Source organism: Sinohyriopsis cumingii, chromosome 15 (genome assembly GCF_028554795.1).
Source record: "Sinohyriopsis cumingii isolate HCF-2022 chromosome 15, ASM2855479v2, whole genome shotgun sequence".
NCBI lineage: Eukaryota > Metazoa > Mollusca > Bivalvia > Unionida > Unionidae > Sinohyriopsis > Sinohyriopsis cumingii.
In genome coordinates this window covers 56,270,437-56,335,227 of record NC_142975.1, presented here as the reverse complement: position 1 = coordinate 56,335,227, position 64,791 = coordinate 56,270,437, and the positions used below count along the sequence as shown (strand labels likewise).

The 64,791-nt window shown below is 37.8% G+C and overlaps 1 protein-coding gene across 1 annotated transcript; it reads left to right on the top strand.

Annotated features, from left to right (window-relative positions):
* Positions 1 to 23,397: 23,397 nt before the first annotated feature.
* LOC149781841 (uncharacterized) lies at positions 23,398 to 40,120 on the top strand. The gene is made up of 4 exons (XM_089934794.1): positions 23,398 to 23,553; positions 27,984 to 28,224; positions 33,622 to 34,056; positions 36,601 to 40,120. Exons 1-4 carry the CDS (start codon positions 23,449 to 23,451, stop codon positions 38,637 to 38,639), a joined length of 2,820 nt encoding a protein of 939 aa, XP_089790920.1. The 5' UTR covers positions 23,398 to 23,448; the 3' UTR covers positions 38,640 to 40,120.
* Positions 40,121 to 64,791: the final 24,671 nt, after the last annotated feature.

Here is a 64,791-nt window from a genome sequence, read left to right as displayed (position 1 = left end):
CCAGGAGTGTTAGTCTCTCGGCAGAAAAGGTTAGAAATAATTTTAATTATGGACAATATTTCACAAAAATTATATAGCGCATTTTGGAGACCGTAGTAGTCCTTAGCTATTTTTTGTACTTTGGTTTTACCTTTTTGAATGGACCTGATTTCTACAAACATTTCAACCAGGAACTGATCATTTCTGGGGTGGGGTGGAAAGAATAAACACACACACACACGCACAGGCACACGCGCACACACACGCACGCGCGCGCGTGTGTGTGTGTTGTGTAATAAACTGACAACGAACAGTGCGAAACTAGTATCTAACTAGCCTGAGAGCTTTCGACTCTTTAGTGAGTCTTTTTCAAAGGCAAATGGCAAATACAAAACATAGAGAAGACAAACAGAAAAACGGTTATGTTTGCGAAACTTTACATTGCTGTTTCTACAGGAAGTAAACCTTTTAACTTTATCATGTTTCAACTAGCTTATTTCAGCTTGTCGCTGATATTGGGAAATTTTTGTATTGACCTAGAAATTGATGAACCATAACGACATCTTATTTTATATAAATTTATATATGCGCAAATTATATCCCGGATACTTCATTGTTATAGTAGTCATAGGCGTTAAATCAAATTTAGAGAATTATTTAAAAGAAAATATGTCGGCTGCAATAGAGCGTTTTATTTGTACATGGTTGTCTTTTTCTAGTAATTGCAATAAGTGTTATATCACTGAAAGTGTGGCCAGGAGAGGAGACGTGTTCTGCGACCAGGCTTCTGTACAGCTTCTTTGTCATCCAATCAGATCTTTGATATATGAGCGTGAAACTAACGGAATGTTTCCTAGATTATGTTTTCATTACGGTTGGAAGGTTACATGTATGCCCTAAAAACGCTTAATTTGCTGGAACTTTCGAGGTTCTTGGGTTCCATCTCATAGATACTATAGCTATTTGTTTAGAAGACCTCCCCCTCCCCCCTCAATATATTCTCGGATTCGCCCCTGTCGGTCCAGCTCTTGCAGTTTGGCTGTCATTTCATATAAAGCCACTTAACACGTCCTTAGCCTTTTCCAGGAACAAGCTGTGGTGAATACGAACAAAAATAATATTGGTAATTTAGCAAAATATCAAACAAGGAGCACTAGTTAAATTGCATTAAACAGAGTTGTAACTGTTTTCCATCCATGAGTGGTCGAGTGGTCTAAAGCGCTCTCCGTTACGGATCACTGCCATCTCACCTCTGTCTGCGTAGGTTCGAGCCTCGGATTCGGCCAATGTGGGTATGTGAGAAAGCTTGCCAGTAGGTTCTCGAGGGTCGGTGCTTCTTCCCGGTGTTTTCCCGGGTTCTTCCTCCACCATTAATACTGGCTGCCATGTATAGCCTATCATGTGCTGAAAAATGGCGTTAAGCCCTACAACAACAACAACAACCACGAAATCGATCAAAATAAAACATTTTGTCTGCTTCCACGCTTATAATTGATATAACTTTGAAGGTTAAATGACCATACACCAATATCTAGGCAACTGACCATACATGCAATTATCTAGGAACCTGCTGGACGCAGATATAAAACTAAACTTATATATATATATATATATATATATATATATATATATATATATATATATATCATCAATTAAACATGTCTGCTTTCACGCTTATAATTTATATAACTTTGAAGGTTTCGTGACATAAAACAACATGTCTAGGTAACTGACCATACATGCAACATTATCTAGGTACCTGCTGGACCCAAATATAAATCTACAATCGAAACGACAAAATTCATTGAACATGTTTTTTCTGAGCTTTCCCAATCGGAAACACGAAAATTTGCAAAACCACCTTGTAGCGGCATGGGATAGTCGCTTTAAACAAAGTTTGGAAATTAATCGATGTTGTATTGAATCCTTTCTGCCGGATATCGTTAAGCTGCATACTTACCGTCTAATGCACATCAATTAAAATACATTGCATCTAACTTTAAAAATATAAATACACGAGCGGAGTCTGATTAAATGCGAGATCTATTTGTCGATCAAATGGGGTTGAACAGTTAGAAGAAACTCAGAAAAAGGTTTTGATGGTTTTGTGGGGTTGAATGCCATCTTTCAGCACACTATGGACTATACATGGCGACCAGTTTATTTGGTGGTTGAACAACCCGGAAAGCCCCCGGGACGAACCATTGACCCACAAGAAGCTACTGGCAAGACAAGCTTACTGGCATATCCAGGAACCGAGACTCGTATTCACACGGACAGAGCTGAGATATGAGGGAACTGTAAGTTAGACCACTTGGCCACCCGGGGCCCCATCTCGGACTAGAAAATTTCGTGTATGTAATTTCAACCTACAATGTACGTTCTGCCCTTGGAAATTTCAAATATGAATATGTCTACACATGAACACACCCATAACGTTTTCGGACTGTGTATGCAAAAGTGTTTATGATCTCCAAGATCTACTTTTGGCAACAGTAATAATTGGTCAGGACTGGGCAGCGGTCATTTGGAATATCACATTCTATCAGATGTACCGAAAACAAAATGGGAACGACTAACTTCCTAACGGAACCTGGGATTTGGTTTTCACGAAACATACCGGGGCCCCAAATGGCTTGAACAAATTTCTTGCCCTGGTAAAAGAAAATCGGAAATAATATCTCCTGACTTGAAAACAAACTGAATAGATAAGATAAGTCAAATAAAGATAGCAATTATATCACCTCTTTCGTTAAAGGCATCTTACAAATAAGTGCACACATTTAATGTAGTATTGTGTTTATGTGACATAATCAACGTGAATGTTTGACATGAAATGAAGTCCTCAACAAAACGACATGTATTTCAGATAATATTAAAGATACTGTCCTTTGATATAGCATAATGCATATACTGATATGATTCAATTTTAATACATGGACAACGGTGTGTGTGCGTGTGTGTGTGTGTGTGTGTGTGTGTGTGTGTGTGTGTGTGTGTGTGTAAGCAATAGCCCTGATATAAAAACTGTTCTCTGTGGCAAAATAGTGCTCCATTAAAGAACATCGCGCCAAGGTGACATGAAACCTTGCACCGCCATTTTACAGGGACAATTCGGTGAAAACTTGTTTCCAATCCATACAACTGATGTAGAACTTCAAGATATTATTCCAGTTTGGATCAAACACCGCAGTATGCGGACAACAACGGGTCTACTAGTATCCAGAAACACACAACGGATGGATTATTGTACGTGCATGATTGCGTAACACTTAATCCATAAATGGTGAGAAACATGTTACATACCTTGTTGATGATGACCTTTGTTTATAGTTCATTAACAATATTGGGATAAGTGTTCGCTTGCTGCTGCCATACACCCACAGCCTATTGTATGGCATAAATATTTCCGCGTCGTATTGTTACTGGATTTCTTGGAAAGAACCTGAACCCAACCTAACTCTGCTGTTTATAGGAGACAAACTCTGCAGTGTCAAGAAACCGAGACCCTTTTCAAGCGTATGGAAATTCAAACTTGAACGTACATGCGCTCACATATCTGAAACATTACTTGATTGCTCTTTTTCATAGATAATTGTGCCATGCTAGCCCAAAAAAAATGCAGAGAGAGGTAAATGACTTTCCGTATCCCACTAGACGCACGAGGAGGTGGTCAGATGTTGTTTCCAACAACACGGCCTTTGCGTTCATAAAACTCCCTTGATATTGAGAAGGTCTTGCTATAACCGTTCGTTCGGATTATCTCCACAGACGACGGATTTAACATCGTTGTATGAGTTGGTCGTCTGTTGTGCTCATACATCCGTCTGCCATCTACAGCGAAAAATAAGTATTGTTGAAATATTAGGATGACCTTCATTTTGAAATTTTAAGGATATTTTTGTATCATCGAGATGAAAGCAGCCACCAGCAATGACTTTGAATTTGCATATAGGTTGACATATGCAGTGATCATGGGGTACGCACTTGACAACGTACCAATTCATGTGTTATCGTACAGGACACAATAAAACGTATCATATATCCGCAATTAAAACATGGTCATGAACTATAAACGGCGTTATTACTCCTTTGCAATGTTATGAAAACGTCTATATTTTAAGAAAATCTCTCGGAACCGTTTATCACACTTCCCCACCCCCAAAGCTCTTGACAATTTGTTACACATTTAAACATGATTAGTATTAAATTATCTTGTATATTATGGGAAAAAAATAATTCAAAATGACAAATCTGAATAATAGGAATGGATATAAAATAGAAAATCTTCGCATCAAGAATGTAATTAGATAGGTTGGTAGGTAGATACATACAAAAGAAAAGTAGACTCACATTATTATGTAGACAAACATAAAAATGAATCGATTAAAAGCTAAAACGTAGATTGGCAGGAAGGTAAGAAGGTACTGGTAAGTAGATTATTTTTTACGTAGCACATGCATACATACATACACACATACATACATACATACATACATAAATGCACATAAATACATACACATACATACACACACATACACACATATACACATACATACATACATGAACATGCATACATAAATACATACATACACACACATACATACATACATCGTACATACATACACACACAGACACATACATACATACACACATACACACACACATACATACATACATACATACATACATACATACATACATACATACATACATACATACATACATACATACATACATACATACATACATGCATACATACATACATACTGCTGTTGACAGGACAGACTTATCAAAGTCTGCTCTGTTCTAGACCGAGAAATTTCACGGCAGATCAGGGTCTGCACTATGGTATCTGATGTATCATCTTATGGTGTCTGATTATCATCTTATGGTGTCTGATGTATCATATTATGGTGTATGATGTATCATCTCATGGTGTCTGATGTATCATCTCGTGGTGTCTGATTATCATCTTATGGTGTCTGATGTATCATATTCTGGTGTCTGATTATCATCGTATGGTGTCTGATGTATCATATTATGGTGTATGATGTATTTTCTTATGGTGTCTGATGTATCATATTATGATGTATGATGTATTTTCTTATGGTGTATGATGTATCATCTCATGGTGTCTGATGTATCATCTCGTGGTGTCTGAGTATCATCTTATGGTGTCTGATGTATCATATTATGGTGTATGATGTATTTTCTTATGGTGTATGATGTATCATCTCATGGTGTCTGATGTATCATCTCGTGGTGTATGATGTATCATCTCATGGTGTATGATGTATCATATCATGGTGACTGATTATCATCTTATGGTGTCATATGTATCATCTTATGATGTCTGATTATTATTTTATGGTGTCTGATGTATCATCTTATGGTGTCTCATTATCATATTATAGTGTCTGATGTATCATCTTATGATGTCTGATTATCATTGTATGGTGTCTGTTGTATCATCTATGGTGTCTGATTATCATCTTATGGTGTCTGATGTATCATGTTATGGTGTTTTTAATGTATCTTATTATGATGTATGATTATCTTTTTATGATGTCTGATGTATCATCTTATCGCGTATAATGTATCATCTTATGGTGTCTGATTGTCATCTTATGATGTCTGTTGTATCATCTTATGGTGTCTAATTATCATCTTATGATGTCTGATTATAATTTTATGGTGTCTGTTGTATCATCTATGATGTATGATTATCATTTTATGATGTCTGATGTATCATCTTATCGCGTATAATGTATCATCTTATGGTGTCTGGTTGTCATCTTATGATGTGTGATGTATCATCTTATCGCGTATAATGTATCATCTTATGGTGTCTGATTGTCATCTTATGATGGCTGATTATCACCTTATGGTGTCTGATGTATCATCTTATGGTGTCTAATTATCATCTCATGATGTCTGATTGTCTTTTTTGGTGTCTGTTGTATCATATATGGTGTCTGACTATCATCTTATGGTGTCTGATGTATCAGCTTATGGTGTGTTTTATGCATCATCTCACGGTGTCTGATGTATCATCTTATAGCGTATAATGTATCATCTTATGATGTCTGATTGTCATGTTATGGTGTCTTATGTATTTTTATATGGTGTCTAATGTATCATCTTATCACGTATGATGTATCATTTTATGGTGTCTGATGTATTAGCTATATGTTATGGTCCTTACCATACGCATAATGCAAATTAAACAAAATGACTTTCTGGAGAAAAGATTCATATTTTGTACAAGTCATTTTTTAACAGTAAAAACCACTTCTTATTTATTTATTTATTTATTTATTTATTTATCTATTTATTTCGTGACTTATTAATATTCGTGTATATGAAACATTTGTAGGCTTGAGAAAAATGAAATCTTGGTACTTGCACACAAAAAAAAGTTCATACTATGACACGGTCGACTTGACCTTGGAATATTTCTATTAAAAACGTGGTCCAAGATTTGGTATTTTGCGGTTCGAGAGTTTATTATTTTCGTTCATTTATAATGCAACTGAAGCAGCCATATCCTTTATAAACCGCAATAATCGCAGATCCCCACCCAGCGGATCGTAAGTTTCGTGCGGTCAGTTGAAGAGTGTCAGTCTTGAAGACTGGGTTTAAATTAGCTTTCGTGCCAACATATATTTCGCACATATAGAACCTAGACTCTTTGGCACGTGCAAACTAAATGCTCATTAAGATCTTTTTCATGGTAACTTGATGAAAAATAGCATACGAAAAGGAAAATAATGCACGTGCTTTCCATAGAGAAATATATATTGTATATTTTAGATTGAATCAGTTCTCAATTTTCATATAACAATTGTTACCACAGATGAGGAATTAAAAATAAAAGCAAAAGAAAGAAACCGTATTTCTGAATAAAAATGAATATACTCGAAGTGTCTAAATTGCCTGTTTATTGTTAAGAATTTACATACTATTATATCAGATACTTAGACGTTCGTGTGAAAACTTGCTTCCCATCTTCGCAGGTTTTTTTTTAGGAGTCCAGGAAACATTTCCAGCCTTGATTGATGTAACTTGAATTTTGCAAACAAGATGTCCGTCATTGTCTCGAAAAAAAAAATTGTTTTGCGCTTTACGGTCGAGCAGCACCAACAGGTTATTTGGTGCCGAGGTAATTTGAATAAAGTGTTGTTCTCAAGGACAGACCACAGTAACTGACCCAAGCTGATCCAATGGTATGATTCGAAATCACGCCTTTCGGTCGGAGTTCAGCATTTTAAAGTCTGAGCCACTGCGACTGCCGTTTCCAGGACAAACCTCAGACATGTTATTTAGTGTGCAGAACATCTTCGGCGTATACGAATAACCGTTGATAGTGAGTAACCTTTTGTGCTCACAGTTGCTTATGACATTCGTTTTCATCGCTTGAAGCCTTTCATGTATAGTGTTTGGCGGCTGCTTCCAGACTCCCCAACTGGTTGAATAGCGCAAAACTTTGCTCATATTCCAGTCCTTTGATTCGTTGTAATGGTGTTGTTTAGAGGCACGGGACATTCTAAAGTTAAGATGCAGATGTCGTTTCTAATTGTCCTAGAGTCATTGTCGGGATACATTAAGATTTCGGAAACATTTAATTCCTGCTCTCCTTCATCGTCGCTTAGATCACACACACCCAACAACATTGAGAAATTTGAGTGAATTTCTAGTTCCCATCCTTCACAATTCTCAGCCGATAACAAAGACCCTCTGCTGTTTTTATGCTTACAAGAGACTTTCCACGGGCAATTACTTTGTTCTGCATCCTGTCCGTTTACAATGTGTTCAGCATCGCCAAAGTTTTTGGCTGATTTGCTCAAACACAACGCTACCGTTAGTAGCAAGCGGAAACCTACGAAAAGCATCGTTGAGAGTTCGGTACGATCTTCGGCTCGAAAGTACTGCAAGAAAATCGTTCAGTGTCTTCTAGAGCAATATCTTCTATAAACTGACCAGCTGAGCTAAGACAAATATGGATGTATACATCCCTTGACCAATACAGAAACCCTGAGGCACGCCACTCCATGACATAAAGCGATTGATGACTATCGCACTGGACATGATTAAACTCTAGAATACTTTTGTAATTAAAGCAAGGTCATGAACTCTGAATGAAGTCATCATTTCCTTATAACGTTGTCGCATTTACTTCAGTTCTATACACTTTCCATGACCACTCTGGATGCCTAAGTAGTTAGAGCGTCCGCCTCGGATGCGGAAGGTTGAGGGGTTCGAACCACGATCGAGCCATACCAAAGGCTTATAAAAATGGCATTAGCAGCTGCTTCGCTTGGCGCTCAGCACTAAGAGGTCAGGTTTATAACTGGCCGGAGTGGTGTCAGGATAATGTGACTGAGTGGGACATGATATCACATGTCTGCGGCATGATGCCCAGTGCTAGACATCACTATAAACTGCCACACTGCATACATTGTAGCGATTGAACTTAAATTATTAAATCTACGTTAAAAAATCTCCAAATACATGAACTATGTATCAAGCCACATATCAATAAATTATTTAGTTCATCGTTAGAGAATTAGTGGTGTATTTTAAATGTAGATCCGTTATCTCTTTGTAATAATATTAACTTATTTTGCTTATGATCATGTTTTGGGACCTATACTAGAAAATCATTGTCGAAATGAATATTTTCATAAATAAGTGCAAGAACGGCACTATGGAAGAGGTGCCTTACCAAAAATTTAATAATAAATACTTATTTTTTGGTCGTCTGAGTGGCCACAAGAACTTTTTAAAAAATCTAGAAAGTTAATTTTAACATTCCACAAATGCCCACTAATACAAATATCTTAGACTTCGCTGTAAACCCAGTAAGTACTCTATTTGTATTTAGAGAAATATGAATATGAATACAACGTTATTTAAAAAAACGTTTATTTGTACTCGATTCACCAACAATTAAGTTCATTATCGTTGATATCGTAAATGTATATAGAATAACTACTAAATGATCATATATACAGGCCCGGCCATATGATGTGCGGGGCCCAAGGCAGCATGCGGGGCGCAAAACAACAAAAGACGAGCGGGGTCCCAAGCAAACAAATTGCACTGCAGAGTTGATTTCCTGAAAGCGCGGGGCCCAGTGACTCTTGATATAAATTAATTTTTACTGAAAAAAATAAGTGTCCGATCTCTATTTTACATTTTCTCTTTTGCTCTCTAAGCAGAAAGCACTGACCATCGTTAATCATTTGTTCAATGCATATGAAAGATCGATCATGACGCCATTTTGTAAATCTGGATTTTATAGAATTTCTTAATATATTAAAGAAATGTACGCATCGTTGTACGGGGGTAAAAGAATGGAACAGTCTTGGCCTGTAGAATTAATTAGATAAATGGATTGGTTCTTGATTGACTAATTGACATCGTGGGTGGGTAGAAAAGCAGATATATATACTTATGTACACGGAAATACGATTGAAGGAAAATGTGAGTTTAAATATACACTGACTACTTCAACAATACCACCATTCCTTCGCTATCTTACTTTAATAACATTCGAACTCGTTTACGAATAGATATAAATCTACGTTTGGTTTGTAATTTGAGCAGAGTCATGGACTCTGAACGGTTTTATTGCTTCTTCTCAAACATATCGCAGTAACTGTATAATACTGAACACCGTCGTGAACTTGAAATCACACGGCAGGGCAATAACTCGCTAAGCTTATCTTTAGAGAATCGATTGGGGATTTTAATGTGGGTGCTTTCTTTCCTGTGAACGTAACGACCTGAACGTGCTTTACTTATCCATTTAAAATAAAAAGGTTGTCATACAAATAGAACAATAAAAGAAAAAAAAAATGAATTCTTGAGAAAAGACAATGCTAGTATATGAAAGGTAATGCAAAATAAAGTACAGAAGTAGACACCGTGATTGTCAGATCTGGCGTATTTTGTGTATTCGGCAATATAACATGAAAATTGATTTCAGTGCCTCTACATTGACAAGTGCCCGTGCATCATCGACACGATTTTTCGTTTAAAAGTATGATTGGTACAAGAGAGTATGGTCGCTTTTACAAAAAAAAACAAAAACAAAAGGCAGCACTTAAAATGCTTTTCTCAATAAGACAAGATAAGAAGATAAGAATTCCTTATTTGAGACTACATATTCCTTACATCTAAGTCAAAATATAGATATAAATTAAAAACATTGTAAACATAAAAGAACACACACACACACACACACACACATATATATATATATATATATATAAAGATACATCTACACAACTAACTTCGCCCTGCATTGTTAAGAATGAAATTAAGTGACACATTTAAGTATTAATTGGTCAATCTGCTAATAATTTGAGAATTTAAATGAATGTCATAGTTCCAGAGATTTAAATATACAATTATTTCTATTACATATTCTTGTCATCATTGAGAAAACATACTTTCTCATTACTTCATCAATACTGTATACATTATAACTTATAAACATGTTGGAGGCACTGTTCCATCTAGGAAGACCTAATAAAAAAAAAGGCTATTATTATAGCCAATAAAAAGTTGTCATTTCATACATTCACTACAGTTTGTCCACAGAGAAGCACAATACATGGCACAGCAATAAGATTGGAATAATCTAATTTTGATATTCAATGAACAATTCTTAAATTTACGTAGAAGCATGTTGTTCGAATACACAACAAAATCTGTAATGTCTCATCATATTTTCATTATCTGACCGATTGGATTTCAAAATATGACCCAAATACATATAACTGTTGACATACGTAAGAGCATTGCCGTTAAGATGTACAGGGGGAGGAGATGGTAATTTGAAAGAGGTTGACTGAAAGACCATGCATACTGATTTTTGTGTATTATAGATTATATCATTCTCTAATGCGTATTGTTCACATATCTTTAATAATTTCCTTAAACCTTTGATAGAAGAACTTGTCAATGACATATCATCAGTAAAACTAAAATTGTTAAGAAACAACAGATATGGTGGCAGATGTAACCCCACGTGACACTGACCCATCATCATCATCATTGGCGACTCAGACCATGCGAATAGCGCCTTTGGGGTGTTGTCTGTCTCTGTTGGCATCGTCTGCTGTGACTGTGCAGGCCTATACGTGAGTGACAGTCCCTATTGCAATTGATGCAGTTATACTGGGGAGTCTGTGTTACTGTGGTTGCTGCCGCGTTCTTCTTTCTCTTACGTTTCTCCGCCGCCAACTGGCCTCTCCTCGCATCAGCGACTGATATGCCATTGTTTACCGTCAGTCTCCAGGTGCCTCGGTCCTCGGCCAGCCCTTCCCAGCCATCGGGTGAAATGTTGCATGCCTTCATGTCCCTCTTGCATACATCCTTAAAACGGAGTGAGGGGCGGCCGACTCTTCTCATGCCAGTGGCCAGCTGTCCATATAGGATATCCTTTGGCAGCCTTCCATCCTCCATGCGTCGGACGTGTCCCAGCCATCGAAGGCGGCGTTTGCTCAACAGGGAGTACATGCTGGGGGTACTTGCACGTTGCAGGATCTCGCTGTGTGGAACACGGCCTTGCCAGCTGATTTTCAGGATGCGTTTTAGGCACCGTATATGGAAGGAGTTGAGCCGGCGTTCTTGCCTCATGTAGGTACTGCAGGTCTCACTTCCATATAGAAGGGTGCTGAGAATGCAAGCCTGGTAGACTCGGACCTTGGTGTGCTCTGTCAGCGCGTTGTTTTCCCACAACCTCTTCGTTAATCGAGCCATGATGGTGTTTGCCTTTCCAAGCCTTCTGTCCAGCTCCATATCAATCGTGAGAGTGTTGCTGATGGTTGACCCCAGGTAGATAAAGTTGTTGACTGCTTCCAGGGTGACACCGTTGATTTTGATGGAAGGAGGAATGGTGGTATCTTGCACGCTGACATTTGTTTTTTCCAAGCTGATGGTGAGACCAAACTGCATGCAGGCATCAGCAAAACGGTCTCCCAGTCTCTGGAGGGCTTCCTCGGTGTGGGTCACAAGAGCTGCGTCATCTGCAAAAAGCATCTCCCTGATGAGCACAGCTTTCACTTTGGTCTTTGAGCGCAGTCGTGCCAGGTTGAACAGCCTCCCGTCGGACCTGGTGTGTAGATATATGCCATCTGTGGACGTGTCGAAGGCGTAGGACAGGAGCAGGGAGAAGAATATCCCAAAAAGTGTTGGTGCCAGCACGCAGCCCTGCTTCACGCCGCTGTTAATTGGGAAGGAGGTTGAGGAGGATCCATCATACAGGACTGTTCCCTTCATATCTGCATGGAAAGAGACTATCATGCTGAGGAGTTTTGGGGGGCAACCGATCTTACTCAGAAGTTCAAAAAGGCCCTTCCTGCTGACCAAGTCAAAGGCCTTGGTGAGGTCGATGAACATCATGTAGAGTGGTTGACCTTGCTGTCTGCCCTTCTCTTGGAGTTGTCCTAGGGAGAAGATCATGTCTGCCGTCGACCTGCCTGCTCTGAAGCCGCACTGAGATTCCGGGTACACACGGTCTGCCAGTAACTGCAGCCTGTTGAGTATGATGCAGGCGTACACTTTACCAACGACACTCAAGAGTGAGATCCCTCTGTAATTATTACAGTCACTGCGGTCGCCCTTGTTTTTGTAAAGGGTCACAATTGTGGCATCGCGCATGTCTTGGGGGACTACTCCTTCCTCCCAGCAGAGGCAAAGTAGCTCATGCAGTGGTTTAATCAATGTTGGTTTTCCACGTTTGATAGCTTCGGGCGGGATGCTGTCACTACCTGGTGCTTTGTCGTTTGGAAGGGAGTCGATTGCTTTGCTGAGCTCCTCTAAGGTTGGCACTTTGTCGAGCTCTTCCATGATGGTCAGATTCTTTATGCTGCTGAGGGCTGCATCGGTGACTGACGTTTCTCGGGAGTATAGCTCTGAGTAGTGCTCCACCCATCTGGCCATCTGTTGCCCACGATCTATGATCTTCTCTCCCATCAGAGATTTCAGGGGAGCGACCCCTTTCACTGTAGGGCCTAGAGTCTTCTTGATGCCACTGTACATACCTTGGATGTGTTCGGACTCGGCACTGCGCTGGATCCCTTCACATAGTTGTTGCCAGTACTCGTTCGCACACTGTCTAGCGATGCGTTGGGTGTTTCTTCGGACACTTCTGAGAGCAGCAAGCGTCCGTTCATTAGGGCATTTTTTGTAAGTTATGAAGGCTTTTCGTTTCTCCTCGATTTGTCGTTACATCCTTGATAGGTGTGCGTTGAACCAGTCATGGCTGGGTCGTTCCTTCTTGCCAGACGTTGACATAGCTGTAATGTAGATGGCACCCTTCATGGCGTTCCACTTGGCTGTAGCATCGTGCTCTGGCAGGTCCTGGAGAGCCTTGTCCAGGGCCTACACATACTCCTCCACCTTGGCGGGGACCGACATCTGCGCAGTGTTTATGCGAGGGCATCCTTTTGGTTTTGAGTGGTGTAGTGTGTGTGGCTGTAGTCGTATTCTGCTGCTTACGAGGGGATGGTCGGAGCCGCAGTCTGCACTGTGGTAGGTTCTGGTGGAGAGGACGCTGTTAAGGGCAGAGCGCCTGGTGATGACCAAGTCGAGTTGGTGCCAGTGATGAGATCTAGGGTGTTTCCATGACACTTTGTGTTGTGGCTTACACTTGAAGAAGGTGTTTGTGACGCACAGGCCATGGTAGGTGCATAGCTCCAGCAGTCTCTGACCGTTTTCGTTGGTCTTTCCAGTGCCATGATATCCGAGGCAGGTAGGCCAGGACTCGTGGTCCGCACCTACTCTGGCATTAAAGTCGCCGAGGGGGAATAGTGGTTCATTTTTGGGGCATCCTTTGATCTGTTCGTCCAGCTACCCATAGAACTGATCCTTTGCGTCTTCTGACGACGTGAGGGTTGGGGCGTAGACACTGATGATGTTGACAGGACCTGCAGCAGTGGTGAGACGGATGGACAAGAGACGCTCAGTGCCCCTTGTGGGAGGTTCAACCGAAGCCAGGAGATTGTTTTTGATGGCGAAGCCCATTCCGTGCTGGCGGGGCTCCTCAGGTTCTCGACTTTTCCAGAAGAAGGTGTAGTTTTCCTCTCTGAGGGAGCCATTAGAGGCGAGCCTGGTTTCCTGGAGGGCAGCTATGCTGATATTTAGTCTGGTGAGTTCTCTATCGATGATGGCCGTCTTTCTGGTGTCGTCCACTTCTCTGAGGTCGTCGGAGATGCCTGTACACATGGTGCGCACATTCCAGCTTGCAAATCGAAGAGCTGGAGTCTTCTTTATTGGTTTCTTGTTTCTTTTGTCTGGTGTGGAATTACCGTCTGCTTGTCATCCTGAACAACACACTGAGCTCCACACACCCACTGGAGCAGGCAGACGATGGCGGGTCAACACCTTATTAACCGGGGGCTGCCCGGCTTGAGGCGGGCGATAGTTGGCCAGTGGGACACGATGATCCCTCCCACCGTCAAAGCTGACCCGTGGCGCCCCTTCCCTACGCCAATCGGGTGGGACTTATAACCCGTAAACTGTCAGCTTCCGTGTTGTTTCCTCACTCAGTAGCGAGACTGGAGTGTCCTCTCCAGGGCTCAAGCCTGGGCGTGGAGTATGGAGATCCTGGGCTGCCCAGATGTCAGGATCCCCCTCTCGTTCTTGCTGGTGGGGTCCAAAGGAATGCTGAGCATGACATTTGGCACCAGTTTGGATGCAGGAGCTGCCGGAAGGAAGTCGTAGTCGACCCCCAGCCGCCTTAGGGGTTCCACTCCGGATTTTCTGTCTGGGTTTACTCCCGTAGCCTTTCCTTCTCCCGAAGATATCCACAAGGCAGTGGACCCAGAATCCAATGGATGGGACTTGGTAGGTTTTGAAGTAGAGTTTCCTCCTCCTAGATGAACTGCCTGACAAGGCTAACGAGCTTCATCTGCCCGGGTTTGGAGTCAGAGTTTCCCTTCTCTTAGACTGGTTGCCTGCCAAGGCTAACGAGCCCAGTCTGCCCACCCAGATATACCGCCAGGCACTCGGTCGCGCCACACAGCAGGCTCTGTTAAAACAGGGGGCCCCGCGTGAAGGTGCTGCTGTGGACACAATGGTGTAGGAGAGGCCATAAGCAAGTAACCTCCTGCCCCACAAAGCGAGACAGTGGTCCTGCGGAGATCACTACACCTGGGAAGGAGAGGCTATGAGTGACGCTTCACTTTCCTTTGGAAAGCGGGACATCAGGCCCAGGCCTCGCACACCTCGCACTGACCCATCTTACGATTAAACTATATATATGCAGTTAGAATACGTTCGATATTGGTTACACAGATGGAAGAGGCCAAGTTATCGTAAGGTAAAATATCGGAAAATGATAGTGTTGTGACAAACCAGAGCAAACGTTTTGAGACATATCGTGCCATTTGGAACAGGTGTTATAAAATGATATTTCAAGAAAAATGATAGGATTATTCTAACTTCGATGGAGTGTTTGAATTTGTTGACGGTTAGAGAAATAAGTCCTGATTGACTAAGCTTAACGAAGTTGCACGTGTTCCCAGACGGAATTAAGGATTTAAAGAAATTCACTTAGCGAAATTTGTCGGTCTAATTTTTGAGAAAAGTCAAAATTTAATCTCTAGGTAAATTAATAAGTGATTTCTCTGATATATATTTAAGTTGTCCACGGAACAGGGGGTCTGAAAATTGTTGAGATTCGGAATCAGAGAAGAGAAAGAGAGAAATCTCTGATGATAAGCGAGCGATGGCTCGGGAAGATACAAAGGTATTGTCTCAATTGCATACAATATGTTTATTGATATAAGCCTATAAATATTTGTTTAATTTATTCGTTTAAATTCATATATGAACTTTTTCCGTAAGTTCGGAAGCTAGGGTTTGCACGCCTTTGTCTCATGTGTTATATGGCTCGTATCATATGAATTAATTGATTTTCTTTGTCTGGAAATGTATCTCAATATCTACACTTAGATACTTAAGGTAAGGGAGGGTGAACGTTCAGGACAGGCGATAGTCATGTACTTAGGATAGGGAAGGCTGAATGTTTAGGAAAGCCGATAGTCAGATATTTAAGATAAGGGAGGGTGAATGCTTAGGACAGGCGATAGTCACTCGAAAGAACGAAGACGAACAGCGAAAAATATGCAAAATAATATTACATTTATTGACATATAACACTAATAATGCACACACTCACACATCATCACGAACTCTACCTCTCGTGATAATACATGAAATAAAATCTGATTAAAATCCTGCTAGTCCTAATTGTACAGTTCTATCAATGCACTGCGTTGAGACTAGCTAAATTCAATTTTACACAGGTCCGAATATCATTCCACAGTTTGGCTCCAAGAATTTACAAAATGTTTCCGTCCATAAGTAACCAATACATATAACAACAAAACGCGGCAACAGCTGAACACTTCACTGTTCTAATTCTTTACTTCCCTGCTTATAGTTCGAATTTTCCCTCCACTAGTCAAAACGCTATGCGGGGCCTTATGGAGCAGTGCACTCGCACACTTATATCTCTATCTCCACTGTGTTATATTCTCATAGCACATCAATGTATGTATGACAGCTTGCTTTCCACGCAAAACGGGTATTTTTGCAGGAACACATATTTTACCTTAAAATCGCAACGTCAGTATAGCGCACGAGTATAGCTACTGTTCACTATTGGCAGCATGTTTCGCTCAAATTTTATGAGTTTGTGTCACCGTCAATGAATAGCTAATGAGCAAGGAACGTAGCTAGGACAAGAAGTGAAGTCCATTTTGGTTTGTGTAATTAAGTCATGAGTTCTTTTCAACCGAGGATCCACGGTGTTAGCAATAAGAATGTGTGCCGACTGCCATAGTTAGGATTAAGAACGTGTGCCGACTGACATAGCAAGTAATTTACAACCCACAGCGGGGTGTAACCGTTTATCTAAGAGGTCTAATTATGTCATAGTTCCAGTTAATAATGCGAGTAGCTGCTAGGAAGTACATACATTTACGTCAGTATGATTGTTTTTCAGTATCAGGTTGCGAACTGACCATAGCTTGGTTATGTTGAATTACGATATACGATATCTGATGTATAAAGAGTGGAAATATTGTTTCCAGGAGAAGAAAAAAAAAAATCGGCCACTTATTTCGGTTGAGTATTATATTTATTTGAAGTAGAAAAGAACTCCATGCCTGTACTGCACGGTGAAAAGCACAGTGTACAACCTGGGCAGTTGATGACCAGATGAAGATGGGGGGGGGGGGGGGAGGGGGTCCGAAACGCCGACCTGTCACAATGTTTTAGAAAAGATCGGAAGCAACTTACCAGGTGATCAGTCACTCGATTATTTGATGAGATTTGATTTATGTGTGTAACAGAACAACTAACTGAATTTCACTTAAATTGTATAACTGTTTCATGTCATGTTCATTTTTATTTTGTTTATGTAACTGATTAAATTGTTATTTTTATATACGGGGTTCGTGCTGTTCTATTAAATATCTCTGTTCATATCTACGTTATGTCAGCCATTAACTTCATATTTTATTTCATTGTTTGCTCTACCCGCACACCGTGGTCAAACAGCCGTTTTTTTAAAACTGGTTTGGCGCGTGCTATTTTGTGACCTCACTTTTTGCTTAGGTTTACACGTTCTATAGAGTATATCTTTTGTTTCTTAACAAAATTCTTATTGTAGGCATTTGGTACATAATGTATGTAATTCATCATCTCAGAATAACAATATTATACTGTTTGCACGCGGGGCCCCGAGCGGCCGAGTGGTCTAAAGCGCTCACCGTTACGATCACTTGCCATTTCACCTCTGCCTGCGTGGGTTCGAGTCCAAGGCTCGGCTAGCGTGAGTACGTGGGAAAGCCTGCCAGTAGCTTCTCGTGGGTCGGTGGTTCTTCCCTGGGTTTTCCAGGGTTCTTCCTCCACCAGTTATACTGGCCGCCATGTATAGCCTATCTTGTGCTGAAAAATGGCGTTTAACCCTAGAACAACAACAACAACTGTTTGCACGCGTTTGCTGGATAACCCGGATAAGACTTTTAACTGTTGGGTTCAAGCGCCTCCCTCGTTGCAAGACAAACGTTTGTACACAACAAAGAGAGCGTCGGAAATACTCCTCGTTATAAAGTACACTATATAAAAGGGATATTAGGAATTGTATTTTAACTGTCCTTTCTAGACAAGATTCATCGTACAGTAAAAGCTGTCATTTTTGATTCTCTTTTCGTCAAACAAACGCACGAATTTACCGTATATACTCTCCTGTCAGTCGAGTTCCACTGCAAATAACATAGACCCTGATCTGCCGTTGCATAATGCGCCGGAGCATCTGGGTATATGTTGCTTATTCTACTGGTGGCTTTTCACAGACTGCATATGCCCAGATTTGTCCATCAAAGACAACATTTGGTGGGTCATTTCCGTATGCTTACATAGGGAGTTCATTTAACCTATCAATTGCCAGCTATCTAACAAAGTTATGTTTAAGTTATTAGCACCGAAATGTATTACACGATAATAATTAACCCATTACATAAATCCAATTCGTATAGTTATGGGTATGAACACTTGCTATTGTGGTGTAGATTGCCTGCATTTTTTTAAATTACGAATACACAATATAGATATATATGTATGTATTCCTATTGTGAGTCAGGTAAGAAAAGTTTTTTTTCCACAGGTACCGTACCGAATCAAAACTCTCCAAGCTAGGTAGAACGTTTATATAGGTATAATGTAGATAAAGGTCCTATTATTATTTATTGCTTATATGTGTCTCTAACTTTACAATGTTTGAGATATTTAAGGTGGAAGGAGGTTAAAGACCGATGAATAATCAGGATTGGGTTTCACAGGAATTAATTTGTATTGGACATACGAAAGGATGCAAATCCAATTATACATTTCTGACCCTGGGACAATATAAAAGTCACGGAAACGTTGGATTCGTGTGCATACTTTTAATCTAGACTTGGAAAAATATGGAATTGCAATTAATACCGGTGTCATTAAAAAGTTAGGGATGTAATAATACAGTTATCAACTCTCCTGATCTAATTACGTAATAAGGTACATCTCTCTCTCTCTCTCTCTCTCTCTCTCTCTCACGCACACCCACACCCACACCCACCCACACAGACACATTTCCATGGCAAGCATTTACTTTATTTCTTGTTGCAATGTTACGTATGTAGTTTCTGTGGAATTCACTGCCATTACTGATGATGCCACTACTATCACTATTATTATTATTTGTATTATTACTACTCTCAACACACACCATATTGAATGTTCAGATTTACTTGAAGCCTTTTTGGAATTTGCTACATCTTTCTTATTTCCTCTAGAAATAATATAATAAATTACTTGTTGTAAGTCCATGTGTTGAAAGACCAACACGTTCACATCCATCCATCCATCCATCCATCAGTCTGTCTCACTATTCCTAATGACTGCTCATCAAAGTCTTGTTATTAGAATATTTTGTCGTACAACTAAGGAGTCATAACTATACAACAGTCTACTATACGCTCCTCCTGTTTTCCACATCTATCGCATTCGATTCACGTGAAAAACTTTCGCTTGCAAAAATATTTTGAATGTATAATGTACCTACCTGGAGGTTTGTGTTTGTTTATTAATGGGTGGGGTGATGGGATTTGTTCTAGTGGCATTTTAAACACCTTATTAGATATATTATGCCAAGGAAAAGGGAGCTTAGTGCCTTTTCCAAAGACACGCCAAGGCACACTACTCAGGGGCATCCATGATAATTACGCGAAGGCACTCGAATGAATAAATTATAAATATATTGTTGGTTTCCTGTTAAATGACCAGATTTAACAGTAAAGTTGATTCTACATATTTTGTAAGGAGGCTTCATTTGACAGGATGAATTCTGATCTCACATACTATTTATCGCTATTTCATTAGTCACAAAATCTCGAAAAGATTTTTAATCTCTCTCCTATCAGAGATATTTAAATAATTACCTTTATCCCCCCCACCCAGACTAAGCATTTCACTCACTTATTTTCTCTTCTCTAACTTAATCCAAACCCCTTTTTAAGACCATTGGTTTCATCTCACATACTGTTAGTGCTCAGGAGTCCAATATTTTAACCGAGCAATAAGTGAAAAGAAAATAGCATATTAGAGAAAAATATTTTTAAAAATCAAGTTTGATTTTTAAATTTGACTCATTATTTTCACTGCTAATACTTTGCGATATAAATGAATTCAAACGAGAAATACTTCTGTTTTACAACTTTAAATTATCAATCAAATTACTATACGCAGTATTAAATTTGCTTAAAATTGCCAATAAATCAATTCCCTTCATAATCAAGCATTAATAAAGCATGAGAAAGTTATACATGTACATTTACAGCAACTATTAAATTTTAGTGGTTATTCTTCGACTGATTGACATTACAAAGCTGTTCAAAAGCGCTTTTGGAACCTATTATAAAAATCGAATTTTTCTTTATCCCAGATGACAGTGTTTCTATTGGCCCGTTATGGTTTTTCTATAGGTCCGTTATGGTTTTTCTATAGGTCTGTTTCGTTACCGTTTAGTAGGAGCCCTATCGGTTTTACTCTTGCTTTAAATCGAGTTGGTATTAGATATAATCTAAGACTATTAATTTACGAGCGACTAGATTGTTTGATAATACATATGTAAAATATTATTTCAAATAAAAATCTGATTTTAAAATTACTGATAAATAATGAGCTTTTCGCTGTGAGTTTTTAAATAAGGTTTGATAGGATTCCTCGCAACGATCATGAGCCTTTGACATATATGGTGGTATTGCATTTAGTACAAACCATTAGACGGTATGATAATAACACAGGCAAACTTAGAATATTATCAAAACACAGGTAAAATAGGAACATTATAATAGCACAGGTAAATTAAGTACAGTTAAATTCATGACTCTTTAAATCTCAGATAGATTGACACGTGCATGCATGCACCATGATTAAATCTTGGTGAATTTTGGGTGAGATTTCTCTTTGCCAAACTCGCAAGTGAATGGAGTCGCAACACCACAACATACATACATACATACATACATACATACATACATACATACATACGCTTAAATATCACAGTTGCTTCTTTTAAATTATATAAATTATCATCTCCATATAATTTATCAGACCTTGTGAAAATATTTCCACTGTTTTATGCTTTGCTTTTGAATTATAAAATTGTTTACCAAAAATGAAAGGGTAATGATCGGTGAATCTTAGTTCGCCCTGGGAATTTAAACTGAATTCGAAACAATTAGAAAGAGGAGTAGGCTGCCAGGCTAAATTTATTAGGGTACGTATAGAAACGACATAAGCAAATCAATGTTTAATTAGGCTGTTGTTTTGATGCCGGCAGTCTTACAAGTGTTACAACTCCAACAAAGCAAACACAGCAGACACGCACATTTCACATTTAAAGTCGAAAGTCAATAAGTCTTTGTTAATTATTGGTACAGTTTCAGTTTACTCGTTTTCACTGGATTGAATTTCTCGAAACATGAGTGTATTTAGTCTCATTCGGTTCCCATCAAGGTTCGATTTCATAGTTTTTTCAAACAGTGGATCTTTATTAATACATTAGCACGATGAAGTGATCAGCTTTTGTTGTTATCGGTAAATAGTTCGCCAACTTTTCTTTGAATAAGTCACTAGGTGAAAGTGAATGACAACATAACAGTGTTAATTTATACAGAAGGGTACACATATATGTTTATTATAGCGTGGATATATTATTCAAATATATATATATATATATATATATATATATATATATATATATATATATATATATATATATATATATAGTCGCAAATGTTTGCGAAAACAACTTTAGGAAGAGACAATTGAAACAATAACTACAAATCACCGTGTTTTTATTTGTAAAACAATGTTTCTAAAACTAAAAGTAGACATCAATAACGTAACGAAATAGCACTAGTGCAACAATTCATAAGAATCCTGGTGATAAATGCGAGGACGGATGCATTTATGGACATAGGACACAATTAATTTTACTATACGTTATCTACATTGGTTTCTCAGTACTGACCTTTCCACTGTGTGACAATCAATACAAATCATATGCTAATCTAAAATACCTTCAAAGATGACTTCACGGTGAAGTTCTCGTCAAAGGTTGACCTGCTCTTTTTTTAGATGCTGAAGCATCACCAAGGCCTTATTACTCACTGTGCACTGTCGCCGAAATACACACATACAACAACACCCTGAGCTCATATTATCAAGAATAAACAGTTACCTTTAAATCCCTACCAAAAATGCATAAATAAAACTCTTCTATCACCACCAAAATGAGAGAGGAAAAAATGTTCTAAAAATAGACTAGAACTACATTCGTGGGTACTGAAAGTATTAATTGTGAACCGATTCCTTATCCTAACGGTTAGCCGGTTTCTTTGATCAGCCCCATTTCGATGACAGCGCACGGATATTTCATTGGAACATCTTGGCTTTGTTCGTTGCATGCTATAAAATATTACGTTTGTCTCAGTTAGGAAAGAAGCGGGAATATTCTGAATGGTCGACGCTATTGCATCCGAGTGTAGAAAGTACGGTATATATTTGTTTTATATTAATCGTCAGTACCTGTACAATGAGTCGAAAAGATAAAATCACAGAAGAGTGAAGTGACTAATGCTCTTTAATAATGAAGGTTAAATCTGGTATTCGAGAAATGAACGTTTAAGGATAAAATTGTAAAAACCGATCGCAATAATGTTAGAAATATAGTATACGCACCTGTTACTTCACGAAGATTACTACGCCAGACAACCATATTATCTATCTATCTATCTATATATATATATATATATATATATATATATATATATATATATATATATATATATATGCAGATTTTAAACACATGTATACATAGTTGAAAACAGTAAATATATATTGCAGTACTAATAGAACTGAACTGAAGGTGCTGTTAAGACAAATAATTCCCAGCAGAGCGCACTTTTTTCCATTATATTTCACAGCTACTTTGAAGTAGTGAAATATCTTAGTTTTATTTGATCATGTCAGTACAACTCTGCATTTCAATTGGAAGGCATTGGATATCGTCCTTATGCAAGTATAATGTAAGTTATGCTGTATGTTTATATACAAATGCAGTGATTTACTGTCAGTTTTAGTCACAAAAGCCATGGGAGGCTTTTGTTGATTTGTAAAAAAAAATATTTAATTATCAACCCGGGATCATAAATCCTTAAGTGCGTCTGACAGCTTTCGAGTAGTTTTTGCAATGAATTCGATATGTAACATCTTTTTGCATCTCTAATAGTTAATACTTGTTTGTGATAGTTTATTTATATTTATTTTTTTAGGGAATCTTTCTAAACCATCGGATTCAACTGCAAAGTAGACGCTACCTGCGACGCCGGCTTCATCGGCATGTCCGGTCTTTCACCTTTTCCCGACCATGGGAAAGTGCGTGTGCGAAATGCGCAGTCAGAACCGCAGGAACCTGAGCAGAAGACATCTAAATTTATGGAGATAGTGAGTGAATTTGATTGGTTGGTTGAGTGTACATTCCAACATCATAATAATGTGAATTACATTGTCTGATATTGACAACAATATCAACTGATAACACACTGACAGTTTTAGGAAAGAAATGAATTAACGACGATGTTTTATATAAGTTTATCCAATTGCTATTCTCGTTAGTCCGAAGAGTCAGTCCCCAAACTTGTATTGGTATGCCGGGATCTTATCTCACATATTCATAAAATATTGCAATTATTGCAGACAGATGTGTACGCAACACATCAGCGCACAAATCGATCGTATTTTAGATACTTATGAAAATGTTATGCGCCTGTCGAATTACTCTCGTTTGAAAGGGCCGGTTTAGCATATTTATCAATGACTTCCCGTGCATTGGCAAGTTGTCAGACATCGGATTTGATACAGAAATATGCTAGACAGATCGCCGAAAGGCATTCTCAACAGACCATAACTTAAGAGTCGTGAGAAAAACTGGTAAATGTCTATAAAAGCTGCTAGCTCTGCAAGACTATGTACATTTCCTGAACTTCAGAGGTGAATTAAATAAAAGTGATCCAATATCTTCTTTCTAATATTTTAAATTGTTATAAGTGAACTTTCAGAAAATATCAATTCCTACATTGAAAATTTGATTTTGTTTTTCAATGATTTGGAAAGTTAGATAACTTTGTGCCATCTTAAGTACATTTGTACATTTCTCCAGCTCTCAAAGGCAGTCATTCAGACAGCATGTAATTTTCATAATAGTGATCAAAAGTACCGTCAGTCCAAACAGGTGAAAGACATTGTAGAGCAAACATCTCTGGCATGTGCTTCCCACATGCCAACAGTAAAAAAAAATCCTTTATATTTTCAGCCTACACACCTGACAGCTTGTGTTGTCGTTGTTGTTGTTGTTGTTGTAGGGTTTAACGCCATTTTTCAGCACACGATATCTATATATGGCGGCCAGTATTAATGGTGGAGGAAGAACCCGGGAAAACCACGGAAAGAACCACCGAGCCACGAGAAGCTACTGGCAAGCTTTCTCACATACCCACATTGGCCGAATCCGAGACTCGAACCCACGCAGACAGAGGTGAGATGTCAGTGATCCGTAACGGAGAGCGTTTTAGAGCACTCGGCCACTCAAGACCCCTGGCAGTTTGTGAAAACCAACCATCACCACAAATGAAAAGCATCAAAGATGTTTTAAAAAATGTACAAAACTTAATTATTTCATTCGTCGATTAATAATTTCTAACTCGACTGTCACCAAGCCGTCCCTAGCATTGTCATCTTCGTGTTTCAAACAAAACGGAAGTTTTGGAGAATTTTTGTTTGTTTTTGCGGGCAATACAATAAGTTGCTTGCACTTGCTATGAGCAATAAAACACGAAAAGGATTATATTTTATTTAATAATTTGTTATTTCTGATGCTTTGACCTTTATCAAATTATATTTATGAACCTGAGATGAAATTTTAAATCTGGCCTGTTATCTGTAATATTTGTGCCTTGGAACAATGAATAAAGTAAATCCCATACTTTAAATGACTGAATCACTCAGCAGAGAGAGAGAGAGAGAGAGAGAGAGATTCATAAGTAAGTTAGTTTCTTCACAGAATAATAATCTGAACAGAAAGTAACAGCTACTTTATACACATGCAATACATGTTAATGTGAGTTATAGGCCCCCAAGTATTCCTCAGAGAAGACACAAGACTGGGTTTTAGAAATTGAAGCTACAAAAAGACTAGTTTGTTCCTTTGTGAAAAATGGGGTCATTATGAGAAAATGGAGACCACCTGATGTACATGCTGGTGATGAGTGGTCAGTGAGCAATCAAATTGTTGTTCCTTAGTCGTATAGACAGAAAATTCATAGTCTAGCCCATACAGCTCCTTAAGCTGGTCATTTTGGTGTCAATAAGACTTATCACAAGATCCTGAATCATTGTTATTTGCCGAAAATTAAAAGTGGTGTTTATAAGTACCATATATCTTGTCACACTTGTCAAATGGTAGGAAATTCCAATCAGAAGATATCTAAGGCACATCTGCAACCTATTCCTGCATTTGACAAGCCATTTAACAGAAAAAATGGTAGACTGTCGGTTTTTTACCTAATACCAAGTCAAGCAACCAATACTTGTTGACCATAATGTGTGCGTCCTCAAGCTTTTCATAGTCTATTCCTTTGAAGAAAAATTAAAGCAAAAACTGTTCTAAAAGTTTAGGCAATGTTTTTTAACACTTGTTTGCCCCCCCCCCCCCATCTGTCTAGCAATTTTATATTTGATTTTTTTTCTCAACAACTTATGCATGAATTAGACATCCAACGGTTTAATTTTTTGCCTATAACCATGAAAGTCTTGGGGCTAGCACAAGACTGTCTGAAAACACTCTCACCTACCCATGATACATGTATACAATTATAATGAATCAAATCTTAAAAAAGACAGTGATCAGTAAAATCCCGCACTGTATAATTATGGAGTAAGATCAAGAGAATTTTTTCTCCCTGCTGGTAATTATCACCCAATGAAAAAACCCATGACTACCTTAAAACAGCAAAAGACTCTTCTAAAACGCCCTCAACTATCCAGAATACATGTAGTCAATTAAATAAAATCAGTGATCACTAAAATTCTACCATGTATAATTATCGAGTAAGATCAGTAGTTTTTTCTCTTGTTAATAAAAATTCATATTTCAAAAATTCTTTAAAGTTTTCGTTTTAAATCTTTAATGTGACAAAGAGCAGCTGAACAATTAGAACCTAAGGGTGCTATATTTATATTTTTTAAGTTTCTGCACCAATTTATTATTCTGAATCGGTTTGATAATGGTAAGAATTATAATAAATAGAAGTAAAATCTCCTGTAAAATTTTCTTTTGTCTCTGATTATTTCCACTTTTAGAGATAAGGGTTTTAAAGGATGCAAACCAGTTTAAAACGCTACTTTTAAAAATACATTAAAAGGTCGAGGTTCTGTACATTAGCAATGCAAATTAAGTATTGGAAAACAATCGTACACTAAATCTAATACTCCTAATCGCATGTAAACATTTTTATCACGATACAAACATGATTTTCCACAATTTGATTATTTCGGCTTTGCGATATGAAAATTGTGGTAAGATGAATATTGTGATAAGAATACGAAAATCTTTAGGAATGCTCTATTTTTGGAATGTCATTTTTACCTGTAAACTTTTCTTATGTGCTATTGGTGTTGCTCTGATGTATATTATTTACACCGGAGCTTATGTACAATAGTATCACAGGAAAAGATAGACGTCTGAAAGGTGCGTCAAAATGAGTGACGTACATTACGATCCTTACAACCAGTGGTTGTCTGATGAACGCTCGTTAAGAAGAGTACGAGGGAATATATCATTGTCATTTCTGAACCTTACTTTGCTAAAATAACTAATGTTTCCAAGGTAATGGGAGATGCCACTAAGAGGAAGATTTCTTAAACGGTGAAAGTGAATACTTAAGTACGTCAAAATTGGGTTGAAGAAAATGGACCAACCTGCTGCAGTGTGTGCGCTTTTTGTTTTCGTAAACTGCTATAAATCACTTAGATCTTTGAGAACGCACATGGTTTTAAAGAACGATTAAAACTTCGTTCCTAACGCACACCGTAAAAAAGGGACTGAAAGGGTTACAATGCTTATCGACACAAAATTAATGCCTTAAAGTTCCGTGGGGTGCATTCATTATTTCTGGTAAAGGAAAACCTTTAGAAATTTAGAGCGCCGTCTGTTGCCACAATGCCATGCTAATCTCCAGTATGCCATTATGACAACAGATAGCGACAGAGTTAAGATGATACTATAAAACTTAGTATTTACATTGTTGCAAGGCCAAATCTGTATGAAAACAGCATTTGGAATGATGTAATTGTAATATGGCAAGTTTATAAACAGAATATACAAAACCTCAGAATCAATTCAGTAGTTGGCAAATTGCAAGATACAATGACGCAGGAAAGTAGATATAAGCACTTGCAAGCAACCATTTACAGCTTGCATCAATGAAGAATAGAAAATTCATGACTAGAATTATGAATGTAACAATAATACAGAAGGAAAGTAGTACTTGCAAACTGCCACGTACAATCTACATGAATGAAGAATACAATATACAGGGATAGAATTATAAAGTAGCACTTGCAAACAGCCATTTACAGTAATGCATCAAGGAAGATTAGAAAATACATGCATATAATTATGGCGGTAATCCCCATCCATATTCGACTTATAACCATAATTACCAATGGAATAATGCCCTCCTTATTGGGCGACTGAAAATTAGTCAATGACCATGTCGACCGGTAGCATGGGAAAATGGTTTGGCATTCCTTAAAGGCGTTGTAATATGTTATATTGAATTCCTATGATAAAGAGATACTCTCTCTGTCTTGCACAGGTCAATTGCCTGTTCTTCCGACGCAAGAAGGCAGACGTTGTTGACATGGTAGAAGAAGAAAAACAGGCGATTCTGCCAAAAGGACGGAAAATCCACATCGACAGGTCGGGGAGGTCGCGGAAAGCTTTGAAGATGGAAAATATGAAGGATGAACCTGTACAAAGACGTGTTGTGAAATCGGCTCCCTCCACACCCTGTGGTACACGACACGTGGTTTTCCTGCCCTCAGAACACCCAGCAGGTCATAAGAATGTTTAATGATTTAATATAAAAATTGTTCAACTTAGGCTGAGTGTGCACGAAGTTTTGAGAATTGGCAGTTCTGATGGTGGTATGAAGTGTCACCAAATGGTTGACAAAACTGGAGAGTTGATAGTGAATCAGAAATCTGTAATAATCGTTCCAAGCCACGGGTGACTATCCGCTACGCTCCTTCAGACCCTTAGCCGCATGTGCGTGGATTCTTATCCATAAACCTGCTTAACCAATCAACGCGAGAGCAAGTAAAGTTTCCTCGCCATTACGATCAAACATAATTTTTTTGCTGTTTCATTGAGTCAATAGAAGTTTCTCGTCAAAGCATAATCACTTATCGATCGATAGTACGAGCATTTTGATTGATGTGTAGGGGATTGTTAAAGTGTGCAGCTGATGACGTATTTTTGTTTATGCGTACTCGTGAAATACGGGGAAATTTCAGCACAGGCAGGCCCGGTTGATAAAGGAGCGTATGGGATTGTCGCCCGTGTTTTGAACGAGTCTTGATCGTTCCGTGTCCCCGTCCTTTCAGAGAAAACACACATATACCTGCATTGTTTATGTTAGTTAGAGAGTTCAGTTCAGTTTATCTTTTTTTTTCTTCTCATAAGCATGCAAATATTCATAGATCAGATATTGCAAGTTGTTATTTGGTTTAGAATGTCATACAAATATTAATGAAAACCCTAAGAAGATAATAACCAAGAGCTGGAAAACATGGACATAATGAGTAATCTCAGTGAGATACCTTAACAATAATGATTCCTTATTTTAAACGCTTCGCATGCAGATTTATATAAGTTTACATGTTTATTTCTTATTGCTAGAAGTTACCAGTGTAATCTACTTGTACAAAGGTTTTATGTTCCAGAAGTACGTTTTAATTACATTTAGGTGTAAATTGGTAAATATTGGACATTATTAATGCTATTCGCCTTAATCATCACGACTGTCACATATCATATACTGTCTTTCATTTCTATCAACCCTATTTCTTCCTTATATCCCAACTTCAATTCTTTAGTTACGAGGAAAACACTCGAAGTTTTGTCAAGCTGGGTTTAGTTTTGATTACTTAAGAATTAGAAATATATATATTTTTAAAAAGTTTTAAGCCAGTATTTATATATTTAAATAACGACAGCTAATCAGAATTTTGCAATTGGTTGATTCAGTCTGATAGAAAATCATATTTAATTCTTTTTTCTCCAGAAATTTGAGTAAAACAATTCCCGCAATTGAACGAATCAAGAAACATACAAACATTGAGACATTAAAATCTCTTTAAAGTATATTTAAATGTGTAATCCAGTGAATCCCACTTATTGATTCACTTTCAATAAACAACCAATCCGGTGGCCTAGTGGTTAGAGCGTCCGCCTCAGATGCGGGAGTTCGTGGGTTTGATCCCCGGCCGAGTTATACCAAAGACGTACAAAAATGGTACTAACAGCTGCCTCGCTTGGCGCTCAGCTGTAAGAGGATAGTGTAAGGACTGGTCGGCCTGGTGTCAGGATAATGTTACTGGGTGGGAAATCATGCTACATGTCTGCGGCTTGATGTCCCAGTGCAAGACATCACTATAAACTGTCACACTGCAGACATCGTAGGAATATGACTGAAAAATCCAAATCACACACACACACACACACACACACACTTTCAATAAACAACTTTCTACATGCATTACTTAATAGAATATGTTTAGAAATTCTAATTATAGATCAAAACGTAACTCATTTAGCATGCCTTAAGCGTAATTCCCTCGAAGTTCACAGTATACAGCAATATGAGAAATGTTTCATTTTACATTAAGCAAGGATTTTTAAAATGTCACGTTAAATGGGTTAAGCTTGCTACATAACAACATATCTCTGCTACACAATACATACAAAACTGAAATAACGTATGTGCAAAAATGTTTTAAACTTTCATTATAATTCAAATAAATTTTTTCTACAAGCTACAAATAGCATACTGACTTGCCTATAAGCCCTATCAGCCACTTTTTTTTTGTTTGTTTTTACTGTAGGGTAGAAAGATATTTATATGGCAAGATCTGCTTCACTAGCAACACCTTAACATTCTTTCGCCTGAAGAATTATACTAAATTACAAGTGGTCTCTCCCTCTTTTGTAAATTTGCACTGAACGTTTTGATTAACAATGTGTGGGGCAAAGCACCTGTTGTTAGATGTGTCTTTGTTTAGCTACAAAAGCTTATGCTTTTTCAGGCCACGATATTGTTAAACCTATATTCCATCACAAATAATTAATAAATATTAAATTACTAATATGGATTCCTTTTAGCTAAATGAATGGTGAAAAATGGAAAGAAAATCCAATAGACTCGGCACAAAAATGAGGCGTGACAGGGTTCTTCCCATGCCATATCTACATTGTAGGACAGTATGCAAATGAGCTTGGTTATTCTCTAATAAATTGTACTACAGGCAAGCGTAAAACGATGTAAATAAATCAAAGGTATGGTCCGCGTGATAAGTACAGCTATAAAGAGCCCACCCAAGGGTCGGCAAAGCGAAGTGGACGGCTCGTGCTCCAGCTTTCCCAGTGTAACTGTTAAAAGACTAGCACAGTTATTATACCAAATTCCAACATGTTCTGTCTATTAAATAACGGTGTACGGACACATTCAAAAACCGAAACAGTTATATGAACACGGTAAATATCTAAATAACAGACATCGGTATTTTGGCAAATTAGGGAAGTAAGGTTCGATCATTTCATTTGGAATAATGGTTTTTAGCTCTAAATCTGTGATTAATATTGTAAGTAAATGGAAGGAATATATTTTGTAAAGATATGAAAATCTATGGCACTAATTGATCTGCACTGATATAATGTTATTAAAAAAATATGTTGGCTTCAGTCTGGTAATTTTTTGCAATCAAAGTTGTGTATTTCTGGGAAAAAAGGAATCCTAATAGAATCGAAACCACAAATATAAATTACAGTTTTCATATTTCTGAAAGTGGAACCTTCATTTTGAACATATTGTTATTGATGATAACACTGACTGAGAAGAAATGCAGCGTTTATATTGCATGCTACTAAAACCGAATCGGTCGGGAATGACAAGCATCACGAGAACATGACGTATACTAGTGCCCGCTTGATCTACTTATTAAAGTAGATCTTGATTCGAATCAATTTGACCAAACAAACTCATCCGTTTTCGTAAACGTGGGCCATAACTTTGGAGTAGACATAAACAACATCGGGCGGAAAATTTTCTGTCTTTTCCGTCAAGTCGATAAAGAGACATCGGATTGAATTCCTAAAACAACCTTTTGTACGCCCATCGTTATCCATATTCCACAATTCTTTCTCTCGGGTATCCAATATCAGTGATTGTTTAACACCTCATTCCTTATATAGTGTCGTTATCTCTATACAATAAGCAAATACCGAGATTAATCAGAGCATCATCGTATTAACTATAGTATCTTCTCCGATACCCTTGTTGTTCGGACAAGTTCAGCTTTCTGTTATACATGTTTCTTTGTGGCTATTCATAGCTATTTTAGTCTGTTTCTCGGGTAGCGTGGTATTTACTCCTATTCCTCAAACCACATATGTCTGTGTTCTCTGAGCCATAATAAGTCTTTTGGGGTGGTAACTGTAAGTTGTTACTTTCTCTTGATCTTTGATAATGATGTCATGTTCTCCTTCTATGGCCATATTTATGATGCAGTCTACCATCATTACCGTACGCCATCTCATATATATCGTGCGATTGGTTTAGATATCAAACTCCCACAGGATCCAGTGGGTAGGTGGTTTTCTTGACTTTTTCCCGGTTTCTTCCTCCACCAGTTAAACGAGCCGCATTATATAGCCTATTGTGTGCTGCTAATGGCGTTAAATATACAAAAATAACAAAAAACAACAACAAATTCCCAAAAGATGTTTGCTTTGCTGCTTTAAACACTTTCCCTAACTTAATATCTTACTTTAATTTCGTTTCTTCTTAGATGGCACCAACAGCTGGGTAGTCATATTACGCTGTGCATATGCTTTTAAGCCCATGCCTTAGATGGCACCAACAGATGGGTAGTCATATTACGCTGTGCATATGCCTTTAAGCCCATGTCTTAGATGGCACCAAAATATGGTTAGTCAGTTTGTGCTGTGCATATGCGTTTAAGCCCATGTCTTAGATGGCACCAGACACATGGTAGCCAGCTTGCGCTGTGCATATGCGTTAAATTCCATGTCTTAGATGGCACCAAAAGCTGGATAGTCATATAACGCTGTGCATATGGCTTAAGCCCATGTCTTAGATGGCTGAAAAGTGCAGGTATGGACTAGCTTGCTGCACTCATTCATCAGATTCATTACTGTCTCTGCACGTTTGTTAGAATTCTTGATTTCATACGTTTGTATTCTCATAGTTGGCTCGGCACCCATACCATTACCAGTCCTTCCATTCCTTAGCTCTTCTAGTTGGAATCATCTCTCGATATCCTCATCAGCATACAGTTCTGTGTTCCTTTTAATCTGCCCATGCATTTTCCTTCATTATATTGCCCCCTCAATATGCCTTCTCTTTGGGCAGGATTTCTTTGATTCCTTTACTTTGGGAAGATTCTCTTCCTGTACTAAGACTTGCAGTTTTGCATCTCTTTTCCATGCTCCTCTTCTCTGCCCTGTAACAGGTATTAGACCGATCCCTCTGACCTTTCTGAGTAGATGCAGTCAGTTTCAAGCAGATCTTGGAAGCAGCGCACCACATATAGACATTGTGTTTGTAGCCTTTATATCCATATATTTCAACCCTGTCTGTCCAACCTGAAATCCGTCTCCGTTCTTGCGGGTTGAGACTGCCCATGCGTTGAGAGCAGTGTCCTTCATGAAGTTCTGGAACCAGGAGTTTCCTCACCATAGGAATGTACTCTTTTGAATCTCATTCTTCATTGCATCATATTCTATAATGTCTGCCTCAATGACTTCTGGGATTTATGGCCTTTATTCATACCACCCATGTTAGGACTGGTTCTCTAGCAGCTTAATCCATTCTACTATTTCTAGTTTGTCATGCATTGTGCTCAGAGCTGCTCACTGATTGATCAAACTTTTCATTCGGATATTGGATACTTCAGTATCTTCTGTCTCCAAAAAGGAAGTCTATTTCAGGTTCGTTTCTTACGTAGTTTCCGATCGTCCATGAACATCAGGTGAATGATCGTGCGCAGTTCTTCGACTGGCATGCTGAGTATATTGTCACAGCACTTTTAAGTCGAATTATTGAATCCACCATCAGCATACGTGATTGGAAATCTCCTTTAAAGTTACCCATTTTGACCATGACATTCTCCGTTATACTACCCATATTATTATTACTATTATTATTATTTCAGCCGCGTTCATGTCTTATCTCAGCCCAAAAGACAGGACGATCCGCCACGCATGCTCAGCTGTTTCCAGAAGTTATAGTGCGTCAAATCTTGCAAGACTTCATGCGAGACAGGCGTTTCTGCACACCCAGCATCAACAACGTCGCCACGTGATTACAAGTAGAAGAAGTTCGGATATACCTTTGTACAAACGCAGGCCCTGGCAAATGGGTACAGACGACAAAAATATAGGAATTACGCAAGTGTCGAGGACGGACAAGCAAAAGCTCGGAACATATGCACCGGGGTCTATTTCTGACTCAAAAGAAGATGCTTTTTATCACTCAACTGACGATATTTATGATTTGCATGAAGAAATGAGAAGAATGAGACTGAGTAATCCGATTTTGAAATTAGATATGTCAACTTCGACATTCATCGAAAAGAAAAAAGTACAAGGTAACTTCTAATTCTTTCATTTTTTTCTCGATCGTTTTTTTGGCATGTGATAGTAAAGTAAACCATTTTCGTGCGTATACTAAAGCAGACCCTATAAAGCAAATCAAATATCATAATACACAAGTATAGTATTTGCATACCCGTTTATTTGTACCCCCTACCGATTTTCAACACATAAGTCACCAACGTTATAAAATATGCAAAAAACTTAGTCATTTCATTCATCAATGTATAGTTCCTAGCCTGATTTTCTCCAGGGGGTTTTAAACACTCAACATTTACGCATTTCGAATCAAACGGGTGACCTGAAGTAACACGATTGCCATATTTGCATGGGCCAGACTGTTTTCAAGCAACAAAGGTAATGTAGTTCATCGTCTTTGATAATCTCAATAATTCCATAAATGCTGGAGTTACATCTCTTTCAAAACATGTATTCAAGACTTACTCCTTATTTGTTTCTTAAATTTGTTCTAGAAATATTAAAACTAAAATTACGAATGTTGGACGCAGACGGCGCCGTTCTTACTGAAATAGGCTATTCTAGGAAATAGAAAAGGACAACGAGTAGCAAGTCTGCTTGTTTACATCGAGAGCTTATGTTTGGTTTGAAACACTAACAAGTTGACGGTGTTAATGGCCCCTAAATTAATGAATGAAATGACTACGTTTTTGTGCATTTTTTTAATATCCTTGATGCTTTTCGTTTTTAAATTCGGTAATGGGTACAACCAAACGGGAGGTTGTGCTAAAACCCATCTATGTGTGTGCATAAGCACATGTGCAAAATTCAAAATGGAAGAATCCGTTCACCATATTTCACTGGTGCCATATATTATATTAAAAAATAACAAGTGGTCTAAAGCGCGCGCATATACCAATCATTTCCATTTCACCTCTGTCCGCATTTGTTCGAATCTCAGGGTCGACCAATGTGGGCATGTGATAAAGTTTACCAGTAGCTTACCGTGGTTCGGTGGTTCTTATCGGGGTTATCCTGTGTTCTTCCTTCACCTGTTAGATTGGGGCCATCGGTAACCTACGTACGCTGAAAATGACGTTAAACTTTTAAAACAGCAACAACATAATTACATCCCCTCCTTGTTTGTAATTGTTGTCACGAAGAGTTACATCCCTTCATGTGCAAATGCAACAATTCACTGAGGACAGTGCTTACAATAGCCCGAATAGTTAGTGCATTTTAAAACGAAATGCTGAGAATAAATAAATACAGGGGTAGGGGTACTTCAGAGGAACAAATGTATGGATCTTTAGGGAAATTATCGCTTGTGCATTATATTTAGCAGCAAAGTGTTACATAAGGTAGGCTTACGTGTAATTACTAAGTACATACCAGTTCAATATTTTTGCCATTTGTCCAGCTTCGTCTCAATTTAAAATTTTGTTTTCTGTATGGAAATGCTGAAAAAGAGAATTGCTACAAAGTAACAATTAAAGTAACAATTAAAGTTAAATTATAAACATAATTTTTTCTACAAGAATCTCAGCTCTAAAAGAAATGCTCGTAATTCTCTGAAGAATGACATTTTCACTTTATGTGGAAAAGCTACACTTATTGTTTTGAACACCGTGAAGTAAACACGGGAAGTTCTCTGAAAAAAAAAAAAACAGGAAGCAAACGTCAAGAGAAAATGCACAGAAATGGGCGATAAAGTCATGAAGCAAACATTGAGAAAAAAATTCTCAAAAGTAGAAGAGATAGCCATGAAGAAAACAGAGAAAAAAATTAAGAGAAATAGAGAATAAAACCATAAAGCAAGAGAGCAACATTCACAGAAATAGATAAAACAACACTTTTATAATTATTTAGTTCATACTGTACACTCGTTTATAAGTCATTCCAATTGCGAACTACACCGACGCAGCACTGCCTTGCATAATTCACCAGCAGATCTGGGTCTATGCAGTTTGTTGGTAGTTATCAGTAGAACGGGTTCTGATGCATGATGAGACGGTAGATGAGATTATATGTTGTCTTCAGTTGGATTCGACTTGTACTTGAGTTTAAACGGTATCTATGGAGGTATTTCTATAATTAAATACAAATTTTGCTAGTGGTTTTTCATGTTGGAATGCAAATAGTCCTATCAATCTGATAAGCCGTAATGTTGCTAAAAACTCAAAACAGTAGGAGTCTGAAAATAGTAAAATACGATTATACGTTTATAATTGTATTACCTCCACATAAGTAATTTATATTTTGTTCAGATCAGGATAAATGCACACGGGAAATTTGAATCTAACGTTTCCAAGATGGAAACCACTTTTTTGTCAGAACGATATTTTCGTGTCTTGTTCCTTTCATTCACACGACTGTGTGACATGCATACGTTCGCAGTAGCGGTTCCTTGATTCGGAATGCATGAAACAATTGTTTTCAGGATGGATGTAGTATCCACTTACATAATCTCTGTAACATAAAAATACATCAATCACATCCTTTGTTGGACATCAATCTTGCCTTTTTCCGAATTTCTCTTGGTCACACTGTTTGACAAACATTACTTTATTTTGAATCCTCAGGATCTGAGCAAGAACTTGTGCACGATCAATCCAAAACTCCCTCAGCCTCCCCTATGAATGTGAAGTCCGCCATGGAAGATGTATACCTGCAGACTCAGCAAAAGTTTAGCTCCATCTGTCCGGAAATGCTCAGCTCCTCTGACAAGAATGAACAAGGAGATGCGGCAAATAATAAAAAGAAACCCAATTACACGCACCAAGGTGAAAGGAGAATTTTCGATGGAAAGTCTCTGACGACAGAAGGGCTTGATGGAAGAGACTGGACCATGGATGAAGATGACATCGAAACAATGGATGAAGAGGATGAAGTAAATTTTGATGCTCATTTAAACGGCTCGTCATCTTGTGCAAATAAGGAACATAATTGTTTTCTCATGAAGAATGGCGAAACTGACATTACTGGAGAAATCAGAAGTAATAAGATAGGTGATGGTAAACCGTGTACTGTCTTTGTGGAAAATAATCCATTCGACGGAGGAACGTTGAAAGTCACGCCTGTCAGGCACATCAGAAATGGAAACAAGAGAAATCTGACTTTGAAAAAGAATAACAGAGATGAATCTGAAAATGGAAGAGTACAGCTCAATAAAATGGACATTCGTCTGTATGATGAAAAGGAAGACGAGGTTGATTCGGATATAGACCAGCGTACCTCGCCAATGATCAATATGATCACAGCTGGAGATGCAACAACGGATGATTCAAAATCAGTGCCCTTGTACTTGAGATCACGATCTCAAGGTGGTAATCTCATCAGTAATAGTGAACAGCCAACTTTGCAAAATATACATGCGCCTGCTGCGGAGACTGAACACCATGTCGGAAATATTGATTTTTGTAAAATAGTAACCAGTAATGGCGTTCTACATGGGCAACATATTCCATCTCAAATCGATCATGAGCAGAGTTTTTCCAGTGAATGGTCCGAGACAAGTGAGATTATGAACTTGCTAAACGGACAGTGTGATCAGCAGAATATTATGGTACAGCGTCCAATCAATGTCTCCCGGAGTTCATGTGAAACTTTGACCGTTCCAAATTTTAGCTCTAAGCACTCTTTTTATGTTACAATACCACCATGTCAGAGTGATATCAACTCTAGCAGACCATATTTTTCATCTCAGAAGAAAACAACACTGTTTTTGCATAATGAAGACGTAGATAAGGAGGAAGAAAAAAGAGTACCTACTGACAATTTGCACATGATGCCAAAAAAATCCGGTACAAACAGCTCAAGCCAGTCGACTATCAAATCTCTTAATGCAGAGAGCACACCGCCACCGAATAAATATAGTTTTAAGCCCAAAATTAATGTAAGAAATGGCCAGCTCCAACCACTTCAGGTACCTTCAGTGAGGGAACAAAACAAAAATAGGCTCCCTTTCAAAGAAGCTGAAATTAATTTTCCAGTAGGCATCGGAAGTGGTGAGATTTTTAGAGGGGCAAGAACAGTGAAGAATGTCAGGCTCGATCCCATCCAGAGCAGTCAAAGACCTTCTTTAGATATTCCACTGAGGATGGATAATACCAACGAACGCATTACAGAGCGATTTGGGTTCAGCTCGCAAATAGGTTATGGTTCCGTCCCTTGGCCAAGGTCTCAAACGTTTGAACGAAATTTTTATTCGAATGGATACGGTAATTTAAATATAAATCACTCACATGACACTGGTTCTAAGGGTATAATGGCTAATAATCCAGACGATTACCTGGTTCAATCTCTTCCTCCGGCTATGCTCGAGAGGAAAGACAAACATTTAGTTCAGTGTATGGGTTATTCCGTGGACGATACAAGCCATAATTATGATACTAACGTTAAACAACAACACGGTCTCAGAGGAAACAAAGACCGCGACAGCAGTGCTAAACAAAATCACGATTTGAATCCCTTCGGGGAAACAAAGACCACTGAAGCAGGAAACAACTTGTATTCGTCAATTAAATCTGGTTTCAAAATGAAACCAATACCTCCCAGGGAAACAAGGAGAGGTATTAAACTTGAATGGTTACTAAAAGAAGCTGCCGAGACCGAAGTTTGATTCGTAAACATAGCTATTAAATGGCCAAGCTATTTAGTTTCGAATTCTTTAGGCGAATAAATGTATATATAATGAACATGCCATGACTAAATTATTTTAGTGGACACTCGAAGTTATGGCGAAAAGAGCTATATATGTAAAGGAGATCCAAACAAACAATATGTAGAAGCGTGGCTTTGGAGATCCAAATATTTTACAACAAGATTCTATCAAATGCAAATCGTCGATCAGATCCAGCTTTCTTTCCTACCCCTAACTGCAGTTTGATTAATTTTTATGTTAGAATATTCCTTAATGAACCCAATAAGGCAATTTCTTAGTGAAATTAGTTATGCTTTTCATTCAAAGTGCAATTTTTTAAACGTATGGTGTCCATAACGGCTCTTATTCTTACCTCTAAGATGATGATGCAGTTTTTCATCATCATGATTTAGTATCATCAATACACAGTTAATTCTTCGATGTTAGCATGCACATGACTCACACTTCGGCCATTTATGAAGTTTTAATCGTAATTTTAGTCCTTCTACATCGTTTTCATTATGTTAACTAACCTTCCTGGATGTTTGAAGAGATACGGAGAACTAGATTTTAATTTAGGAAGCGTTGAGGTTTGTTAGTGTGCACGGTAGTGTGTAAGCATTTGAAATCGATTTTATATTTTACATGAAAGCAAGATACATCTGTTAAAAGTGGTGAAATTCAGACGACTTTCACACGTAGGAAGTTCGGTTAATTGGAACAAATATTTGGTACCACCATAACGGCTACTTCAGAATTAACGTTTAATGAAGATGAGATTCACACCTTGCTTTTTATAACGCACCTACAGATAGAAGTGGGGTAGAAAATTTCAACTGAGATTCGAAAAGTGTTCATAATAAATTCTGCTGGCTCGTTTTTGGCGGAGGAGAGTCGCCTCTAATCAATTTGGCAGATCTGGAAAAGCTTTCAGATTTTTTTTCTTCCGATAGAATATGTTAGACTAAACACGAATACGTTTGATGAAATATTTGAAGTGTTGTAGTGTACATTATATTATCATTTTCGGATCTTTTATTTTGTTGCTGATGACTGCATCCAACAGAAACGATATTCCAGTGTAATGCCTATATGTAACCTTGAGCAGCAGAGTTGTACACGGTGTCTAACTAAGAATAATCCTCTCGGCACAACATAGCACGTGTCAACCAAGGGTAACAAAGTAATTCCGAGCTTAAACTAGTACTTGGTGTAGGAATATGCGATTCACACAATTCACTTGCTGTAAGACTGCCTTGAACACAACCATAAATCTTGAAGTCTTCCTGGTTGAGTTAATGAGATATTTCAAGTGCTAAAGAATAAGTTCAAAATAATCGCCTTCATAGAAACTCAACAAATTTTACAAAATAGTTTCTTTCTCCCTTCATTCTATGTGGATAATGGACCACGCAAAGGGCGACAAGTTGCAATTTACATTCCAAAACCCATGTGTGATTTTAAATTTAGTAACTACTATTCATGTTACTTTTACTTCAGTATTGATTTACATAGATTAGTTTTTGTTGTTGTTGTTGTTGTTGTTTTGCAGGGAGGGAGTTTGGGAGGGGAGGTTGTTTTCCATATATTTGTTTTACACAATAAACAAGTCTAGCACATCTTCTCGAATATTTTTTTCAGTAGTTCTTTCAAACACTGTATAATTGGAAATAAATGCATGTATGGCATGAATTCAGTTCTTAAGAACCTGAGATTTTAAAAAGAGATTTTTTGACAAATTGCTGATCAGTAGGTTCATGTCTTTCGCATATAGTACAATGGCATTAGGTAAATAATAAGAGAGAGAGAGAGAGAGAGAGAGGGGGGGGGGGGAACAATACAGTGAAAATATACTTTGCAATTTGTCATACCTAAGTCCCGAAACTATGCTAGTGACCTTGAACTTGATAAATATGTACAAGTCCGGTAGAACATATTCTCTGAAGTTAGTTGTTGTTGTAGGGTTTTAACGCCATTTTTTCAGCACACGATAGCTATACATGGCGGCCAGTATCAATGGTGGAGGAAGAACCCGGGAAAAACCACCGACCCACGAGAAGCTACTGGCAAGCTTTCTCATATACCCACATTAGCCGAATCCGAGACTCGAACCCACGCAGATAGAGAAGTTAGTTGGTATATATCAGTCGTGGTAAAGTCTTACTCTATCGCACGGACGAACTAATAATACTAAACTTAATAATGAAGTCATTAAACGTTAAATAAAATTTTAATAAAACATAGTTCACAAGATGCCAGACACCAGATTGAACTTAATATCCTCAAAACAATAACTGCTATATTTCCTGCGGAAAAAAGTAATTTTGTTGTCTTCTTTCTCGCCTTGACATTGTGGAATTTAATTTTGTTTGTTGTCAGTCAAACCGTAACAAAATGGTTATGGATACTGGCACTGGCATCTAATTGCCTACGCCATCGCCAGAAGAAGACACTGGCAGGACGTCCCAGTCATGACGGTCATGAGAGGTGCAGAATGCTGGACTGACCACAGGTTCATGGTCTCTCAGTTCAAGATCCGGATTCTGCCATTTAAGGAGCACAAGGCAAAATAGCGCCCGAAAAACCTAGAATCTCTAAAATGGAATAGAAGAAAGGAAAACTCATTTTATGAAGAACTGTACTAAAAGCAATCTATGGGAACTACGAGAACGTCCAGGAAAACTCTGTGTACCTGGCTGCGTCCAAAACCCTCAGTGTCACCACATATAAACATTAAGATTAGGTTGATGAGAACGATGCTGCCATAAGGAGACCACTGAACGAGAAACATCGGCTTCGGAAGATCTGTTTAGAAGACAGCACTTCATCGTCTAAGTAGGCAATCATCGAGAACATGAAGAGTAGTGTCAAATGTAAACTGAGAGAGTTGCGAGAACATGAAGAGTAATGTCAAATGTAAACTGGGAGAGTTGCAAAAACATGAAGAGTAATGTCAAATGTAAACTGAGAGAGTTGCGAGAACATGAAGAGTAGTGTCAAATGTAAACTGGGAGAGTTGCGAGAACATGAAGAGTAATGTCAAATGTAAACTGGGAGAGTTGCAAGAACATGAAGAGTAATGTCAAATGTAAACTGGGAGAGTTGCAAGAACATGAAGAGTAATGTCAAATGTAAACTGGGAGAGTTGCAAGAACATGAAGAGTAATGTCAAATGTAAACTGAGAGAGTTGCGAGAACATGAAGAGTAATGTCAAATGTAAACTGGGAGAGTTGCAAGAACATGAAGAGTAATGTCAAATGTAAACTGTGAGAGTTGCAACAACGTGAAGAGCAATGTCAAATGTAAACTGGGAGAGTTGCAAGAACATGAAGAGTAATGTCAAATGTAAACTGGGAGAGTTGCAAGAACATGAAGAGTAATGTCAAATGTAAACTGGGAGAGTTGCGAGAACATGAAGAGTAATGTCAAATGTAAACTGAGAGAGTTGCGAGAACATGAAGAGTAATGTCAAATGTAAACTGGGAGAGTTGCGAGAACATGAAGAGTAATGTCAAATGTAAACTGGGAAAGTTGGAGAACATGAAGAGTAATGTCAAATGTAAACTGGGAGAGTTGCAAGAACATGAAGAGTAGTGTCAAATGTAAACTGGGAGAGTTGCGAGAACATGAAGAGTAGTGTCAAATGTAAACTGGGAGAGTTGCGAGAACATGAAGAGTAGTGTCAAATGTAAACTGGGAGAGTTGCGAGAACATGAAAAGTAATGTCAAATGTAAACTGGGAGAGTTGCGAGAACATGAAGAGTAATGTCAAATGTAAACTGAGAGAGTTGCGAGAACATGAAGAGTAATGTCAAATGTAAACTGGGAGAGTTTCAAGAACATGAAGAGTAATGTCAAATGTAAACTGGGAGAGTTGCAACAACGTGAAGAGCAATGTCAAATGTAAACTGGGAGAGTTGCAAGAACATGAAGAGTAATGTCAAATGTAAACTGGGAGAGTTGCGAGAACATGAAAAGTAATGTCAAATGTAAACTGGGAGAGTTGCGAGAACATGAAAAGTAATGTCAAATGTAAACTGGGAGAGTTGCGAGAACATGAAGAGTAATGTCAAATGTAAACTGGGAGAGTTGCGAGAACATGAAGAGTAATGTCAAATGTAAACTGGGAAAGTTGCGAGAACATGAAGAGTAATGTCAAATGTAAACTGGGAGAGTTGCGAGAACATGAAGAGTAATGTCAAATGTAAACTTGGAGAGTTGTGAGAACATGAAGAGTAGTGTCAAATGTAAACTGGGAGAGTTGCGAGAACATGAAGAGTAATGTCAAATGTAAACTGGGAGAGTTGCGAGCATGAAGAGTAATGTCAAATGTAAACTGGGAGAGTTGCGAGAACATGAAGAGTAGTGTCAAATGTAAACTGGAAGAGTTGCGAGAACATGAAGAGTAATGTCAAATGTAAACTGGGAGAGTTGCGAGAACATGAAGAGTAGTGTCAAATGTAAACTGGGAGAGTTGCAGGAACATGAAGAGTAATGTCAAATGTAAACTGGGAGAGTTGCAAGAACATGAAGAGTAATGTCAAATGTAAACTGGGAGAGTTGCAAAAACATGAAGAGTAATGTCAAATGTAAACTGAGAGAGTTGCGAGAACATGAAGAGTAGTGTCAAATGTAAACTGGGAGAGTTGCGAGAACATGAAGAGTAATGTCAAATGTAAACTGGGAGAGTTGCGAGAACATGAAGGGTAATGTCAAATGTAAACTGGAAGAGTTGCGAGAACATGAAGAGTAATGTCAAATGTAAACTGGGAGAGTTGCAAGAACATGAAGAGTAATGTCAAATGTAAACTGGGAGAGTTGCAAGAACATGAAGAGTAATGTCAAATGTAAACTGGGAGAGTTGCAAGAACATGAAGAGTAATGTCAAATGTAAACTGAGAGAGTTGCGAGAACATGAAGAGTAATGTCAAATGTAAACTGGGAGAGTTGCAAGAACATGAAGAGTAATGTCAAATGTAAACTGGGAGAGTTGCAACAACGTGAAGAGCAATGTCAAATGTAAACTGGGAGAGTTGCAAGAACATGAAGAGTAATGTCAAATGTAAACTGGGAGAGTTGCAAGAACATGAAGAGTAATGTCAAATGTAAACTGGGAGAGTTGCGAGAACATGAAGAGTAATGTCAAATGTAAACTGAGAGAGTTGCGAGAACATGAAGAGTAATGTCAAATGTAAACTGGGAGAGTTGCGAGAACATGAAGAGTAATGTCAAATGTAAACTGGGAAAGTTGGAGAACATGAAGAGTAATGTCAAATGTAAACTGGGAGAGTTGCAAGAACATGAAGAGTAGTGTCAAATGTAAACTGGGAGAGTTGCGAGAACATGAAGAGTAGTGTCAAATGTAAACTGGGAGAGTTGCGAGAACATGAAGAGTAGTGTCAAATGTAAACTGGGAGAGTTGCGAGAACATGAAAAGTAATGTCAAATGTAAACTGGGAGAGTTGCGAGAACATGAAGAGTAATGTCAAATGTAAACTGAGAGAGTTGCGAGAACATGAAGAGTAATGTCAAATGTAAACTGGGAGAGTTTCAAGAACATGAAGAGTAATGTCAAATGTAAACTGGGAGAGTTGCAACAACGTGAAGAGCAATGTCAAATGTAAACTGGGAGAGTTGCAAGAACATGAAGAGTAATGTCAAATGTAAACTGGGAGAGTTGCGAGAACATGAAAAGTAATGTCAAATGTAAACTGGGAGAGTTGCGAGAACATGAAAAGTAATGTCAAATGTAAACTGGGAGAGTTGCGAGAACATGAAGAGTAATGTCAAATGTAAACTGGGAGAGTTGCGAGAACATGAAGAGTAATGTCAAATGTAAACTGGGAAAGTTGCGAGAACATGAAGAGTAATGTCAAATGTAAACTGGGAGAGTTGCGAGAACATGAAGAGTAATGTCAAATGTAAACTTGGAGAGTTGTGAGAACATGAAGAGTAGTGTCAAATGTAAACTGGGAGAGTTGCGAGAACATGAAGAGTAATGTCAAATGTAAACTGGGAGAGTTGCGAGCATGAAGAGTAATGTCAAATGTAAACTGGGAGAGTTGCGAGAACATGAAGAGTAGTGTCAAATGTAAACTGGAAGAGTTGCGAGAACATGAAGAGTAATGTCAAATGTAAACTGGGAGAGTTGCGAGAACATGAAGAGTAGTGTCAAATGTAAACTGGGAGAGTTGCGAGAACATGAAGAGTAGTGTCAAATGTAAACTGGGAGAGTTGCGAGAACATGAAAAGTAATGTCAAATGTAAACTGGGAGAGTTGCGAGAACATGAAGAGTAATGTCAAATGTAAACTGAGAGAGTTGCGAGAACATGAAGAGTAATGTCAAATGTAAACTGGGAGAGTTTCAAGAACATGAAGAGTAATGTCAAATGTAAACTGGGAGAGTTGCAACAACGTGAAGAGCAATGTCAAATGTAAACTGGGAGAGTTGCAAGAACATGAAGAGTAATGTCAAATGTAAACTGGGAGAGTTGCGAGAACATGAAAAGTAATGTCAAATGTAAACTGGGAGAGTTGCGAGAACATGAAAAGTAATGTCAAATGTAAACTGGGAGAGTTGCGAGAACATGAAGAGTAATGTCAAATGTAAACTGGGAGAGTTGCGAGAACATGAAGAGTAATGTCAAATGTAAACTGGGAAAGTTGCGAGAACATGAAGAGTAATGTCAAATGTAAACTGGGAGAGTTGCGAGAACATGAAGAGTAATGTCAAATGTAAACTTGGAGAGTTGTGAGAACATGAAGAGTAGTGTCAAATGTAAACTGGGAGAGTTGCGAGAACATGAAGAGTAATGTCAAATGTAAACTGGGAGAGTTGCGAGCATGAAGAGTAATGTCAAATGTAAACTGGGAGAGTTGCGAGAACATGAAGAGTAGTGTCAAATGTAAACTGGAAGAGTTGCGAGAACATGAAGAGTAATGTCAAATGTAAACTGGGAGAGTTGCGAGAACATGAAGAGTAGTGTCAAATGTAAACTGGGAGAGTTGCAGGAACATGAAGAGTAATGTCAAATGTAAACTGGGAGAGTTGCAAGAACATGAAGAGTAATGTCAAATGTAAACTGAGAGAGTTGCGAGAACATGAAGAGTAGTGTCAAATGTAAACTGGGAGAGTTGCGAGAACATGAAGAGTAATGTCAAATGTAAACTGGGAGAGTTGCGAGAACATGAAGAGTAATGTCAAATGTAAACTTAGAGAGTTGCGAGAACATGAAGAGTAGTGTCAAATGTAAACTGGGAGAGTTGCGAGAACACGAAGAGTAGTGTCAAATGTAAACTGGGAGAGTTGCGAGAACATGAAGAGTAGTGTCAAATGTAAACTGGGAGAGTTGCAGGAACATGAAGAGTAATGTCAAATGCAAACTGGGAGAGTTGCGAGAACATGAAGAGTAGTGTCAAATGTAAACTGGGAGAGTTGCAAGAACATGAAGAGTAGTGTCAAATGTAAACTGAGAGAGTTGCGAGAACATGAAGAGTAGTGTCAAATGTAAACTGGGAGAGTTGCGAGAACATGAAGAGTAATGTCAAATGTAAACTGGGAGAGTTGCGAGAACATGAAGAGTAATGTCAAATGTAAACTTGGAGAGTTGTGAGAACATGAAGAGTAGTGTCAAATGTAAACTGGGAGAGTTGCGAGAACATGAAGAGTAATGTCAAATGTAAACTGGGAGAGTTGCGAGCATGAAGAGTAATGTCAAATGTAAACTGGGAGAGTTGCGAGAACATGAAGAGTAGTGTCAAATGTAAACTGGAAGAGTTGCGAGAACATGAAGAGTAATGTCAAATGTAAACTGGGAGAGTTGCGAGAACATGAAGAGTAGTGTCAAATGTAAACTGGGAGAGTTGCAGGAACATGAAGAGTAATGTCAAATGTAAACTGGGAGAGTTGCAAGAACATGAAGAGTAATGTCAAATGTAAACTGAGAGAGTTGCGAGAACATGAAGAGTAGTGTCAAATGTAAACTGGGAGAGTTGCGAGAACATGAAGAGTAATGTCAAATGTAAACTGGGAGAGTTGCGAGAACATGAAGAGTAATGTCAAATGTAAACTTAGAGAGTTGCGAGAACATGAAGAGTAGTGTCAAATGTAAACTGGGAGAGTTGCGAGAACACGAAGAGTAGTGTCAAATGTAAACTGGGAGAGTTGCGAGAACATGAAGAGTAGTGTCAAATGTAAACTGGGAGAGTTGCAGGAACATGAAGAGTAATGTCAAATGCAAACTGGGAGAGTTGCGAGAACATGAAGAGTAGTGTCAAATGTAAACTGGGAGAGTTGCAAGAACATGAAGAGTAGTGTCAAATGTAAACTGAGAGAGTTGCGAGAACATGAAGAGTAGTGTCAAATGTAAACTGGGAGAGTTGCGAGAACATGAAGAGTAATGTCAAATGTAAACCGGGAGAGTTGCAAGAACATGAAGAGTAATGTCAAATGTAAACTGGGAGAGTTGCAAGAACATGAAGAGTAATGTCAAATGTAAACTGGGAGAGTTGCGAGAACATGAAGAGTAGTGTCAAATGTAAACTGGGAGAGTTGCGAGAACATGAAGAGTAATGTCAAATGTAAACTGGGAGAGTTGCGAGAACATGAAGAGTAGTGTCAAATGTAAACTGGGAGAGTTGCAGGAACATGAAGAGTAATGTCAAATGTAAACTGGGAGAGTTGCAAGAACATGAAGAGTAATGTCAAATGTAAACTGAGAGAGTTGCGAGAACATGAAGGGTAATGTCAAATGTAAACTGGGAGAGTTGCAAGAACATGAAGAGTAATGTCAAATGTAAACTGAGAGAGTTGCGAGAACATGAAGAGTAGTGTCAAATGTAAACTGGGAGAGTTGCAGGAACATGAAGAGTAATGTCAAATGTAAACTGGGAGAGTTGCAAGAACATGAAGAGTAATGTCAAATGTAAACTGAGAGAGTTGCGAGAACATGAAGGGTAATGTCAAATGTAAACTGGGAGAGTTGCAAGAACATGAAGAGTAATGTCAAATGTAAACTGAGAGAGTTGCGAGAACATGAAGAGTAATGTCAAATGTAAACTGGGAGAGTTGCAAGAACATGAAGAGTAATGTCAAATGTAAACTGAGAGAGTTGCGAGAACATGAAGGGTAATGTCAAATGTAAACTGGGAGAGTTGCAAGAACATGAAGAGTAATGTCAAATGTAAACTGAGAGAGTTGCGAGAACATGAAGAGTAATGTCAAATGTAAACTGGGAGAGTTGCAAGACGCATGTCGGAGCAAGAACACAAACGAGGTTTAGTATTATGCAGACAGGAATGAGCTGAAGAACCTACGAGATCTTCCAACTGATATAGCTGCGGCTCAACCTCCACCTGTTGGTGAGGAAATACTTGAAGGTATTGGAAGACTTCGTGCTCAAGTGGCCGACGTGCAAAAAGAACATACACCTGAACCCGAACTAGCAGAAAAAAAACGTAGAATTGATTGCAAAATTTAGGAAAGGGGTTGTTGAAGAAATTAGAAATACTAAAAGAGAACAATTACCCGAAAAAATATTAAATAGTATATTTAATAAATCTAGTATTTTAAAACCCCGTCATGAAAAAGTAAATGATGATAATCTATTAAATATATATATCGCGTATGTTACAACAAAAAACAAGCTAGAGGTCCAGAATATAAAATTATTAAAGAAATAAAAAGACTTCATAGAGAGAGGCTGAAACAACTAGAACAAGAACAACTCTCCCAGTATCAACTTCCTCCACCTTTACAACGTAAAAAAATTTCTGCGCCGGCAATGACATATTCACCGGTTAGATTTACTACATGGATTTCGAAGAAGTGACTCACCTGACATATCCCCGGTCACCACTGAAGTACTTTATCCGGTGATGCAACCACCAGTATTTAAAACACCTCAAGATGAACCTAAAACAGGATCTGGTTGATGTCCTGATAATATCATTAATGATGTGTCACGGTTAGAAGTTCTCATAGGAGGAAAACGAGCTGGAAATAATTCACCAGAAATAATTAATGAAGCATCTGATATTTGTCGGCGATTATTTCAAGGTGGTATCATGGATATCGGAGTTTACCGAGAACTTATCGATGAACTTGTTGATGACTAATTGTTAAATAAATGGTAAATTAAAAAAGATCATCATACATAATAATCATCGTAAACCCGTGCAGGTCAGAGTGGTAAACTCACGATTACCAATCTATAAAGCTACTTACGGAGATGGACTTGGTGATGTTGTGCGGGGATTATTCACAAGGATGGCTCCAAAAGCAGCACCCGTTGTAAAACAATTATCGATGAAAGCTATTGATATTGTTCGTGATAAAGCTCCTGGAGCAATTGTCAATGTTGCTGGTAAGGCGTTTTCGGCAATCAAAGAAAGACTAGCACGATTATTGCGACGAAAACAACAACCACCAGTGAACATGGCAGGTACTGAAATTATGCCAGCAGACGTAAGTAAAATAATAAATCAGGCTGCAAATAAAAAACTAGCGGAATTATCTGAAGAGGCAGAAAGAAATATAACATCAAATTTAATAGCAGATCAAAGACTCGGTGAATCAGGGAATAATATTTCAAGCATGATATCAGGAAGTGGAGTTTCCAAACCCGGTTTTCGTGTTAGACGAAAATAATTATAATAAAATGTTTAAGCGTGAATCAGACACAGCATTTGATATGGAGGCACCTGTCCTTAAAGATGAATCGGTACGTGATTATCAGTTTTATTCTTATGAAGCACGAATACCAGATCAACGTGGAAGAATTGAACTACAAGTTCATGACACAAGTAGATACTTTTTACCCGCTGAGGCTTTTCTTGAGGTAGAAGGTACAATTGTAAAAACGGATGATACTAATTACGGAGGTGCAGTAAAAGTTGGTTTTGTCAACAATGGGATCATGGCACTGTTTGATAGCGCCACTTATATGATCGATGGAAAAAATATCGAATCGATTCAGAAAGATGTAGACGTTGCTACAACAATAATAGGATTAGCAAGATATTCTGATGATTATACAAGATCAGCAGGTCCTACAATGATGTTTATTGAAACTTAACTCCAATCACCCTGAAAGCGATCCGTATAATATAAGACGACCAAGAAATTTTGCCGATAACAATGATGCTGATGTGTGGCCAGTGGTTCATGGTTCTGGCGAAAATTTCAACTTGGGATTTGCAGCACGTAGAAGTATGTTGATAGGAGACAATAGAAGATTCTCATGTGCAATTCCACTATCGCATATTTTTGTATTTTGTAGAAATTTTAGAAAGGTTATTTTTGGAGCTAGACACACGGTTGTTCTTGTGCGAAAAGGTGATGATAACGATGCTCTGTGGAGACCTGCTGGTGATGCTGGTAAAGTAGTATTATCGAAACTTTCACTGTGGATGCCGGTAATGACTCCAACGATCGCAGTAGAACAAAAATTAATTTCTTTCATGGACACAGGTGGTAAATCCTTGCTGTCATGATTAACAACAAGCACAGATAGTATGCAAACTAACGTTAAGGGTCAGTTCACATGGCATATAGCATCACAACAGGGTGTTTCTGCACCGCGACATATTTTTGTTGCGTTATTAGGCTCACAATTCGATCTCACATGATATTTGACAAACTAGGTATCACAGATATTTCTTTACGGATAAACGGACAACAAGAACCAACAGAAAATATACAACTAAATTATGAACAGAATCGAATAGGACGTGCATATCATCGTTTAATGTCATTCATGGGACGTGATCAAAATGTTGATACTGGATTGCAAATATCGCAACACGATTTCAGAACTTTGTATCCGATTTATTATTTTTCATTAGAACATCTTGATCTATCAAAACAATCTGTCGTTGATATACATCTTAAAGCAACATTGAATACAGGTGGTGTTGATTATAGAGCAATCGCGGTCATACTTAGCGATAAAGCCATGTTACTTGAAGGTGGTAGTGGTCGAATGAGAGTCGTTGATGCACCAGTGGAAAATCTCTAATTATTCAGAAAAATATAATTTATATAAAAATGTCGTATGGTCATGTTAATGTTACTCTGACTCCTGGTCAGGTCAAAAAAACTTCAATCAAAAACCACCAGCAAATGCGGAACTAAAATATCACTAAAACGAGATCAGATGGGTGGTGGTCCAAACAAATTATCGTTGACAAATAATCAGATTAAACATTTCAGTAAAGCCCTAGAATCAAAAACTGGAGTTCAATTACATCTTTCTCCGAGCGCCATCAAGGATATGGTAAAAACAGGTGGTATATTTCCACTTCTTGCGGCTATACCAGCGTTAATAGCTGCTGCTGCTCCAGCCGTAGCAAAAGCAGCCGCGTTAGGTGCTGTTGGAACAGCTGTTGGAATGGCTCTAAAGAAAGCAACTGGAAATGGATACAAAAAAATGGACGCGGTCTAAGATTGCCGGGATCTCGTTGGGGAAGAGGTCTGAGGCTTCCACGTTAGATGTTCCAGCATCAAATTTTGATTTACTTGATGCTGCTAAACGATTAAAAATAAAAGCTTTAGAGGTGTTTTTATGCGAGATCAATTACCAAAACAACCGAATCTCGACTCGAATTCAGGACCCGGTACGCATTGGGTATCATACGCGGTTGATCCACGTGGAATCGTTTATTTTGATTCGTACGGGTTAGCTCCACCTGTTGAATTTATCAAGTATGTTGCACCACTTCACGCAAGAACCTCTGGTTGTAAAGTTTGGTATTCAACGCTACCCACACAAACAATGACAGATCCGCCAATATGCGGCCGTGAGGTAATTGATGTATTTAACGCTATATCAAAATCATCCAAACCGCCACATAAAGTCGTGCATGATTATACAAGCAACCGATTCGTTGCGCGTAAGGCGTTTTAAACAGATCTTGGATCCGAAGGATCTTATATAATGGTTGATATTTACGGAAGAAGATCGTCTACCAGTAAGAAAATAAAATCCGGCGATGTTGATCTGTCGAAGTATGCGACTAAAGATGAACTTGCTGATATTATGAACCTGGCTGGAGTTGATCCAGATGAGGTTGTTATTTTTCAAGATCGATATGGTAAACTAAAAACGAGCAATATCAGATGGAATGATATAGTTCGACGAGTACTCGGTGCAGTTATGGATAATATTCCTGTGTTTACTGACGGTGGTAGAATCAGAGATTCAAGTGTATCATTTACAACAATTAGAGATGAAATTGCAAAAGCGTTGCTAATCGCGTGAAAAATACCGGTGACACAATGACAGGTGAACTTAGCATGAACGGGAACAAAATAGTAGTTTAAAGAGATCCAACATCCGACGAAGATGCAGCAACAAATAAATACGTCGACACCGTAGATGGTAAACTATCCACGTTGCGGGCCGAGTATGACGTTCACGTAGGCGCTTTTGCAAGATTTCGCAGAAACCATCAAAGAACCGCAGAAGAATTCTTCGGCACTCCGCACTCCGTTGACATAAAACTTTCTGATATCAAAACTAACCTAGACACGATCAAACGAACATAGCAAGACATCGTAGCTGGGATTCCTGAGATCGTTAATAAAACCAACTTGATTAAAATTTCAGCCGGAATAACTCCTGGGCATATTACAAACATCGTATACACGGTGTCATCTGGATTCGCAAACGGGTCGCAGCAAAATAAAACTATCAAATATACCGCAACGGTCACTGGCGTGTACAGGCTGTCTGTGTTCAGTGCTGAAAAATTTGAAATATTTACAACGTTTCCATGGCGTCATTCAACTGATAGGTTTTCCGGGGTTGTATCTGTTATATTAAATAGCGGAACCGAAGAAATATTTATCCTGGAAGCAGATGATAAGAAATTAACCGCAACATCTTACTGGTGGTGCTTGGAATTTGTAGCTGAAACACCTCAATTGGTTACTGCATAAAAATATATGGACGGTGCACAATACAGATACAATCAAGTGCGTGAATGGCAGGCGGCGCTAAAAGATCAAGTCGAACAATATACAGTAAAAGCGAAAAAATACTGACGACGATTAGTTATCGTTGATGTGATTGTTTATTCAGTATCCGCTGTGGTTGCTGGAGCAGGTGTTATATTATCAGCGGTGACAATGATGGCACCAGCAGCCGTAACTATTTGTATTTCAGCAGCAACAACGATTGCAGGTGTGCTCAATATCATCAGAAAAAAAATACGTACTTGCATGAATGAAAAATTATCCGATTACATGATAAGATTACATACGGCGACGGTCGCATACTCGAAATTGTCCTCGTTGTTATCAGCGAGTCTCAGTGATGGAATTATATCTGATTTCGAGTTTTCAATGATGACTAAAATATATGACGAAGGTATCGGTATTAAAGATACAAGTACTAATAATGACAGAATTACTGCAGCAGATCGTGACTAACACAACTCCGTCAAAGATAACGATGATCTCGGTAAGTTCAACTAATCCTGAATTTAGTATTAATTTTCCTACTGTAATTCCAGTAAAAGAAATTTCATTAGCTCAATTACGGGTATATTACAGCTGGCCAAATATCAGATCAAAATCATTTCATGGTACACCAGCAAATAATTCGCTTGTATTTGCTAACAAGAACAAACCAGATGGTACTCCTGACTGGATAGATGTTGGAATACCCACTGGTAGTTATGAGATCGAACAAATCAATGAGGAATTTCAACGTAGAATAAAATCAATAACCGGAAAAGAAGCAAAAATATCCATTAACGTTCATGAACCGACGCTGTCCTTGACGGTTGAGATACATTCTCCTGATTATGCCGTTGATATCTATCAATCCACGATAAAATCCGTACTAGGTTGGCCGGATGTTCCCCCGGTGTATGAAGGACCACCAGAACCGAAGTTAAATGAATTTCTCACGGATGAGACAAAATTTATTACAACTCCAGAATATAGAGAAAAATTTCCATGGAATAGAGCAGGTGATGCGTATCGGGTTTATAATTTCAGTGATGATATAACTTATATGAATGTTTTTAGATTGTATTCTAATTCCATTAATTTTGAGATCCAACAATCAATTGATAAAATACAAAATCTGTTTTTATCGTTATCGCAATATTATTTTGAGGATATAAAACAACAAATTATTGAGTCAATGCAACATCTAAATCAAGTAGGATCAGATCTCAATTATATTAATGATATTTTTGTTGAAGCAGCACTTAAACATGCTGTTTCCTTCCGCCGTCCCAGAAGACCATTTCTTAATCATTATACAATATCAGAAGAAGAGTATGAAGGACCGGGTAATCTCGAATTTATAGTACCAAAGTATAAAAAGGATAAAATAAACAGAATTATCAACGAAAACTTTCCTAAAATACTCGATGCGTGGAAAAAACTAACACCACCTCCAACTGTTCTCAGACATAATAATGATCCACACGGAGGCGGCAGACACGTATCTCCAGGAATCGTTAATATAACCAGCACGATCGTGGTCAATCTGGTTTGTGACGTAGTCGATGGTAGCTATCAAATAGATCTCGGAAAATCAAATCAGGCTCAACAAGGATATATTTTATATACATTTACACCACAAGTTCCCCCTGGAAGTTTAATCGTGCAAGAACCAACTAATCCTGTGTATCTGCGGTGTCACAATAATATGTTAACACGAATAAATTTTAAGCTCACAGTCCACCTTAATCACTTAATTGACATGCGTGGAGAAGAGCTTGTAATAAATTTGTATGTGAAATCTTAATTAATCCAGTAAATATTATATAATGTACCAGCACGTGATGGTTTTTATACATGACAAAGAAGCACTTGAAAACGCCATCAGAATAGTGTTTTCACAAAACATGGAGCAATTTAACGTTAATTTAGTTATTGATGAATACGGAAGCGAGGATTTCTTATTAACACAAGAACAGTTAGATGAACTCCGTCAAAAACATATTATTGAGCTCATTTGTAGCAGAGATCAGATTCTAAATTATGCACACTCCTGTATTAAAGTCGATCAACTTAAAAAAATAATAATTAATCACTGATGGGATAAATTACACAAATCAATCAGTTTTGTATAATCTGAAACAATTCATTATTATTCTGAAATGAATCAATCTGATGGGGGTGGTTGGTACTGAAAATTATACAAATCAATCAGATGGGGTAATTGATACTGAAAATTATGCAAATCAGTCAGTTTGCTAATTCTGATGGGGTAATTGGTACTGAAAATTATGCAAAAAAAATATTTTATTATTATTCTGAAATATTTTATTATTATTCTGAAATATTTTATTCTTTATGTAAATTAATTCTGATGTGATATACATGATGATGGAAATTATAATGCTACTCAGGGTTGCTTTGGTCGTTACCCGCTGACATAATTTTTCTTAAGTATCTTATGCGGGTACTGATTGTTTTTTTCGTTTCGTACTCGTTGGATAATCCCGATCTGACCTGTTCTACTGCGGCAGAAAGAGGAATGAATTCATTTACTTGATCATCGCTCACCATAGCCAGTGACTGAAACATAGCTGCCTGAATCCGCTTTATGAACTTATATTGAGATGATAGAACATACTTATTTTCATTTTTAATTTCTTCCAACGTTTCAAAATCAGATATTATTTTTTCAGGATTTAGTTCATCAGATATATTAATTCCGTTTTCTTCTAGTTTTTTAATAGCAGAAATAATGTCTTTGAAATTTTCATGGTTCATTATATAATATATAAATCTTTAAAATAAAAAAGTTATCCCTATAGAACCCCTATCGAGTGGTTAGCGAGTTCGTCGGGATGTTTCAAGGACGGCACAACATATACAATGAATGAAGAGCCCCTATTCGAGTGTCTTAGCGAGCTCAGATTATGGATGACGAGCCCCTATTCGAGTGTCTTAGCGAGCTCATTATGAATGTAGGACGGCACAACATATATTATGAAATGAACTTCTATTCGAGTTTTTTAGCAATTTCATTAAAGTATGAAATGAAATATATACAATGAATGAATGAGATGAAATGAATGAAGGACGGCACAAACATATACGCTCAGCAAAACCCCACCCACAATAATCAAGCCCGTGGGTGATACGAAAATATGTATCAACCACCGGTTGATATGTGGTTGAGTTTTGCTGAGGGGGGGGGTTTTGCGGTGCCCCCCAGTTATTATAAAAATCGCAATTATGCGCACCACCGACCAGTTGTCAGCCATGGGGATTCGATCCTGGACCGCGAGCGTCACAGTCCAATACGATACCGATTGAGCTATTGAAGCTTCTTACAAACATATGCTTCGGAAGTTAATATATAGCTAATAATCATTGAAAAGGAACTAATTTCGAATATATTTACTCAAAATACAATTCTGAATTCAAGAAATACGTTTTCACCAAACAAGTTAGATTTATAAAGCTGGATTAAGGAAATTCCTATTTACTATACCACGCCATCTATGATAGAACATCCGGTCCAGATCATCTAACTGCTAGATTTTTTCATCCTTCCTATAACATAACTGCTAGATTTTTTCATCCTTCCTATGACTATTACGAGATTTTCCATCCTCTCTATAACTGTTCAATGGAGAAATATATATTACGAGATTTCCCACTCGTAAATCTGTATCCATGAACATGGTCAAGGGAGTATTTAGTTGTTAATATTACTCGATAAAAACATAACCACACATACGCATACAAATATATAATCACACATACGTATAAAAATATATATCATGTATATTTCTGCACTGAACAAGGAAAATGCAACTGATTTTTAATTAAAAACACTATATACACGTATTTCTGTAATCGAGTAAATACATGCAGGATCCCTGTGCTGTACTGTAGATCTAAAATTAACCCGCCACGATCGATACAGACTCGACGCTGGATTCTGCACTCAGTAAGCTGGAATATACATGTCGGTTTTCTGTAGTTTAGATGTAATGTATATGCTGTCTATGTGTAGTGCGCTGTTCTAAATGTTTCACGAATAGAACAGAAAATACACGAACCGTATATTTTTGTAAGTTAGAAACCGTAGATAATTATGACCATATACCGAGGATCATAAAATTACCTCCCTTTCATGAGTCAAAAAATAAGTAGTATAATAACGATAATTTCTGACCAAAAAAAATAATAATTCGAGGTGGTGATGATAGTTAACAATACTGAAAGGTGATTTTCTGCTTATATTTTTTTGAGAAAGCGGTTTTATATATATTTTCTGCTACTTTTTGTACTGAATATGAGTGAATGTCAAAATATTTCGCAGCAGAACATATCGAACGAAACATAATTACTTCGCCAGTTTCTGTGTTTGTAGAATTTACCGCCCTTCTAGAAACTGTCTTACATCTTCCAGCATTACCACATGCAGAGTTCTCGCTTTGTGTGACAACTCGAAGGTTGGATAAACTATTATTTTGAGGATCCCCGTAAATATGATCAATAACAAGACCGTCATTGACCACTCCAAAGAAATATTCGTAGATGAAACGATGACAGTGATGATGTTTCTTCCCAACAGTAAACATTAGATAACCACCATTAGTGACATTACCAACTGGTCTCTTCAACCTGCAATTTCTGATGACACCATTACGATCTGATTCGTAATTCTTGATGACAGGATGTGGGACAAATATATTTTGCTCCATTATAATAATATTATTTGTTTAAATCATTGTTTGTCTGAAATCTTGATATATAATCCTCCATGGATTTTATAGCGTTTTCACCATTATTATTTTCTTTGTCATAATATCTTTTAAGTTCTCTGAACCGTTTTCCACCGCACTTTCCACATAATCCTGTTTTTCCTCGCACTCCAATACCACATCGCAGACACGGTATTGGTCCTAGACTCCCCCGCCGTATGCCTTGTAAGCGCATCCAACAAAATTCACCTCTACAGGATTTGTTGCATCAATTTACTGAACCGATCATGAGCCATCTGCAATGAGACATTGTATATATATAATATTCTTTATTTAAATATTTGTTTAATTATATGAACGAGTTTAAGAGATTATCCCAAACTAGGCCTTCTAAATATAAATTCAATCTCGACAGATTATCTCTAGACTTACCAGTACGAGATTTGGTTGATCCGAAAAATAAAAGTTTGATCAATAAAATTCACGACACCAAGAAAGAATTTTACACGGATGGTGCATCTCATACATGGTCAACGTTCAAGATTATACGCAATACTGTCAAGGACGCCAGAATGAATGACAAGCGAGCGGCAACTATCATTAACTAGAGTAAAATTTATTGTATTAACAGAAACAGGTAGTTGGATCATCCGTGACAAATATGATCCTGTCCTTGGCAATAATAAAATTGCCATATTAAGTAAAACTTCCAGACCGGGTCTGTTGACGGGTATTGACAAATCGTATTATGAGCGAGCGTATCCTGTAACAGCGGTTATTTATGGAATCTATGAGATAAATAAAAATCCCATCGTTGATAAACTGACATTCAAGGTTAAATTGTGTAGCCGAACGAGTAATAGAACACTTTACAAACGCGATGCGTGGAAACGGATTAACTGATTTAAGACGTGAAAAATAAACTCGTGGGCTGATTCAGTTAAGGATACCGGTGCTACAATAAAAGATGTTGCTGAGTTAGGAAAAATATTAAAATTTCCAATACCCGTAGCGACAATAACGGGAGAAATACTGTACGAATCAAAATATAAATCGAAAGGAGCTTCAATAATTATTATTGATCATAACGCGCACGCATGGACCAGCGCAGTAACAATATTTCCACGTGATCGAACTATTAGATTTTACCCCCCAGATATGAGTATGTTTGATTTTATCAACGAAATAAGTAAAAACGATCCTATATCGGTATGGTTATTTAAAAGTAATGAGGAAGGTGGATTTGATCAGTTTGTTAGACCAAACGGTGAAATATATCGAACAGAATTTCTCCATGACGAGATGAAAAATCTTGCGGAGAAGTTTTTAGAGTGCCAGCACGCGGAAAATACTGACAAATTACTAACTAATTGCTTTACCGTTCCATCTGTTGCGGATCATTTCGCTAGAGAAAGAAATTCATGGAAACCAACACGATTTGATTTACTCGAGGACGACGTACGCGCAAGTTGCGTCGAATACGGACACGGTGGATTATGGAATACCAAATATAATTACAATGATGTTATCTCGGTTGATATGGTTGCATGTAATCCGGGAAGTTTTCTAGGATACGGAGATTGTTCTGTATACTTTAAAAGATTTGGTCACCCTACAAACGAGATGACGCGAGTGGCAATTAATGGACCATTACCTGATTTTGATCTGACTGGATTCGCTTGTGTTGAATCATTCGAGCTCAACGAAAATCTTCACAAGATTTGTTATGTTTGGTTTGGCAGACATTTTTGTGAAAAACGTTGGGCACCTATAGTTTTATTACGATATATGCTAGATTGTGCGGCACTGACATCGTTGGTTGTCAGTGAGGCAATTATATCATATCATGCGCAGACCAAAGTTTGGTTGCCCATGTCAGATTCTACCAGTATTGATGAAGTTATTAGCGAGTTTAAGAAAAAATGTCCTGGCGTTTCCGAAGATGATATTATCAAAGAAGCTCCTAAAATTCTCGAGATTAAACTCAAAAACGCAAAAGATCTCGGTAGAAAAATTATAGGTAAATTTACTCAAGGTGGTGCATATGATCATAAAAGACATCACGCACGATTAATTCTAGATGATGCCGAGTACGATTTTATAATTGCTGATACAACAGCGAGAAATATATTTGTGAATCGAGAAAGTGTTTATTTATCCGACGGAACAAAATTGGGTACGATCGTTAGTTACATAAATCATCTAAGATCTTCCATGTTGGCTTATGTTTCTATAAATTTATTATCGATGATTAATACATTTCCTGAGACCGCAGTCAGAGTCGCAACAGATTCGTTTTATATTTCGAGTAAATATTTAGAGTCTGTTATGAAATTTACAAGTAATCATGAACGATGGAGTTCGTGGAGAATAAAAAAGGAAATGTTACACAATTATACAGAATCAGCAGATGTTCCAATGAGAGATTTTTATCGTAAGGGTAATACAATATCAGAAATGTCGAAAGCGCCATCGTTGAGTGATCCAATAACTAGATATAAGACAGTATATCTCAATGGACCTGGTGGATGCGGCAAAACGACTCGAGCGATTAATGTTTTTAGAAATTCAGATATGATCGTACTGACACCCACACATAGACTTGCACGGGAGATGAAACAACGACAAGTACAATCGTGCACGTATCATAGTTCTTTCGGTGGCGCGGACATACATGGACTCTTGAACGAATGGGAGAAAAATATATACCTAAAATAATTATTTGGGACGAGATATGTACGGTGTCATTGGATACATTAAAAACGTTTCTTGATTGGTTGTTGACGAAAAATACCGCTATAATAATGTGTGGCGATCATGGTCAACCGCCGCCTTTTGTTGGACCATCTCCACATGATTGGTTAAAAAATTTCGTCGATTATTACGAAGAAATAGATGATGATCATAGAGCTCTCGATGCAAATTTAAAGGAGTTTAAAAAATTAATCAGATTACAATCAAACAAAATTCAGTGTGAAATAATACGCGGAGTAATCTCAGAGACCTCAATGAGTGATTTTTTAAATTTATGGAGACCCACCGATTTGATAGCAGCAAGCAGAAAAATAATCAGAGACGATTTACAACAGCAGTTATTTCAGCTGCATAAAGAAAAATATTCAGAATTGCCTGTTCCGTTATGTTATAGACCATCAGATACACGAAAACAGAATATTAATGTTGATATTCCAGGACAGACTGAGAAGCAAAATCTCGTATTAAATGATATTGTCGCTGTTGATATCAGTGTGGTCGAAGATGCATTACGCGCTGACAAATCTCCATGGGTGTTGGGATACGCTATGACGATCCACTCGTCTCAGGGATTAACTATTTCTGACACACGAGTCTGGATTGTAGTCGATCGTATCGAGTGGTCAAATTTAGTTTATTTAGTGGTATCGAGGGTTAGAAAAATATCTCAATTACAAAGAATCTTAATTCCTGAAATCGTTGATAAATTTAACATCATCGATGATGATATAATAAGAAAAAAATTAATCGGATACAAACAATCTGATAAAAAAAATAAGCGTGACTTTGATCTTGATGCTAAATTTATTATTGAGTTAAAACAACAGCAAAATAATCATTGTGCAAGTTGTAATTGTATAATGTTATGGCGGTATTCCAATAATGATTCAAGACAATTTACCGTAGACAGAAAAGATAATAGTCGCGGTCATACACGAGAAAATGTGATATTGACCTGTCTTGAGTGTAATCGACGTCGGGGTGCTAGTTAAGTGATCGCGGTGGTAGTTGTGTATCCTCGGGGATTATTTGTAGTTGTTCACGTACAAATCCACGTTGAGGAGCAGCCGAATCTAATCTATAGATTGCAGGTCTACCTGTGGATCTTGTCACGGTGGATATTTTGTGTGTGGTAACACTCCAAATAGGATCAGTCGCTCTCGCTTTACCTCCTTCAAGTTCACCCGGTTCGTATAAATATCTAACTGTAACATCACCCAATATTTTTTGTTTTTCAATATATTTTCGTTGTGTTGGTATATTTTTTTTGTAATTGCACTAATGGGTTTCATGTTGGTTATTCGTGTAATCTCGTTATTTAATGCAGCTATCACGCTTGGTAATCTTGCAACCCATTCGCGAGATCTTTTATCTTGAATAAATTCCTTAGAGTATTGATATCCAAATAACCGCTCAGCAAGTGTTCGATTAAATCGCTCAACAATTGCCTGATCACGGTGAATTGCAGTATGACCTCGTCGTATTTTGGTATTATGTTGTTTCATCAACGATGATACTGGACCAAGACATTCCTTACCAGGATCAACCTGTAGCAGCTGTGGCCATCGCAGACCACCTTGTGGTCCGGGTCCTCGCTGATAAATTCGTTCAAACGCATCGGCTACTTCAGATGCTGTTTTCGTTGATAGCGGCTCTGCCTCTTTATATCTACTTGCAACATCAACTATAGTTAACGCGTACTTGTACGTTTTTCTGCGTACAGTATCATATGGTAAAAACAGAATATCAGCTTGATGAACTTCATTAGGAACATTAACATCGAAATACGCGTACTGAATTCGTTTCGGTGGTGGTAGATAAATTTGCCATATTGCTTGTTTGGATAACCACGCTTTAGCAGTAGAATGTTTAACCGCTGCTGCATCAGCAAGTTTACCAATTGCTGCTTTACCTTTCCAGTATCCTCTTGGTGAATAATAAATTAATTCCATTATATATTACCAGACCCAAACGCTAATTTACCTTTCATCGCAGATCTTGCTAACCAATTAGCTAATGATTCTCTGATATTTTTATTTTTTATAGAATTTAATGCATGAATTAATTTCACATCTGCAATATGCCTGTCTTGTAGACTTTTTACTTTTATAAGCTACGTCATGAACATGACAAGCTTTATCAATAGCGTTTACTGGTTCCTCGCCTGGTTTTGGTTGATCTTGATTATCAAGTCTGATATCGAGTCGAGTACCAGGACCGCAATAATTATATCCTGGTAGATGTTTTTCTCCTGAGTATTTACTCCATGGAGTACCTGGAAACTTTGACATCAAATTAGCAATATCACCACCGCGCTTATTAGGTAAAAACGAAAATTTCTTTCTACCGCACACAGAACATTTTCCACCATACGCTATTTTTTTATTTTTTGTTGTAACCGTAGCTAAATCAGTAGCTGGAGTTTTAACTCTACAGCGTAAACAATATAAATTCATGTTATAATATATATGGATATAATTGATTTCTCAGCAACTCGGCAGCGAGAACCTGTTAAGCATCATCCTGCGCTACCGAATTCCATCAGAATGATTATCATAGGACCATCTGGATCGGGTAAGACGCAGTTATTACTTAATCTGATAAAGAGATGGTTGAAATGGGATAAATTGTATTTAGTAGCACCATCCGTTGATGATCAACGATGTTATGAAGTATTAAAAGATTTTAACGAAAATGCAAGATTACTGGACGAAAATAATGATGTTATAGAGTTTATAACAGATATTGATGAAGCACCGTCCGTTGATGTTTTAGACGGATTTATTAATAATTTAGCTGTGTATGATGATGTAATGCTAGATAAACAATCAAATCCAGCCAGAATATTTTCTCGAGGTAGACATAAAAATACAGATGTGATCTATGTTACTCAACGATATACACAAATACCAAAAGTGATCAGAGACAACTGTAATATTTTAGTTGTATTTAATGGCGTAGACACACACACACACTTAGAAATATTCATCAAACTTGGTGCAGCGGTGACATGGATTATAATAAATTCAGAAATTTCTTCTCACGAGCGCAAGCTACTCCGCATGGATTTATAACAATAAATTTGCATGATCCCAGAAGAAGATATCGTGTAGGTCTTGATAAAATATTTGGATAGTAGGGGTGATGATAAAATTAAATTGAATTAAAAAGATATCATTAATATAATGAACATTGTACGTGGCTGCGTCAAGGAACAACAGATAAATGCAACAAAAGGTGTCGTGGAGAATATTGCAAAAAACATAATTATCTTATAAAGAAAAACCCTCATGCTGGTCCACGAAGTTGTGTTGAATGTAACAACTGCGTTAGAGGATTATATCAGATTTGCAAAAATTGCGGTGGAGATCGATACAGAAGTTTAATGATATATTACAGAAGAAATAAAAAACATAAATCCAAAAATAGAAAGACCACCATCAGAACTTGAATATTACTTGAAACATAGAACAAATTCCCAGGATTCAGATGAAGATTCCCATGATTCAGATGAAGATTCCCAGGATTATTCAGAATAACATAGCAGCAGAGAGGGCCTTGTCTACAATTCTATTTGGGACAAACAATAATCGTAGACGTGGTATTGACCTCTATGAAGGGTCACTATTTTTTTTTTTTAAAACAAGTGTGACCATTCCCGAAAGTGGTCTGATCGCCCTCTCTGCTGCTACAGTACAAACAGAGCTGATCTTCCTCTAACAGAGCTGATCTTCCTCTAACAGAGCTGATCTTCCTCTAACAGCTTTTCAATCACAGACACAGTGCGAATATAATCTAATGAAGAAAGCACATCGGGTGTTACAGATATCTTCATCTTTAAGAAACAACCCGTGGAGTGAACTCATCCAGCGATGATAACACTTATTATTATGGAAGGATCACTGTATAGCAAGCATGAATCAAAGTTTATATTAAAGTATATAAGAACGAAATAGCGGATACCCACCTGTATTGTACACTCACTAGAAACAAAACTCTTCAACGAACAGTACTTCTTAAAATCTCACATAAGATGGTACAAAAATCAGTCTTACAATTTGTTTTAGCTAGCTCTCTCTCTCTCTCTCTCCCTCTCTCTCTCTCTCTCTCTCTCTCTCTCTCAATTTTATAAAAGAAAATGTTTGTTTGAACAAGAGCTAGGAGAGGCCCGGGTGTTTCTTATTCCAGGGCTCGTGATCACTCTCTACGACACTAACAATAGGCACCTATTGTGCAAAAATGTAAACACGTGTGCATAATTTCACTCGAAAATATGTAACACAGTCTCCCAACCAATGCAGTCTAGGGAAGCCGTTTATATTATCTTACTTGCATAATCTACGTTTGATCCCATGCCGTAGGACTAACTGTTGGATAGTTTTCAAATCGTATCGACCAGTCAACGGAATGTCCTTCATAACAACAGAATCTCACAAATTCCCATTTCGTTCTCTTTCCTTTTGATTTTGGATACTGATGGCGTTTTCCTTTCGTACAAATCAATATCATTTTGTTTGACTGATCATGTACGTGTTTGTTGAACTCCATGACAAATGCGTTTTATTCTGATATTCAAGACTTGAACTGGATAAATGATTTATACCAAAGCCACATTTCAATGAGCTTCTGACTGAGCAGGACGGACTGTGGTAATTTTGGGGGGTAGGGGTGGGGTGGTGGTGACAACG

Bases quoted from the DNA above. Each gene is read 5' to 3' on its own strand.
- LOC149781841 (XM_089934794.1), top strand. From the start codon at position 23,449: ATGTCCGGTCTTTCACCTTTTCCCGACCATGGGAAAGTGCGTGTGCGA. The intron at 23,554-27,983 runs GTGAGTGAATTT...TGTCTTGCACAG, and splicing joins CATCTAAATTTATGGAGATA to GTCAATTGCCTGTTCTTCCG. The intron at 34,057-36,600 runs GTAACTTCTAAT...TTGAATCCTCAG, and splicing joins CGAAAAGAAAAAAGTACAAG to GATCTGAGCAAGAACTTGTG.